The sequence below is a fragment of the Aulonocara sp. 'chitande type north' Nkhata Bay genome, linkage group LG16 (genome assembly GCF_057382095.1).
Source record: "Aulonocara sp. 'chitande type north' Nkhata Bay isolate Kocher_YH1m ecotype deep benthic linkage group LG16, A_spYH_male_GT1.1, whole genome shotgun sequence".
In the NCBI taxonomy this organism is placed as follows: domain Eukaryota; kingdom Metazoa; phylum Chordata; class Actinopteri; order Cichliformes; family Cichlidae; genus Aulonocara; species Aulonocara sp. 'chitande type north' Nkhata Bay.
In genome coordinates, this window is record NC_141359.1 from 29,252,398 (window position 1) to 29,324,486 (window position 72,089).

General features: G+C 39.0%; 3 protein-coding genes and 1 long non-coding RNA gene across 4 annotated transcripts; 1 reads left to right on the top strand and 3 right to left on the bottom strand.

Annotated features, from left to right (window-relative positions):
• Nucleotides 1-14,494: 14,494 nt before the first annotated feature.
• On the bottom strand, nt 14,495-17,576 carry vgll3 (vestigial-like family member 3). Its single transcript, XM_086266601.1, has 4 exons — nt 17,150-17,576; nt 15,919-16,270; nt 15,232-15,771; nt 14,495-15,109 (listed from the first exon to the last, which is right to left on the bottom strand). The coding sequence occupies exons 1-4, from the start codon at nt 17,252-17,254 to the stop codon at nt 15,069-15,071; spliced, it is 1,038 nt and encodes a 345-aa protein (XP_086122727.1). The 5' UTR covers nt 17,255-17,576; the 3' UTR covers nt 14,495-15,068.
• A 9,865-nt stretch (nt 17,577-27,441) lies between these two features.
• Nucleotides 27,442-32,039, bottom strand: LOC147311783 (uncharacterized). Its single transcript, XR_015125367.1, has 2 exons — nt 28,559-32,039; nt 27,442-28,450 (listed from the first exon to the last, which is right to left on the bottom strand). It is a non-coding gene; the product is annotated as an uncharacterized LOC147311783 (long non-coding RNA).
• Nucleotides 30,366-39,729, top strand: chmp2ba (charged multivesicular body protein 2Ba). Its single transcript, XM_086266613.1, has 6 exons — nt 30,366-30,588; nt 33,389-33,480; nt 35,449-35,643; nt 36,562-36,664; nt 36,923-37,029; nt 38,039-39,729. Exons 1-6 carry the CDS (start codon nt 30,555-30,557, stop codon nt 38,150-38,152), a joined length of 645 nt encoding a protein of 214 aa, XP_086122739.1. The 5' UTR covers nt 30,366-30,554; the 3' UTR covers nt 38,153-39,729.
• Nucleotides 39,730-41,832: 2,103 nt separating this feature from the next.
• On the bottom strand, nt 41,833-50,999 carry pou1f1 (POU class 1 homeobox 1). Its single transcript, XM_086266609.1, has 7 exons — nt 50,864-50,999; nt 48,934-49,095; nt 47,980-48,078; nt 43,233-43,493; nt 42,923-43,087; nt 42,292-42,352; nt 41,833-42,193 (listed from the first exon to the last, which is right to left on the bottom strand). Exons 1-7 carry the CDS (start codon nt 50,997-50,999, stop codon nt 41,953-41,955), a joined length of 1,125 nt encoding a protein of 374 aa, XP_086122735.1. The 3' UTR covers nt 41,833-41,952.
• Between the last annotated feature and the right edge of the window lie 21,090 nt (nt 51,000-72,089).

A 72,089-nucleotide genomic window follows, 5' to 3' on the forward strand; every position in this document is an offset into this window, starting at 1 on the left:
CTGAGATCGAGTGTGTGTGTGTGTCTATGTTGAAAGAAGGGAAAGAGGCCGACAGAACGGCTAATTCTTTTTTTTGTTAATATTATTCCCACAGCACTGCCTGATGAGCCTGATGGCTGCAATTGAACTGAGAGAAGCTCCTGGGAGACTGGTAGAGTTAATGGACCATATGTGTTCATATTATCGCGTGTGTGCGTGCGTGTATGTGTGTGTGTGTTTCTGGTTAAAAGGGAGGAGCAGTGGAGGAGTGTGATGAAATAAGCTACAACAACATAAAAGGAACGTAATTGTTCCCTGAAGGCACAGTGTTAGGAAAGTGACAAGAATAACTCAACCTCCCACATCTGAGAAAAGACACTGGCATCCAATAAGACTGAAGTTTTCTATTTTTACTTTTATTTTTTTTTAAAGGTTGAACAATGAAATGTAACTTAAAACAAAGAAAAATAAGGGACTGAGACTTGAGGAACAGGAAGCTTGTAAAAGAGCTATTTTGCTCTCTAAAATGGGATTTCAAATAGAACTATTTAAAACAGACATTTTTTGACCACAGTTGTTTTATCCTGCTCTTACTGACCTCAGTATGAGGCAAGAAGTGGAAAAATTCATTTATGGAGTAGATATGTGATTATGTTCTTATTATACATACATTACAGGTTTTTACAACTTCAGTCTTTCTATGGGGATCGTACTTTCACATTGTTTGACACTTAAAAAAAAAGATTTTAAATGATTTTATGTGTGCAGAGAGCTGAATATGGAGACCCTCTAACAATGAGAAATGTATCATCCACCTCTAATCTAGAAGCACATAATTTGAGTTAATAAGTGCTCCTGCTAACACCCCACCAAAAATCAGTGTCTTGTTTAAAAATAGCTTGACTTAAAGCTACAAATGTGAGGTCCTTTTTTATGCCACCTATATTTTACATATTAATTAAAGCTCAACTTCAATGGCACAGATTATAGAGGGCATTTCCTACCCTTCCAGGTGATCGCTCAAGATCTAGGCAAGGGCAAGTGTACTAGAGACAGACATTTAAGATGCAGTTCTTAGCCTAATGTAGCAGTTTAGCAAGTAGTAGTATTCATATAATTTATTTAAAAAAAAACTTGAAGTAAACAAACAAATGTGCATTTTCCATCTGGAAGTTCAAACTTCCTGAAATGAATAGGGATTATAACTCTAAAGGACAATATTGCGCAAACTGGTCTAATTCTACTCAAAACTGCTGATGCATTGCTGCTGCCAAGCCTCTGCTACGTCCATGAAACCTCATGTAAACACATAAAACACAACCCCTGGCATGGAAATGCAGATATACAGCTGTGTGCGTGTGTGAGTTTATGTGCATAAACTGGCCAACTTCTGCACATGTGGGCACCATACCAGTGTTAAGATGAGGATCAGGCATCTTGGCAGAAACTGCTATGTTTGTGTGAGAGCTGGAAGTAACTGCATGATTACTGACACCAGAAAGAAGAATGATGTTCTCAGCAACATACTATTTCACAGCCTGGCTATTAGATAAACAGAGTGATGAGAGAGAAGCATTAGATGGAAAATAAGGGAAGAAAGTCTGAAATTTGGAACAACCTGCCTGAATAGTTGAGTCTTCAGTACCGTTTCTCCAATCACTGCTCAAAAATGAAGTTTTATTGACTTGCTTTCATGTATTTTACTAGATTATTGGTTTGGCAAAAAGAGCAGAAGGCACAGCTGCCCACCAGCCCAAGAGGTCAGTCTGTCCTTGAAGTTAAGCAAGTCTGATAATGGAAAGCATGCAGAACCAAGGATTACCTGTGTAACCATGACTATATGAATAAAGAGATGACCTTTCAAGCTTAAGCCCACCAAATCATTTTTCAATCAGGGAAGTCTGCTCACATTGGGATACTTGGGTTTCGCAAAATTATTCAGTTTTAAATATTGTAATTCTGAGTATTGTTTACCTGGCAATAAAATTATTCTTTAAGAGAATCCATGCCAAGTGATCAATTCTTCCAGATTTAACCAAACAGATGCCTTGGTGTCACTGCATCGTGTCACGTTTTTCTGTGTTTTCTTCCTCAGCAGCTAAAAAAGAAGTTGTCCGAGAGAGAAGTGGGTCCCTCCATGTGGAATTTGCATGTTGTCTCTGAAACCTTTACGTATTCCCACAGTCCAAAGCCATGCTTGTTAGGATAACTGGTTATTTTAAATTGGCTGTAAATGTGAATGTGAATACCAATTGCTGTATGCTTCTATATAGTAGCCCTGCCATGGACTTGCAAACTGTCCAGGATCTGCACCACCCTTTGCTTCATGACAAATGGAATAGACCATAGCACCACTGCAATCCTGAACTGGACAAGAAGAAAACAATGGCTGTATATATTCATTTACCCAGCCTCCAAGCTCTGCAGATCCCTATCAGAACAAGCATCTTTGGGATTCACCACAACCACTTCAGCAAGGCCCTACCAAAAAACACAGGAACCAAAGTAAGGACACCTCTGACCTTAAGGGTTCAGAGGTGTTTTGGCTGCACGAGGTAGACCTACAGTTTTGGACACTCCACCTTGCCTGATAAGTCTTTATGTGACTGAATCATTTTCCTAAGTGTTGTATGTGCAAACTGCATCTTTTGTTATGAATTTAGCAAAAATGAATGGTGTTGTGTGCATTGACACGTGTACCATCAACACCACTTATTCAAGAAATCAGCCCCTACATCACCATTACTATAATCATTATTATCCTTCTTTGTTACCAGTAACCAGTTGTTTTTGAGTTCTTTTGTTTAAAAGCACAATACAAACCCATGTTAGCCATCTACTTAAGACTGCTGAAAACTCTAGCAGCCAAACTGATCCAGTTGTGTTGAGATATGTAATCTAACAGAAAGTCTGTTCTGTTCCATGGCTCATTAGCATTTTCCTTGTTGGTGTTAGCAACTCTGTGCCACAAACTCTTTCCCTCACTTGCACACATACTGGGGGTGTGCGTGGGCAGATCGAGAGCAGAGGAATCCCTGATAAGCCAGTGGTCTGGCGGACGACACAGAGAGAGGAATGGCAGCTATGTCGGGCATTCACAACACTCTGTGGTGTCACCAAACAAAGCCTTCCCTTCTCCCGCCTGTCAAAGACGCCATTGTGTCACGAGGAGAGAGCCTTTATATCACACACATTCCATGCATGCTGTCCCTCAACATGCATACACGTTCATACACACACATTCACACGTATAAAAGCCGACAGCTTTTACAGGATATAGGGAAAATACGGAAATACAAAAAATAACAGACACCTTGCATTTTTAATTATCATATTAAAAATATTAAGAACAAAACCCTAAACTATGAAGATAAAATAAAACAAATGGGCACAAACGTATATGCCAATAATATATATGCAGTGTTTTATAAACATACATACAGAAATGACCTCTCTTTCATTTTCATTCTCCTGCCTTTGCCTGTTTAGGTTGTCAGGTCCAATATTCCCAGCACAGAGTCTGGGCATTCCCAGCATGCAGCCCCTAGTGAAAGTCACCTGCGAGTGGGAGGGAACAAAGGGGAAGCTCCCCTGCACACTGGAAGTCTGGGAAGTTAATGACAGCTGACATACTCACAGGGGGGTTGACAGTGAGTGTGTCTGACGGTTGGTGCTGTAAGAGAGAGGGAATCTGTGTGCGTGTGAGAGTGCTAGCCTCTTCCTGTTGCTCTGACAAGCTCCTGACTGCTCCTGCCACCTGCACCTCAGCCACAAAGGACTCATGGGAAGGTGGACATGACAGGAGGGTGGGACTCCCATATGTCTCATGTCTGACTATCCAGTGTGGCTCTGCAAACACCTGTCAATCACTGTCAGGCTGGGGACTACAGTACAGCTGAAATCCACGTGTTTGTATGTTTAAGATTGTGAAGTAGAATGAGAACAGGCTTAACACGTTAAAAGACTTGGGATGTGTGGGGATTAACTTGGGATATGCGGCAGTGAGAGAGAAACCCTGTGTTTTCTTAACATCAGAATAGAAAACACAGTCATTGGTGTTTGCTGGCGCTCCTTCTAGCAAACCAAATGAAACCGAAAACACCTACAAAATCATTTAAACACATTAATATTTCTTGTTGTAAATACATTGACGTGATTTTTAATTGATGGTCTCTAACTGAGGGTAAGACATGACGAACACTCCTCAATAAAGACACATGTCAGCCATTAAATCTGTGTTATTGTTGTATTTACAATACTTCATGATTTTTGGAAGGAGTAGTTGGTGACAGGTTGAAAGTATTTGGGGCCGGCACTCCTGTCAGCCCTGTGGAGATCTTCCCAGCATGGGGGTTACCATGAAAGAGGAAGCTCCCAACTTCACTTCCCCAGTTTACAGTGACAGTGCACACTGGGTTTCTGGGCTTAGACAAGAGGTCCTGCTGAGTGACTCTTTGTCTACTGGGTGACTGGTAAGATTGGAGGATAAAGAGCCAGACAGTAGGGGTAGTAGTAGAGTACACGGACAATACAAAGTGACAGCAGCCGGCCAGTAGGGGAGAGGAGAATTACCTGCCAATTAGGCAAAGGTAATGTGGAGAATGATGAGTGTCAATCTGTCAGAACCCGGGGTGGTGAGGGATCAGCTGGATAAGCATCATGTTATCCCTCAGATTACACTGTCTACTGACATGCTCACACGCACACACATAAAAACACACAATCCCTCACACAGGCGCATACTGCAACACCATTTATGTACATTTGTGATTCCTACAAATTAAACGATACATGTATTGATGTAATCTAAAATATGGAGTGTGCTAAAAAAATGTGAAACTTAAGAGATTTCCAGAAAGGTGCTAACAGAATAAATAGTTTTATGTTTATTTTTCATACTGAATGTTTCTCGTTGGAGGTGTCACAGCAGATAGAAGATAACGATAATCATCCATAAGCAAAAGATATATATGTTCCAAAACATTGGATTAAATAAGGAGAGAACAAGACACAAAAAGAATGTCTTAGAGGTGCATTAACTGAATTCCAAGCTACATGGGACGTCAGGGATAAGCTCAAAAAGTTGGGCAAAATAACTTGTTAATATTGCACTCAGTGAGAACTTTAATAGCTACACCTTGCTAGTATTGAAGCCCTTTTGCCTTCAAAACTGCCTTAATTGATGGTTGTTAAGATTCAACAAGGTGCTGGAAACATTCTTCAGAGATGTCCATACTGGTCCATCCTGACATGGTAGATTTAGACAGATTTGTTGGCTCCACATCCATCCAGATGTGCTCTATTGGATCTAAAATGTAGTAACTCTGAAATGCATTTAAGTAGCTCTAAGCGTTTTTCATTACAGCATTTTCCTGTTGAAAGCAGCCACCAGAACATCAGTACTGTGGTCATAAAGGAATGAACATATTCAGCAAAAATACTCAGGTAGGCTGTGGCATTTAAACAATGCTCAGTTGGCACTAAGCAAGTCAAAGTGTGCCAAAAAATATCCCACACACTATTACACCATCAGCAGCAGCAGCCTGAATCTTTGATACGAGGCAGGATGGATTAATGCTTTCGTATTGTTTGCACAAAATTCAGATGGTAGGGTCAGAAACTCAGACAAGGCATTAGATCAGCCAAGTTTGGTTAGCCACGTGCTAATTGTAGCCTCAGGTTCCCCTTCTTAGCTGATAGCAGTGACACTTAGTGTGATCTTTTTCTGCTGTAGTCCATGTGTTGTGTGTTCAGAGATGTTCTTATGGATACCTTGCTTTAACAAGTAGTTATTTAATTTTACTGTTGCTTTCCTATCAGCTCAAAGCAGTCTGGACACTCCCATCTCAACAATTCAGTGAATCTCTGCTCACTGGATATTTTCTCTTTTTCTGATAATTGACTGGAAATTCAATTCTTGGTCACAAATTGTAAGAATATCTATTTAGTTCAGGCAAAATATAAAGTTTTCTTGATGAATAAATGATAAGTAGAATATATTGTATATATTTGTTATGTTTGTTTTTAGAGAGATTGTGGAAGGAAATGCTGGTGTCCTTATTCTCCCTAGCTAAATATATAAATGCAAAGTAAACTGGCTGGAAAGTTTTCACACAATATCATAAAATCTTAACAATACTCTAAATCCTAATTGGTGCCCCTGTTGTCATTATGCAGCTTGATGCAATTGAAATCCATCCATTCATCCATCCAGCCAGTTGTCCATCCATTTTCGATTTTCTTTAACCACTTATTCGTGGCCGCGGTGGGCTGGAGTCTGTCCCAGCTGACATTGGGTGAAAGGCAGGATAACCTGGCAGGCTGCCAGTCCATCACAGGGCAAACGTATCATCATAAGCAAAATCATTAATCATTCATTCATTGCTGTGTCTACTCCAAAGACATAATGCAGGGTAAAAAGCTAACTCTAGCCACCAATCATTTAAAAATGCTACCCTCATACTGGGGGTTTTCATTTAATGTTTGCTGTGTAGATGATCCCTTTCCAAAAGCTGAAACTCATGGAAAAAATGGATCACTGGAAACGTTTAAAATCATAACAAACCTTTAATAATTGCATATTTATCATCACATTCTTCCAGCCTTTGTTGTGACGCTACATCTCCTTTGGGAATCGATCCATTAGTTGCTTTTATCTTCAGTGGAAAGCTGCTTCCACTGACAGCTAGGAAGTAAGAAACAATCTGGGTCAATGGAGCAGGAATGCCCCTGTGTGGCTCTGGTATGTGTGGTATGGTCATTATGGAGAGCATGGGACAGTAGCAGCAGGTAGGGTCAAATAACAGAAGCCTGGATGATTGACAAGCAGGTGGGAAAGCAAAGGATTCCTCACTGCTGAGTAACTGTGTGTTTTCAGGCTCTTTTCAGATGACTTGGCACAAAAACAGAAGAATTTGTGTGGAATTGTTGTCATTTTATGCATTTAAGTTAAATGCTATTTATAGTCTGCTATTACTGAGGACTCTTTTCAGAACTGTATTTTTCTTTATTACATTTAAAAGGCTTTTTATTAATATAATGTAAATCAAAGGGTTGTGTCATTGCTCTTGATAAAATGCCTCAAGATATTTTTCTTTGAACGTTCTTTATAAAATATGATTAGCTTTTGACGTTTTATGTAGATGGTAGCAATTAGCAAACTGACAAGTCAGTGATAGATTGTAGCTGAAAGCTCAAAGCTGCGTTGACCTAAATACGTGTTTGACAAAACTAATGGGTACAGATTTTAGTAAAAAGTGTGGCATACAGACAGAGTGTAAGTTTAAGATTATAGTGAGACTCTAAAGACTGACCAGTAACCTAGCCACTGGATAAAAAACACTCCACTTGAATAATGCTTTACTTGAGCAATGCTCTTCAATAAGCATTTGCCCTGTTACCTTAAGAAATCCAAGTTTCCCAAGCTGACCTCTGATCTGCATTGTTCGAAAAGAAAGCTTCAATATCAGTGACGTCTGCAGTTATTTCTCTGCAGTACTAATCAGTGTACTGTGTTAATTTGGAAAGGATGGTGTGTAAAACCGGAAATATGGCTGATAAAATGCAAATGATGCAATTTTCCTTAATCTAATCCCTTAGATTAGTTTATATCTGAATGTATGCAGATTAATCAGGTTAAAAACTGTCTAACTCTTCATTTGGAAAACATTCCCCTTTCCTGTGAACTGTATTGACTGCTGCAACAACTCATTCAAAACATGAATTATTCCTGTATGGAACTGCTACTAATCCACACCCACACCTGTGTTTATTAACCTGAATGTGAATGAAATGAAAAGTAAATATGAGCTATTTTTACAGAGCAATCAATCCTCAGTATTTGCTTTTTATAGAATGTTATACAGGTTCCAGAGCAAAGTGTTGAACTGTTATTGAATGATTTGCTGCCAATGCTTGTCTAACTGTAAGCGATGGCAATAAAAATAGTATCATAGCTGCATTCCGCAAATAGCAGAATTGTTGAGTATGAGCTGAATCCTCACTCCTCTAGATGCAGGCGGGGCTGTATTGGAGCAGCTTACAGTGGAGACTAAGCAGGGGAAACAGGTGTTGGTTGCTAAATGTGCTTCCAGTGAACACAGGAATGACAGCTATGTACTGGCCTCTGTGGTTGCTGGCACATTATCCACGCTGGAGCTTATAGACACAGGCTATTGCTGCTCCTACTTTGGTCTTTATGAATGGAGTGCCTTTGCCTCTGATTATTATTGTATTTTATTTTTTATTTTTTCCTTTTGCAAACATTGTACCAACCTTTATTTGTTTTTTTAAAATATAGCAGTTAAAGTTATTATTTTACTAGTTTACTGCCACGTCAAGTGTCACTAATGGTAACAGTTGGTGTCAGAGCCCCTTGAAACTCTACTGGTAGCAAACTTAAATATATATTTATTTTTACTTTTACTTTATATGTCAATGTTTGTTTTTTTCATTCTACTTTTTTAATATTGAAAAGAAATTTGAGAGAACTATTATCAGATTTCCGAATATTGGCTTCCCTGTGTGTGGGCAAACACAGGAATGCTGCTGGCCAGTGTTACGGGTGGGCGTTCTTGTTGTACGCTATAAACAGCCACAAATGTTGATCTTGCCCTGTGATCTATTTATTGATTTTCATTTAGGATTTGAATCATGGTTAGGATAAAATACAGGACTTACCCAACTTTTCAAACTTTGACTTCCTGGTTGACATGGTAACACTTCCCGCTTTCTGTAAAAAACACCAGTGTTTGCAACATTATTTACATTTCATATGGAAATGCATTAATCATTAGGTATGTGTTCAAATGATGATCAATGTTATGAAACAGGTGAGTACTCATAGTGGCCAAATCCATTTTTTTTCAATCAGCAACTTCACCATTATCCTTCCCGCATGTGGACAAACAATTAATTAGTACAGTTTTAAAATGTTTTCTTTTTCAAAGACAGCCAATTAAACCAAAGTTTCTTGAGTAATAATGTGAAAACGCCTCATTGCAACCTTTTCTAAAAAAAGTGAGTAGAAAATGTTACATGTTTGGGCATTCGCCGCGCTGTTGTCCTTCAGCAGTTACATATTACCTTCTCTGTACTGCTGTGACTCTTCTCCATGGTATCATTAGAGTTTAATCGAATCTAAACAAAATTAAATTAAGCTGTAATGATCTAATCCAATCTAAATTTGATGAGAAAGCTTATAGAATTTTAATGTTAGTCGTGTTCGAACCTCCATTACGTGGCTTGTTCATTTGACCTGCTGCATTAAGGAAATAATTGGCAGTTAAGAAGGAAAGACTGCAAATATTTTACTGCAAATATTGATCTGAACCCAATGTTAATAAATATACTAAGGCTTGAGAAGCAGAACACGAGGTTCCCGGCTCCTTGGGTGTTCCTTGTCATTTGTTAAACAGGAATCAGGTATCACTTGAAACACAGAGGACTTGGTAAATCAAGTGTAATCAGCAGGACAAGTGTTCTGCGACAGTCCCAGCACGCTTCATTAGGCTGCCCTGTTGACACAAACAGAACGGTGAAAGCTGAGCCTTTCGCTAATACCCCTAACACCCGTAATACTTGTTCAAGGAGGGCAAATTAGCTCTAATTACCCCAGTGATTTGTAGACACTGAGCGGACTTGTGGAAGTGAGGAAAAAATGTTTGAATGGAAAAGGGAAGCAAAAAAACAGTGAGGAGGATGTGATGAGGGATTATGACTACCATATGCTTTACTTTCCATTTCTTTTTCTAGCTAGATCTTCTCTCTTCTCCTAACCATCCTCATCTCTGTATTTATATAGTTTTGTGTTCAGACAGCTGGTGTTGTGTTGCTGATTGTAAAACTAATCATCCGCTCAATTACTCTGGAATGTGTAGCTGGGCTGTGTTATGACCGATCAACTTTCCCTCTCCTACTCTTTTTTTCATCTCTTTTCTGTGGACTCTCTCCAGTCTGCTAATCTAAACATGTGTTTTCTATCTCCACTTTCTCTTCTTCACTTGGGCTGAATTAATTCAGTTCAGTCCAAATTCACTTTTACGACACAATATGAACAAAAAGCAAAGCAAATAAAGAAAATGCCAAATTAGACTATGTCCACAATCATCTATCTTTTAATGTTGTTAATATATCATGTGTGGCAATAAGGTTAATTAGCTTTTTTTTAAGAGGTTTCAAGCTTAAAGACAGATTATGGTTGAGACTTAGCTGTGTTTCAAAAGAAGACAACCTGCTAGAGATGGGAGCATTGATCCAAACATCAGTAGTATCAACACCAATGCTGGTATTAGTATTGGATCAATACTAGCATTTTGATAGCGTATTGATTACTTTCTTGGTAATGAAAAAAATAAACCTCAAAAATGCACTATGCAAAATTTTGGAACCTTTAGAGATATGAATATTAAAAAAATCCCCAAAATTGCTTTTCAAGCTTTGAAAAGCCGTGGAAAAGCTGAGAGGTGTGTTTTGCTGTGTTAAAAAATTATTGTGGAAAGTGATTTAGTGATCATTAAAATTTGTTAAGAATTTGTTTCGGTATTGGTGTCAGCATCGGCGCTGGCAAAATTTGCCCTGTATTTACTAGTTATACGACACTACTACAAAAGTTTGACTCAGTACCTTTTCAGTAACAAATAGTTACAGCTTGCAAAAGCTTTATTTTACCAGTAAAGACACTGGTTAACATGCTTATAACAGAGTACAACGGTTTTGCATTACCAGCGATAATAAAAGTGCACACAGTATGGGATGATGATATAGTGATGTCTGAGCAACATACAGCTTAACAAATTAAATGGATAACAAACAGGCTGAGGTTTAGAGGATAGCAATGATAGAATTATGAGTATGAGTTCATTATGAGTTGGAAGATCCAAAAGGTGCACCCCAGGTTGGAGGAAAATGTGAATGCTGAGAAAATAAAAGAGAAAATAGAACAATTTACTTTCTTTTCTTAAAATAAATGCATTTGTCTGCCACAGAAAGGATGAGGAGATTGGTCATGGAAGAGGCAATCATGGCAATGAGGAGATGAAGAGCTATAGCCCTAGATTGGCTCAGCACTTATCCTTTTCTCATTTGGTATCTTTTGTCCAGTGAAGCACAGTTCTGTGTGTGCATGCATATGTGTGTGTATTTGTGTGTGTGTGTGTGTGTGTGTGTGTGTGTAGTTGGGCTTGCAATAAGTTCTTCTGGTGAATGTAAGTGCAACTTTGAACTTGAGTGCAAATAAGATTCAAGGATAAAATTGATTCATTTTGGAAAGAAAAATTTAGAACAGGAAATCCACATGAAATAAAAATTGCTTTATTAACTTACATATTTAATCTAATCAGCTATGTTAAGCAGCAAAGAAAAAGTGGTAATGTAATCATTTACTGTTTGGGATATATTTATTGTAACATCAGCACAAAGCACAAGCTTTAAACTTTTAATAACAATCTAATGCTACATTTCCTGAAACTGTTTAACCCCATGGTAATTTTATAACAGACAAATTAATTCACTTTCATTTAACTTCCATTTCTGTGTATCTGTATTTTTTCTCCTTCCTGCAGTGGAAGTGCCTGCAGTGATTCTCCAAGGCTGCCAGCGGGATGCCTGTTTGCATGTAACTACACTACATGCTGATGTGGAGGCTGTATGCTAATGCAAATGAAGAGCTTACTTGCAAATTGTGGCCTTTCATTTTCCACCATATAATGAACCCAAACATCAATATCTTCAGCAAGCATGGGAGACACAACCAGAACTCCAGTCGATGAATGCTCCAAAGTGGTGCAGTGCTTGGTGACAAAGCTGTGTTGTGCAAAACAAAAGAAGAGCTAAAAACATAGATAAATGTGATCATGTTATTTAAGTAGCTAGCGTTAATTGCATGCATGTGTAATAAATGTAATTTCTTGCATAAAAAGTAATATATAATTACATTTCTTTTTACATTTTGCATCGTAAGAGATCTTTTGAAGTCATTTTCTTACAATTATTTGTTACTGCTAGGCTGGACAATTGCAATTCTTGATGATCAGGCTGTTCTGAAAGCTCCCTTAAGACTTGTCAGTTGAGCCACATTGGCGGCAATTGGCTTAACGTTGCTTAGACTGCAGGCTCTTTGTGGTTCCTAGAGTTTTTAAAAGTTGAATGGGAATAAGCTCAATAACCCTCTCTAGTTTTAAGATTAAGCCTAAATTGTTCTTTTTTTAAAATAATTTTTATAATTAGGATTGAGTCACGTGACCCTGAACCACTCTTTAATTACGCTACCATAGGATTAGGCAGCTAGAGAATTTTCCATGATGCTCTGAGTGTTTCTTCTCCACTCTTTTCACTCATCATCTGCTTTACCACTGCACACTATAAAATTTTGTCTTCTCTTTTTGATACATTGTGTTTTGTCTTCTTGGGCTTTCCTTTTTTTGTACTTCTCTTTCCCCTCATCCCCAAAACCATGGCGGATACCTGCTCCTCCCTTCTCTTTCATCTCTTCCTTAAAAAAAGGGGAGTTCTTGTTCCCTGCTCTTGCCAAGTGCTTGCTGTGATGGTTGGGATTTTCTCTCTAATGCTGCAAGATCTTTACCTACAGCGTAGTGCCTGGAGGCAACTATTGTTGAGAACTGGTGCTATATAAATAAAATATAAACTACTTAAAAATAAAGTATATAAAGTAAAAATGTTAGCTTTCTAAAGGCCTGTCTGTAAAAAACAAAAAGAAAAACAACTCAACACAAAACAAAGATAAAAATAATACAAAGTAACAATTTATTTCACCTCATTTACATTTTTTTCAGGTTGCAGGAACTCATGTGTTACGTCTTTCAATGAACCATAGACCAGCTAACGTAAACAGACAAGTGAATGAAATGATAGTGAAACAAACATTCAGTTCTGATTAAATAAGTGTTTCTCCGTTGGGCTTTTCTTTTCTATGCGTCATAATTTGTTGATAGTTTAGATGGAAACGCAGCTGCTGTGCTCCAGATTTAAAGTCCTGCTGTTTAGTCGAGATGGAGAGTGAGATACGTGGGAGCGGAGCAGGAATGTTAGTGGGCTGGTACTGCTGATCATACCACCTGGTCAGACCACTCACCACACACACACACACACACACACACACACACACACACACACACACACACACACACACACACACACACACGGACAAGTGTGTTTCTATTAGTTCAGAGGACATTACATTGACTTGCGATTATTTCCTATGAGCTCAACCTTTAAACCAAGCCTTTACTTTAAAAATGAAGCATATGCTTTAGGGGAATATAGGATATGACCCTACAATGTGACACATGTGTATATATTTGTTCTGTCACATCATGTGTAATACAAGTACACTCACACACATAAACATACACACACTATTTGTGTAATCAGTTCTTGATTGTAAAAATTAGATTTTAGTCATATTATAAACATGTCTGCATTTGGTCAGTCAGTTCATTCTACAAGCTGAAATCAACCAAGACTTCCATTCAAGTGATTGATGAATCTGATATAAACATATCAAACTTAACTGTGGTACGTAAGGTCAGAATTTCTGTGTGTGTGCCTGCCCCCGTCCGACAAACTTCCTGTCCAGACGGAAATGCATTCCTCGGTGTGTATTTGTCAGTCTGGCGGTGTCTGTTTTTAAATGTGCGTTTGTGTGGAAACAGACAACAGACATTTCATGGTATCAAACAATAACGGTCTGTGGAATGTAAACCACTTCCCTTGGTACTGCAGCACAGATCCTGTTGGCTGAATAACATAACATATATGCTCACAGCTGAAGCGCTCAAATTTTTTCCTTTCTTATGTGGTTGTGTTTGAATTTTATAGTATATATGTGCAGCTTCTACTCAAGTAAGTCTTATCTTTAAAGATTCTGATTCAGCATATTAACATGATAAACTTCTGTTTTATTAATTCAGTAGTTATTGAAGTCATTTCTCTTTTAAAATGTGTAGATTTCAGAAGTTATTCTACCTTTATGACATATGTGAAAGAAGGTCTTGTACATGAGATGTACTGTTAAAATACAAGGCTTCTGTGGCTCAGGTGGTAGAGTGGCTTGTCTATCAATTGGAAGGTTGGGGAATAGGCTAGGCTCCTCCAGTCTGCATACTGAAGTAGTGACCAAGGGTTGACCTCGATGCATCTATCTGTATGTGTTTGTAAATGTTAGAAAACGGTCAGACATCTGTAAAAGCTGCATGAATGTTTGTGTGATTGAGTGAATGAGACTTGTAGTGGACTATGCTTTGATTTGAAAGATGCTGTATATGTACCAGTCCTTTTAAAAATAGAGAAAATGCCAGCATCAAATCAACATGGATGCTTTTCTTTATTAAAGACATTTCCTACATTTGGAAACAACAAACTAACACATAATGGGAACAGCAACAGAGTGCCGCCTAAAATAAACTGATCCTTTTCTAAACTTTGCTTTGGATTAGTGCATCGTGGTCTTGATTTCTACATATCTGCAAGTTTCTGTCAGAGAAAACAAAGCACCTGCAAAGGTTTTGCTTTTCAGATGTTGAATTTATTCCTTAAACATACAGTATCAATATTTACACTACAAATTCCCCGAAAGGCAAAATTGAAAGGCAGCTTCCAAACAACAGTTTTAGCAGAGGTCATCCAGCAAATGACAATATAGCATGGCTTAAATGAACACAGACACATAAGCAATTTATAGTCATCATCAAACATTTTACTGTACAAAACAAAATGGGGGTCAAAATCAAGCTCTTGAAACAGAACCACTTAGTCACGCATCACATGGAAAGTAAATTGGTGTTTTGTGCTGACAGAAAAGAGACCTTCCATTCTTAAAGCTAGTAGTCTTTTTTTTTTATTGTTCTTCGAGGGCCTTGACGTGCAGCCAAAGCATACTGATCACTGTCATTTAAGTCCAATCCTGAGTTCATATCAGTAATTGTGTGGACAGTGCAGGACTCGTAGATTAAGCTACAGTTAGCATTCTATAGCTACATTTTGAATTACAGTGCTGGTGTTGCAGCCATACATTGATAAGCCACATAGTAAGTCCTTTTTGGCATAAGTTGAGCTTTTTGCCAGTCCATCAGTTAGAACCAAACTGATGTCTTTGCTTTGGTTTGATCAAGAGCTGCAAAGAGAAACAAACAGGGTTAAAATGTTATTGTGAGTTTAAGATTTAATGGCGCAGTAAAAAAAAAACATGTGAACTTTGACCAAGGCTTGTCAGAGTTACTGAGCCGTTATATCTACCTGTGTCATATGCCTCTAAAGATCCATGGAGACCAGAAGGAGTCCAAGTGGCAGAGGTAGCCGTGACATTGTTGTTGCTGCTGGGTTCGATCCCTGCCTTCACCCCCTTGCCGTGTGGGGAACCCCCTGTGTTGGTGGATGTCTGACTTTGGCTCCTAACACCAGGCAGCACGAGTGAATTGAATCTGGAATCCAATGCCGTGCTGTGAGCTGGGTATGTATGAAGCATGGGGTGATGGTGCCGAGTGTGGATGTGGGGGTGGGAATGGTAGACGTCATGAACATTTGGGTAACCGCTTGTGCTCTGGTGGTTCAGGCTGTAGGTCCAGCTATCAGGAAGGGTAGCTGCAGGTGAGAGGCTGGCCTGGGAAAGCATGTGGCCGGCCCACAGAGCTCCATCCTGTTGGTTGAATGAAACAGGGCTGGAGGAAAAGCCTGGGTGGACTGAAACAGAAACAGCGGGGATACAGGAGCTGCTCTGGGATGGATAAGTGTTGTTCCAAGCTGAGCTTCCCTGACCTTCAGTGAGAGAGCCACCATCTGAAACAATCACATCACAAAGACTTAAAAGACTGACACAAGCTATTTTTCACAATTTTTAGATTTAATTTTTAGGGGTTTTGTAACTATTTGGATAGTTAAACCAAGTCAGTGCATCAACTACATAGGCAAGTGTTGCCTACTCACCTTTCCATAGGCCAGCGGTGGTTGAAGCCAAAGGCTGAGTCACTCTAATGGGCTTGGTATCGCCACTGAAGGTGCTGGACTGACTGAGAGCACGAGAGAAGTGCTCATCTACCACATCACCAATGTTTCCTTGGAAGTAGGTAAACAATACACACCGGGAACTCAAGTACTCCGTCTCTGCTGGCTGAGTACCATCCTTTAACTCGGAATCAGATGAAGATCTGCTGCCTGATTCAGCACCTGCTGCTGTAGGACCCTGCTGTAGGACCTCTTCTCTGGGCAGTATCCCTCTTCCTCCTCCTTGGTGTTGGTCCATGCACTCCTGCATCTTACTGTAAACACTCAGCTTTCTCTGGAATGAGATACAAATAGAGATTAAATGAAAGTTTAAAAGAACAGTAGCTCAAGTTTATTAGAATTTAAATTTTAAAATAATGACCATCTTTGTGTTGGTTTTGAATAGATATAATACAGAAGACAATAATTTCTCACATGTTGGTGGTGCTAACAGTTACACAGAGTTCTAAATGTCATAAATAAATGACATGGAGTCACACTGTACCACTAATTATTTGATGTGGAAGCTGACTGGGAATCGTGTGAAACTAAGATTCTTTTCGCCTCCATTTTGCATTCAAACTATTTGTAAAGCTCAGTGTGCCTGATCCACATTCCTCAGTGACTGACTGACTGTCATTACATCACCGTTTGACCGCAGGATTAATAGTTCCGTGTCATTACGCCTGACCTGTGTTGAATACCAATCTCCAGACTGGAATTTAATCACACAAAAAGGAAATTTAAGGTAAAAGTTATTAAAGCAATTGAAGGATAAAGACTTTGGAACAGAAACAAATTGAAATCGATTGTTCACCAAGGACATTTTATAAATCATCTTAAAACTTTCCTCCGTTGATGATATTTAACAACTTTTTTCTGCTATAATATTTTAATTCCAAACTCAGTTTTAGTTATTTTTTTGTCTTCTGCCAGGTACTTAATTATTATACATTTAGTTTTATAAATCTTTTGCTTGTAGTATGCTTGTAAATTGAATACGAATTTCGATTATCTTGTGAAAATAGAAAAGTCACGCGTCCCCCTGTAGGGCACACGAGCCCTCAAATGGGAAAAAATAAGCTTATTTTCAAGCAAAAAGGAAAGCCTCGAGCTGAGATCTCGGTGTCTGCCCCTCTTAGTGCCTTCAAAAGTTTTGCGATGAATGTCTCACCTGTTGTTGTTGGTGATGGTGGTTATAGTAAGTTGCCTTGTACGCCGCTGCTGGGAGGTAGTGCGCTCCATAGCTTTGGTGGTACATCACATCCAGGCAACTCATCGCGACGGAGCGAAACGGATAAGGAGAAGAGGGAAGCCGAAGGAGAGAAACTGGCGAAACACAGCCGAGGGGTACTCTCCTTGAAACTTCAGACGGGCTGTGTCTTCTGAGCCATCAGTGTCTCCATATATGCCCAAACGCATACAATAGCCATGTCGCCCAGTTTGCATAGAAACAATGCGCCTCCCGTTGCGCGCTCCACCAGCACCACCCGGGGCCACAAAATAGTTCAAAACGGTATGAGACGCACACAATATCCGGAAAAAAAACCTATCCCCTGACAAGTTTTCAGATAGTTCTTGATTGGACAAGCATCATCTTCTCTTGTTTTTCCCCTCTTTCTGTTTTGGAGGGGAGTTATATATTTAGAGAGGGCTGGGGCCGTTACGCACGCCCACCGGGGAAGGGCCTCTATGGCGCAGAGTTTAGTAATGTAGTATTATTGCCGAAAGTCTGAGGGTTTGTCGAGGTTTCCCTACAGTAAAGTTTAACACTGAGCGCTTGTGTGGCATGCCACTATTAATATCTGAACAAAGATTAGATTAGAGAGAGACTACAAATCCTAAACTTAAATCACCATTATCGACAAAGAAGTTTAATTTATTACGTGTCATTTCTTATTTTCAGCCGTTTTCATTGGTCTGATTACAAATGTCTTTATTTTCTAAGTACGGGTCTATCAAAATATTCTCCACAGTGTCAAAGCTTGTTAACCATTAATAATTGTAGTAACTGAATCACAGTCAGATTAGTCTAAAAATACTGCAGCAGGCTCATTTAAAACTCCTAATATAAAATTAACACTGTCAGGTTAGTCATTATAGGAAAGGCTGCTTTGAAATTTGCCATGAGAGGAGGGACTTTAATTTAAAAAAACCCTTGACCCTTTTCTTGTGGTCAAACAGCCTCGTCTGTAGGTCGTCTGTGAGCAACAGGTGCCTCTCAACGGCTGGTGCGTTACAATGACTAAAAAAATGTGAAGGATAAGTAATGAACGGTTTTTTTTAGCATCGAGATGAAGACCTCAGAATCTCAAAACAGCAGCAAAATATCTTTTTAAAAATCGTGGCAACTAAAACTCAGTAGGGCCTCGCTCTTCATTACAAACAGTGCCTGCTAATCATCATTTCCCCCTCAGCGCTTTGATTGGGAGATCTGAGCTGTTTGCTGCCATCTATTGACAAGGATAATAACATCACATGGTTATCAGTTTGTCCCATAGTGAAGCAGCCAGCTAAAGACATTTTGCCATCATGGTTATGAAGCCAAACATGTGATTATATATTAATGTTATTGAGGCAAGAAAAAAAAAGCTCCAGAAATCCCATATATACATGACGAAACTTGCTTCAATAGTTGTTCAAAACATTAAAAAATAATAATAATAATTTTCATCACTTTTTTCCCCAGTGAACACGTGACTGCTCCTAACCCATCATTACATTGATTTTTATTTACAATGAGGCTGTGTCACTCTTGCATCTTTTCTTATGGTATCATAGTATTCCATATCTGTTTTGTCTGATTGACTCAGTCCAAAAGCAAACTTTGAAATTTGAAAATGTTTACATATATTTAATGCAGTTCATTAACAACAACAGGAAACACAAGAACGTGTAAGTACATTCATTGTGAACTGAAACAAAAAAGTGTGTTTTGTCCCAGTTCCAAATGAACACTTACATAAAATTGCTTCTGATCTCATTGAATGCATAGAATGCTAACCAGGTGGTAAGCCAGGTGTTGTGATTTTAAAGAAAGCAACTGCCCCACAGTCCACAGCAAAGGAGATGAGAAACAAAAAAAACAGACAGTCCCTCAAAATCTACTAGTTTCTATTAAAAAAAGATAGAAAATCAGTTATGCTGTGTCAAAAATAATGGTTATATGTAATTTTAAAAAGTAGAAAGGGTGGGAATGACACTAAAACAATTGGTCTAAAAACCCGAGAGCTTATATCTTATCACACTAATTAGCCTTTTCTAATTCCTGCTGAGTTAACACTATATTGTAACTAAAGCACTTCCTTATTCTGCAGTTTTTTTCTGCAAAAATGCTGCTGCTTAAAAAAACAGGCTGTATTTGGGCTAATGACACCTAGCTCCTCCTCTCCTTCAAGTATCTGGCTTATATGCAGCATGCCTGTTCTTCCCTGTGGTTCAGTAAATTTAAAATATGACGATGAGGTCTGAGAGCTTTGTTACTGCCAGCATATTTCTTTGCAGACATGTCTAATGAAAAAATATTTATAACATACATGAATCCAGTACTTCTGACCTGAATGCTGAAGAGCTTTGGAGCACTGTGGATGTTGTTTGAAAGCTTGGCACATGCATATATACACCCACAGTGTATGTATGCATGTATAGTATGGATTTACAGTAGGTGTCCTGTTCATTTTCCCAGTAAAACAAGCCAACAGGCACAACACCAGGGTATTGAAACCAGTGAATGTTATTCACAAAGAACTTTTCCTACTTCCCTTCTGCACGTGTCAAAATGTGAAAAGGGGTACTATCACATGCCATTTCATTAGGTACGCTTGCTCAAATGTAAAATTGCTTTCTGGTCTTATGAGTCTTGATTTTATTGCAGGTGGTAGGGCAAGAAATTGGTGCAAACAACATGAAAGTATGGTTCCATCCTCCTTTATATCAAAGGCTCAGGCTGATGGTGGTGTAATGGTTTGGGATATATTTTCTGGGCACACGTTGTGCCTTTTAATACCAACTGAACATCATTTAAATGCATTGCTGCTGACCATGTCCATCCCTTTATGCCAACAGTTTATGCATGTTCTTATGGCTGCTTCCAGCAGGATAACACATGATAACATCACGTCAGCTCAGATCATCTCAGACTGGTTTCTTGAACATAACAATGAGCTCACAGAACAGTCAGTTCTGAAGGTAAAAGGGGGGTTCCAGCTCAGTACTGACAAGGTGTAATTCATGAAGTGGCCAGTGAGTATATCACTTACAGTGCTTTGAAAAAGCATTCCCCCCCTTCTTGATTGTTTTTTATTTTTGCATATTTGTTGGACTTAAATGTTTCACATCATCAAATAAATTTCAGTGTTAGACCAAGACAACACAAGTAAATGTAAAATGCAGTTTTTAAATTATGATTTCGTTTATTTGGGGAAAAAAGCTGGACAACTCTACCTGGCCCTGTGTGAAAAAGCTGTTGTCCCTAAACCTAATAACTGGTTGTGCCACACTTGCCAGCAAGGACTGCAATGAAGCTTTTGCAATAACTGGCAATGTGTTTTTTTTTTATTTCACTGAGGAATTTTAGCCCACTCTTCTTTGCAGAATTATTTTAATTTACACACTTGAGGATTTTCAAGCATGAATGGAACTCAGATTTTCCGAAAGGTTCAACTATTGTCTCGTCAGTTTACAGAATATTTTCCCAAAAATCATCAAAATGTTGAGATGAGCCTTTGTGTTCCTTTTGGTCAGCAGGGATTTTTGTCTTGTAACTCTGTTATAGATGTAATTTAAGGCCAGTTTATTTCTTATTTTTGAATCTTGAACGCTGACCTTAACTGAGGCAAGTAGGGAATGACGTTCTTTAGATGTTATTCTGGGTTCTTTTGTGACCTTCTGGATGAACTGCTGATCCCCTCTTGTCGTAATTACTTCGGCCACTTCTGAGATAGTTCATTGCAATTTCAAGTTTTCTCCTTTCATGGAGAATGGCTCTTACTGTGGTTCAAAACCTTAGAAATGACTTTGCAACCCTTCCCAGACCGGCAAATGTCAATGATTTTGTTTTTCTCTTTTTCGTTCCTTCAAATTGTGGCATGATGTGTTGCTTCTCTCTTCTTGAGATCTTTTAGCCTACTTTGTCAGAAAGTTTTCATTTAAGTTACGTCTTGATTCATCAGGTCTGGTAGTCATCAAAGCTGGGTGTGGCTTGTCAAACTGATCTCAGCTTTGTTGTTTAATATTAAAAGTTTTTGATGATCTAAAACATGTAAGTCTGACAAATATGCAACAAACTAATAAATCAGGGAGGGTGCAAATACTGTTTCACAACATTATATAATCAATTGCCTGATCCATTTTGGCTAACTCAAGGATATCATAGGCTTCTTCATACTTAACCTTTTTACACAGAATATATATGTTTCATGTAAAGAAAGCACGTGTTTAGCCCAAATATCCCTTTGAAAGTGCATATAACAAATGCATGTACCATTCATCTTTCTCACTTTATGCACACCTTTAATCAGTGTGCAACTCTCCCACCCATAAACATGAGCGCATGAAAAACGAATGTCTGAGAAACACAACAGGAAGATTTATTATTAATTTTTCTCATCCTGCCTCACTGCATGTTGTTACCAGATATGATGGCACTTCGGGGACTGTGGCAAGAGAGTAAGTGTCATTATTTTCACTCATTTTTCATTCACTTTGATGTCACAATGAGAGTGTGACTTATTCCCTCATAAGCAGAAGGTGCTAAAGTGGGGCAGAGCTGGTGAGAAAAACAATACAATATACAGGAACATTTTCAGGATTTTATATTATTTCAGAACAACTCCACTTTTTATTAACATTGCCAAAGGGTAGTCAAAGGAGCTTGCAAAGGAAAGCGTCTGGACTTCTTTAAGTTGCTTGAAGACGTTTCACCTCTCATCCGAGAAGCTTCTTCAGTTCAAGGTCAAATGGCGGAGAGTCCCAGATTTAAACCCAGTGGGAGTATTCCCCCAAAGAGGGACAAAAGGACCCCCTGATGATCCTCTAATCACCTCAACCAAGGTGTGAAAATGGATGTGGGTCCCAATCAGCCAGGGTTTCGGGTGACCCACAGCTCCTTTGACTACGATGACCTGGATGACTGAGAACCTTCACAGACATTGGCAAAGGGTGGAAAGCCAAATTATCGTGGGGAGGATATTTTGAGCTTTTTTTTTAAATGAATATCTTAATTAAGTTCTAATAACTTAATTGCCAAATGTGTATATACTAATTTCCGTCCCCTGAATTAATAACATTTAATTAGAACCACCGAAACGACAATTATCTAATCAGTTATACAGTGGATAAAACAATATCGCTCAGTCTTATTCAATACAACAAAGATAGTGATCGGTAACTGGGACAGTTTGACACATTACTCAGTGTGACAACACTAGCAGCCAAAGACTGATTATACAATTGTGCAGAGATGGCAGAGTTTATCCATATCTCCAGCTAGTGTTGTATAGGAAAACTCACAGACTGGCTTTGGAAGTGGGGCAGTGGAACACGCGGATGCCGGGAGACAGTGCAAGTATTCAAACTTTATGATGGTATTCCATACACATTCATGCACACATGCTGCACAGTTCAGAGCATATTACAACAGACACATACACACAAGCTCTCTGACACAGGCAGTGAACCTCAGGGGCTTTCTGCCAAACATCTGGAGAAGCCCGTGCCTCCGCTGCTCTGCTCCTTAATGAGGCACAGAGATGATTATTAGTGGCTGTTTTAGAGGGGGAAATTGAGGGAGGAGAGGGGAAGGGATAGAAATTAAAGTGAAATTGGATAACTGTTTGCTTTTTACTCAAAAAAAAAGAAAAAAGAAAAAATGAGCGGAACCTCCAGTGCTTTAGATCTAAAGACATTCCACATCCCTATTAAAACTTCACCGTCAGAGAAACATGAACAGGGTTTGAGGGGGTACATCCCAAGAAACCAAAAGAAAAAAGAAGTCACAAGTGTAATGTCCTACATTAGAGTCTGACACATAATTATTAAGGCCCCCACAATATGAAAAGCATTTTTAGAAGTGATTTTAGAACAAGATTTTGCACCAGTCTACTTTTGCAGGATTTTACCAAATGGTTTGGCTTTTTTGTTAGCTTCACCCCGTGAGCCTTATGAAGCAGGTGTGACATAATGCTGAGTGCTGCTGATGATATGTCACATTAAGCAGACTGCAACATCATGAGTTTTGAAGTGAGGTTGCCATCCTTCTTTTCCCCCAGAGATTCTATGGAAACACACACCTGCCTAAGCTGGACATATAGATAGAGCGATGATGATGATGAAGCTGATGAGGTGATAACATTGACTGTAATAAATGCAAATAACCTGCAGGCTGCAAATAAATGCTGGTTCTTTAGAGTGTAAATTCTCTTTTAGAACAAATATCCTCAAGACGCACTTGACCTGAGGTTCATATTTTTTTACAGTGTAAAAGTTTTTTAATATTATACTTTAATTTTTTATTCTTAGTGGTAAACCTGTGTAAATATGACTAAATTAAATAGATCACATCACCATATAGCATCTCATTGTCATATATCTAATTTAATTACTAAAAGAACTACTTGTACAATTGCAAGCATTACCCGCTGACTATTATGATGGAGATGGATAAACTCCTGCTCCATCTCTAACTGGTGACCGGTTGAAGGTGTAACACGCCCGTCATTCAAATGGGCTGGCTCCATCCGAGTTGTGACCTTAGTTGGACAGGCAGTTAAAATAAATGAAAAAATAAAATAGAGCAGGCATGCCAACCACACAGTTCATATTCAGCCATGTGGTGTTATTATAATAGCTAATAACTGCTCACTTCACTTTAGATGAAGATGAGCAATAGGCTTTATTGCACCTCTCTTTCCTTTTCCACAAAAAACATCAAGAGAAGCTCAATTGTCCATCTAAGGCCAAGAAACCTAAATTGCATCTGTTAAATTTCTTCCATCACACACTTCTTCTTTTACACATTTGATGCGATTTTAACAGGATATTTAGTTTGGTGGTAGATGTTGGAATTCTTTAGTTAAAAACATGCTATATGGTATGTGTATGTGCCTGTATACTCAAGGTGGATATTGCACTCTATGTTGCTGTAGTAATGCTGTAAAATGCTGTAAACCACTCTTCATAGAGTGCGTGTAAGAGGTGGGGGAGGAGTGGAGACTAAGTCTAATTAAAGATCCATTAGTGCTTCTCCAAGCACATGTATATGAGTGGATTCCTGTTCATTATTAGCCATTTTCAGACTTAAAAAGTAACTACTTACTGTACTTGGACACATATTTTCCTCTCATTTAACGTGAGATTGTGAACATAGATGCATAATTCAGTTTAAGTGAGACACAAAGCAACACAGTGGAATCATTTGCACTGTAGCGCCCTGCTAATGAGGAGCAGCCATTCATTTGTGAGTTAATGGAAATGTAATTTACATGTTAATCCAAAGAAAAAGAAACTGTTAGAACTGTTTTTTCTTCTAAAAGCCCACACTTGTGCTTCTTCATTATCTATTTCCATTGTTCTTGCCATTTTTGCACATTTTTAAATGGAAATGAGACTTTTTAATTGCAAAGTCTAGACAAAGAAAAGCACTTCCTCCACTGTGCTTGCTAGAGTGAGAGTGTCCACAAATAGTTTGTCTGTTACAAAGTGACCAGTGGATTTTAGGTTCGCAGTAAGCATGCTGACCTTGCTTAAAAAGCAGATAATTGCCCAATCCTCAAGTTTTAGCTCATATTCTGCATGTATGAAGATAATGGGAACTGCCCAGGCATCCCTGCAGAAGTTAATGGGATGACAGAGACTCAAAAGCAGGGTCAGGTGGATGGAGGGCAATACACATGAGAGATGTGGCTCTCCTTTAGAGGATCACGCTGGGAAATATGTTCCTTTCAAGCTAAATGGACAAGGATTTCAAAGCTGAATGAGAGAATCCACACCAAATTGGAAAGCAGGGTAGTAATATAACATTGTTTATGTATAATATTTGGACTCTACAGTAGATATGTGTGAAATTAAGCACTTAAGGTTAAGAAATGTGTTTAAATAACACTATTTTTGCACTATTACCTTTCAAAGCTAAATTTTGTTTCCTAGTTTAACATATGGGGAATTACACAGAAGACATTCATATTATATTTGACAGTAACAAAATGCTCTCCATAAAAATAAAAAACACAAGGGAAGAGAAACCTCTTTTACTGTGCTGTCACCCTGAAAAAAACAGAAGAATATGCCCGGTTCGTTGCCTGTTTTGCGCATATCAGCTAAATAGGTCTCCTTTTTAATCTTTAATGAAACACACAAAAGGGTTGTAAGATACGGGGACAAAAATCAAACCCATCCCCAAGATGCAAATACATGTGAACTGCATCAATACATACAACACCTTTCTCAGCTATCTGTTCCATAAACTCTCTCATTTTGTCTGATACCTCCTTTGCTTAACTTTACAAATTTCCTCCCTCCTTTTGCAGAGCGAAGGACTTGTCCTCCATTGCCCTTCCAGCTGTAATGACTCTAATTCCCTCATGCTAATGGTGTGTCTGAGCCTGAGCTCCTGCTGGGACCACCAGCCCACTTCTTGTGGTCACAGCTTGGCCCTAAGGCAAGAAGGCCCGTGGACTGGCGAGACAGACGAGAAAGACAGAGAGAAAAAGAGAGGAAGGGCAAAAGATGGTTCTGGTTTGATGCATGTAGAGCATACCCTCAGACAGATTGGCATCCCCAGGCAAAAAGGACCTGTGGATAAAAGAGGGTTTGACCGAATTGTGTGTATGTGTGTGTCTCACTAAGTGTGACATCTAAAATTTGTGCCAGCAGCAGATTTAAACAATAACACCTCACTGTTTGACCTTACTCACAAAACCAGCAGCCTGTGAGATGTCTTCGTGTGTGTGTGTGTGTGTGTGTGTGTGTGTGTGTCTGTCTGTATATGCATGTATCCCTTTCATTGATTTTTATACATCATAAATCATGTACATCATGCAGCTCCACACCTGCATCTTAGTGTTGTTTCTTCCAGCTTGTATGCTGTGGTGTATGTGTGCGTATGTGTAGGCGTGCTTCCTGGGAGGCTCGGGAGGTCGGGGCAGGCAATGATGATGAGCACACACTACAGGGGAAAATAATCTCTCATTACCCAGAATTCCCTGATGCTACGATGCGCTGGTGAGCGCGACTAGATTTGTCCCACAGGCAAAAACGAGTGGAGTCACTCACTCGATTTATTAGACCATTCCAAACTCCCCTGCCCTCTGCCTCCCCTGCTGTTACCACCCTGTTCAACTCCTTCCTATCATCACTCCGTCTCGCACTCTCTCAGTCACCTGCTGTCTTCCATATGTTCTTAGTCCCTTGCCGGCTTCGCACTTTTTTTGGGAACTGGATGGAAATATCTTATTAAATACTTATCTTAAAAGTTTGTCTTTAAAGTGTGTCATCTGGAACGCTTACTTTGAAGAGTTTGACAGTTTTAACTTTAGCATTCATTTGTGTTCTTGCAGAGTTAGATAAGAAAATCAATGCCTCTCTTACATGTGCTCAACTCGAACCTGCAGTCTTGCTGAGTACAGCATAAAGACTGGAAACATGAAACTTCTAGACATCTAGTGTGGCTCTCACGGTGATGAAATAAGCCTATAGAAGCACCTTTAAACTTACTGTCTATAAATTTTCTTTTAATTTTAATGGGTAGAAAAACTACAGAAAATGAACAACACTTTATTTTATGAAGGGTTATGGAAGATCTTTTGTCTGCACACTCACATCCAAACTCAAACCCAAGAAAAGGTCTACACATTTATGATATCCTCCGTTCATTTGTTAACTCCCATCTTAAAACCCTCAATTTAGCATTAACGTTGGTACCTTTGTTTTTATTGAGCTAGAACTATAAAATTTCAATTAGAAAGTTATGAGGCAGTTTTAGTAACCGTGACTATCAGTGTGCATCCAGTGTTAGCATACAAATGCATACAGAAACTCACTCCCCACATCTGGGCAGCCTTCTGGTACAATTTACAAAGTAAGCCATATTTTTTTGTAAGATAATTGATAAAAATGCTTCACAAACAACCAACGCTAAAGACGCAATATCTAGTTCAGTGAATGAAATTAGCTTAGGGTATGTCATCAACTTGTGGCCTTGTCGATACACACATTACAGAAAGTTACCTTGCCCAATGCAACTTTAACCCTTATTATAACAGGGTGAGTTACTGAAAAATCTCTGCCTGTAAAGTTGTGAGAAAAAGACAGCCAAAACCATTTATGTATCACAGGATAAACATGTTTATTTATAAAGTCTGGTATTTTAAAATGGGACCATATAGCCTCAAGTGGACATTAGAGGAACAGTTTTCTTTTTTTTTTTTAAACCTCATTGTTATCTTCATTTTTCAAGTTGCTGATTGATAAACCAGTGGTGGTTCCACACTCTACTCAAGTGGCGATGCTAATCAGTGTTTCTATGACCAAAGGATACAGCTTCAATTGCATTCCTATTTCCCTAAGAAGGTTCTTTAAAAAATAAAATCCTCTGTGCATAGTGTATCTGAAGCTTGGGTTGCATGAATGATGTCGTTATTTATTTATTAGTTTTTTAGAGAGAAATTGTTCGTGTGCAGCTTAAAGACACATATTTATACATATATGTGTGTATTTGTTGTATGTATTGAGATTTGACCCAGATTTGTACACTTTTGTTTTAGGGGTTTAAGATAAAATGTTTCGGAATGGCAGTTCAAACGTCATCACTGATCACCTGCTGTGCTAATCCCTTGATTTTGCCACGCATTCTCCTCCTGTGTCTGTGCCCTTTTCTCTCTTTCTCTGTCGGTCGTTCTCTCCATCCATCTGGGTATCACTGATCCATCCAACAGAGTGAAGAAGAGCTGTGGAAATCCCACCTCACCCATCATAGCCCCTTGACTTTCTTTATTTGCATACAAACATATTTCAGCTTGTAGTTAGATGTCAGGGGTTTATAGAAGAATACAGAGTATAATCACGTCTTATATCCTACAGTGATTCAAGATTTATGCTTGGCAAATAGGAGAATGAGATGCATAGATTCTGGAGTCCTGTGGGAGATTTGGTGACAATCTATTGCAAATGATACAGCATTAAAAAAAATCATTGTTCTGCTGGTGTATTTGATAGATTATAGTGCTCTATTGTAAAAATGAGATATTCCTGAGCCAGAACTATCTGCCTTGTTGTGCAGGATATAAGGCTCATGACTATGATTACTAATAAGTCACTGTGTAATTTTTCTAAGCTAAAATAAAGTTGAAATTAATAACTGTTTAAAGATTTTGTAACGTGTGGCTAAATCACAGGCTGCAAGACTAAAAAGGTCGATTGAATCGCGGCAACATTTGGGGTTTGTTGAGGCACGCTTGGCTTCATGACTTCTTGGGTTTATCTGTGAAGAGAAGACATAAAAAAAACCCGACACACAGTTGTTACTAGACTGCAACAGCTTCACAATCACCCCATGAAGGGATTTGTGCAATTTTTTCCGTGTTGCTACCTTAAAGCTGTAAAGCTTGATGTGCTTTATGGCTGCGACTCCCACTGATTGTGCTGAGATCTCATTTCACACATGAACGTCTCTCTCTGCTGTGTGTGTGTCCATACACTCCGTAGTTAGTGCCTTAACATTACACTTCTGCTCGCCCTGGGCTACATCACACAGTGAAGGAAGGGAATGGGATAGACAGATAAATGAAAATGTAGGGGAGAAAGTGGTGCAGGAAACCACTGAAAATGAAAAAGAAGAGAGAGGCCTTTTTCCCCACACTTTTTTCATGCTTAATTCTATTTTAAATCATAATTAAATGCACTTCTGTATGTAGAATATGTTGCACAAGCATGAACTACTTGTGGACAGAAATCTTTAGACTTTTTTTTGTTAATTTAGTGTGATTTTAAATTATTAGTACTGAAAATCTTTGCTTTGCAGCTATATTAAGCCATATTTCTATGCAATCCAGTCTTATCACAATAAGCTTGATTTCACGTTTATTGTAACTAATTACAGTGATGGTAATTAGTTACAATTAACTTGAAATTAATTGCCAAAACAGCAACATCAGAAGTAGAAAAAAATTGCAAATTTGATCCCTAAATATTGAGTTATGGTGCATTCAACTCGTTTGTACCTACAAAGCTGGAGACAGTAAAAGTCGGCCCTCTGGGTGCTTGGAGCTAGATTTATCACCACTGGGGCCCTCTGATGATGAGGCCGTTTAGTGGGGTCCCTGTAGTCCTCTGCTGATTAGCGCCAAACATCTTCCCTAATAACCTAACAAGAACAACGCCTCAGGACCACATGCCGATGCACACAGGCAACTGTGCACATGCACAGATACACATCCACACCTCCGCTGAGATTAAAAAAAAAAAAGAGCTAAGGGTTACCCATCCTCCTCTTCTTTTCCTCAAAGTCACCGGTCTCTCCTCTGCTCCAGCCATCATTTGGCATCCCTTGCTATTTCTGGGATGAGACCCCCTCCCACCTTATGTCTTCTCCTCCACTCCGTATCGCTGCCCTCCTATGTACTGACACTATGAACAAAATTGAGTTGGTTATGGTTCAAGAGTCCCGCCACCCTACATAAAGTTGGTCTCAACATTAATATGATATAAGACAATATGAATATATGAATACAAACAGGAGAGTATGCGATACCAGTCTTCTGGGGATAAAGAGGAGAGGAATGAAATTGAGAACAGAATTTATGACGCAGTGTTTTAAGCAGTGGGGTTGATGTTATAGACAGAAATCAACTCTGAGGATTGTTTCCCTGTAGTAGTTTACACATTTGTATGTTTTGGTTTTTTGAGTAGTTTATATTTTGTTTATATGTATAACTGAAAAGCATGAAAGGAAGTGCAAAAAATAAAATCAGATAAAAAGTAAAACCCCTGCATTCGAGGATGCAGTCCCCTGATTTGCTAGCTTAGGCTTATCATTGCACAAAAATAAATGTCATTTTATTTAAACTTTACTCACCATTTTTTAGTTTTAATAGGACAGATTGAAGGCTAGGATAAAACACAGCATTCACTGTGTTTAAAATCCTACAACTAGAGACGTTTATGCAACAAAAACAGTGTGGAATTTTTTAAAGCTGACAGTGCAGAGGCAGTGAGAGTCCGACAGTAATGGACCTGCTGTGCACACCCGCGATACTATTCCTACTACACCGAAGCGCCCATATTTCTAATATTTGAGTTCCAGACTCAATTTTAATTTACTAGTTTTTATTCAAGTTTACGAAAGGCTATTTTACGGAGCACAAGTGAATGCAACGCGAGAGTCCCGCCGTGACGTCACGTGGAGCCTTTGAGTCATGTCAGCTGAGGGAGGAACTTCGACAACAGAAAATCAACCAGGAAACAGAGGCTGCCAAACATCCACCGTCTCGGTCTGACGGATAAACGGCGGCGTTAACAACAGGCATCACACAACACATTAGTACAGGATTTATATTTTGTAATTAGGTTTGATACACAGCAGCAACATGGCTTCCCTGTTCAAGAAGAAGACTGTCGACGGTAAGTTTGCTCAGGGTGAAAAGCTAGCTAACTTGTTTTTAGCCCGGTTGGTCGTACAGCTTGTTCTGTTGTTCCCGTGTTAGATGAGACGTCCCAATTTAACTTGTTTTACCTGTTCTGAGTCGAGCTGAGTCACACTGCTGCCCTCGACGCGCTGCTGAACTTAATGTATATATGTAGCTGTTTTACAATGTAACCTTTAAAGAAAAAAATGCGGTGTTAATTGTTACAAGTATCCTCTTGGTTTCTTTCCTTTGAACTTCACCTGTAATCGTTAGAGTTACAGGCTGTGTAAAGGTCTGTGTATAGACTCCGTTACACCATGGTTTCCAATGACTTAGAAACGGCAAACATAAGCCTTAGTTGTCATTAAGTGTACATGATATTTTTCCCTGTATGATTACTTTGCGTGTGTCGTAAATACGCCTATAAACTTTAATTTGGTTAACTTACTGTCAGTTTGTATCCTACACACAGACTGAAACTAATGCCTCATTGTGCTGTGACTAAAATGACGTCAGTTTTGTGACAAAGAGTGCAATAAAATTGTGCAATGGAAAGTGAAGCTGTTATCATATGAAGTTAAGTCATTTAAAGTGGGCTATATTCAGTTACAAAAAATGTCAAAATTCTGAATAGCCTTTCAGTCTAAAAAAGTGAGTATTTCCCCCCCAGGCTAGGTAACCACCTCAGAAGGTCAGAATGGAAAATCAGTCAAACTTACATCAAAATTAATGAATCAATTATTCACTCTCGGATACTAATTATATTAACTCCTAGGGCTGGATTTCAAGAGAAAAGGCGGACCGTGCCTCAGCTCTTTGGACCTGAAACTTATTCTTGTGGAGAATTACAAAGAAAAAATTATCAACTTTGTATTTTTGGGTTTAAAAATAGACTCTACTGGTTAAGGCAAATCTTTTCAGAGCACTCCCTGTTTACTCCTCCCATTGTTGTCATTCTAGTTTCACCCATACCGATCATCTGCATACTGTACTCACAGTGCTCTCCTGCCTCCACTCCATTTCAAGGCGCTGTCAGGTCTTCTCAGCCGTCCCCCATCCAGTACATTTCTTTCTTTTCTTTTTGTTTGACATCTTTTGCGCTCTGGACACAGGTTTCTCGTTGATGCCCTGGGTTTGGATGTGGGTCGTAGTTTCTGGTTATTTGGCAAATTTAGTAAAGGGGGGGTGGGTTGATCACCCATATTTGTAGGACGATATCCCTCCCTCTTTGAGACGTTGGCGGCACGTCACCTTATACGTATACAAGCATCGTTCTCTTAAGTGGTCCAGCATATTGACGTATCTCGATCAAGTTTGTGGGTGTTGAACTTTTCAGCAAGAATAAGGTTTTTGGGTTTTTTTGTTTTTTTTTCTGAAAGTGGTCAATGTTTTTTTTTTTCTTCCCAAAGTAGGACATTTCCTATTATATAGTAGCTCATGAATATAGACCGGAGTTAGCTATTTAGAAGTTTTCTTCTTTTTTGTTGTTGAGGTTTTTTTTTATAATTCTTTCATTCATTCATTTATTTAATGAATAAATGAATCCAGTGCACATCTGTCTTTCCTGGATGAGGGATCCACCCTTTTCTGTTTTTTTAGAGTTTTTTATTTTTTTGTTTTTCTTTTAGTTTTTCCTCATTGAAGCCTCATTGAGGCTTGAACTCTAAAAAATAGAAACCAGTTCAAAGCCCTTTGAGGCAAGTTTGTAATTTTGAGCTATATGAATAAGACTGAATGAGAATTCTTTGATTCATTTATTCATTACTCTATTTATTCTTGATTCTCACCTTTTCTGTTCTTAAGGATTTATTTAGTTTTAGAATTACTAAAAGCTTCCTGCGTTTTAATAACAGAAAAATGGAATGGATAAATCTCAAAACTATATTTAAGTCTTGAAGTAAGGTTATTGTTACACGGATTAACTGGGTCATCCCTCAGTCACACAGATTACTGCCTGACTTCATAGTCATAAATTATGTCACATGATGCCACTTTGTGTTTGTGTGGGTGGTATAGAGCTGACACTGTATTGGCATGAGCTGTCCAAGCATTTCCACAGTTGGCAGTGTCAGCATGCTCTCAGTGTGTTACTGCTCTGAGATATTTCACGTGCATCTGGGCGCAGGGTCAAACATGATTACTATTGAGGCAGTGGCTGGATGTTTGAGATTTCTTCCAATATTTGGCAGCTGCTCGCGAACCATCCTTTCTAATGTTCCAACAGCGTTGATGTTGAACAGAAAGACAAAAAAGATACCACACATGACACATACTGAGGGCATAGGTGAATATAAATAGATTTTCTTTTAGAAAGAAAATATGTTTGTCTTAAATTTTTTTTGTTGAACAAAGATCGTTGTAAAATCACACATATTGATAGTCAGTCAGAGAGGGTACGTTTACATTGGAAGTTCAGTGGTTTGAGCCACAGCTGCTCTAGTTTGCATATCTTGCATCCTTAGGGCAAGATACTAAACCCCGAATTGCTACGAGTGCATCAAAAGTGTGTAGGTTATGAGTAAAATGCACCTAATTGCATAGAAAAGGCATAAAATGAGTGCTTAATAAGAGTAGAAAAACACTATATGCTGTATATCGTTAGCTTCATAGCATAATTGCCTAAGTCATTTGACTAAGTCAATGACTTAGGCACTTATGCTATGAAGCTAACGATATGTTTCATCCAACTTATCAGACATTTTTTTTCTTTTCATTTTGTAAGTCAAAGGATTGTGGGGTGTTGTACCATCACCAAAATTCTCGCTCTCTTAAACCTTTCTAATTCTTTTCTGAAGATATAATCAAGGAGCAGAATAAGGAGCTGCGCGGCACACAGAGGCAGATCACCAGAGACAGAACAGCGCTGGAGAAACAAGAAAAACAACTGGTAGGAAGCATGCAGACAATTAAATATAAAAGCTATGAGGAACAAAACTATGTGCATTCATAGCATTTCTTTTTTTTTGTAGATTTCTACATATTGCATCAAAGCCCTTTTAGGACCCTCTGATTCCCCAACCGACACAATCCCAGCCCCAGATGCATATTAGATTGTCTTTCTACAATCTATGATTGTGCCTGATTGGCTAATGGGGTTAAATGAATAGACAAGCGATTTGGTGAGGTGGCTCTGCCTCAGGCAAGTGAGCCTATCTCTCATACACTCTCACAGAGTTAAACAATTAGGCTACATTCATCGTCGCACATAATCTAGAAGATGAAAGAAGCTGACTGTGTCCTCTCCTCAGTTGTGTTAAGTAAATATCATACAGGACATAATTACCTCCCTGGGGAACGAACATTCTTATTCTACATTAATGTCTTCCGTTAATTAGTCTCGTTTTAAAAGCTTTGTTGCAGATTCTGAATAAAAGATTAAGACAAAAAAATGGAAATGACCTATATCTGCATTTTTTAGCACGATAGAATCTTTTTTTATTTTTAAAATATTTGTGCTGCACAGCATTTGGCCGCCTGAAATGTTACTAACAGCTGGATTGAGGCTCCTTTAGCAGCACACTGTGCATCTGTTGTTCAGAAAAATCTTCAGCACTGGGCCTTGTTAATGCATTAAGGTTCCCATTTGCTAGCATGCAAAGCCCAACAGCCTCACAGTTGTTCCTGCACTATCTATCCATCACAGCCCCACCTCCTCCACCCTACCCTGACAGGCCAGTAAATAAGACATTATAAGCTTCCCGTCAGCATCAGTTCGTCGTACTCGTCTCTCTTTCCCCCGTTAATGCATTCTTAGTCTTTCTTTTTTCTTTCAGATAACACTGCAGCTGACAATATTATTGCCTTTTTTTTTGAACTAGGTCTGCTCTTTTCCCCCATGGCATTATTTGAATTGTTTACAAGCAGGGAGATACAGGTTGAACTCAAATGACCTGCTGAAGGTGTGTCTGCATTAGAGAAAGGCACAGATGCATACAGCTGAGCGAGGAAAGCCTTTAGCTTTATCAAACATTAATAATTGATTGTAATTTCCTGAAGAGAATGCTTTCAGCACATGTACGATAACTAAAAGACATATTGGCTGGCTCATCGTAACCTGGAGCTTCTCCGTTGTCTCTCGGGAATCGTGCCCACACACAGGATCCCTGTGGGGCTCGGAGTATTTTTGGCTGTGTACTGAAGCTAAAAGTGTATATGAGTAACAACTGATCTGGATGATTGTGTTTACAAATTTGTGTTTACAAACACAATGGTTTCTCTGGGACTCGGTGGATGTATTTGTTTTATGCATAAATATATATTTTTAATATGAAGAGTATCCCTAAAGTCCAATAAAATGTTTTATTTAGTGTATTATCAATGTGTTCTATATTAAAAATAAAAGCTTCTGAGAGAAATTGCAGGTGCCTAAAAGCTCCGTCTTCCCCGTATTTTCATTTTCCTGAACCTCGGGCTGGCTGTGGTGTTGAAGGTGTCGGGAAATCAGTGGCATTAATTGACATTTCTCAAAACAAAGTAGTTTCCTGGCTTCAGCTAATCTGCAGCATGTTGTTTTAGAAAGGCCATCCCTGAACACTCAATTTTACTCAATTTATATGGGCAAACACAAGCACATCAGCTCTAAATATAATGCTTATTTACAATATTAGGCAGATAACCAGGAGACAATGGTGCATTTCAGCAGCCTCAATCAATTAGTTCCAGATGTGGACAGTATATCTTAATGAGAATTTTTGATTCCCTGTTTTCTGCCAGTTCTTAGAATTTTCTTTTATGTTATGTCTATACTCACGCTTGGTAAATTTGCACATTGACCATGCATACACACACTCATAATGCCAAAAAAAAAAAAAGACAGAGGTGAGGAGTCATATCATATTCTTCTTTCCTTCTCCAGGAAGCAGAGATCAAGAAAATGGCAAAGAGCGGTAACAGGGAGGCTTGTAAGATTCTCGCCAAGCAATTAGTTCAGCTGAGGAAGCAGAAGACCCGGACGTACGCTGTCAGCTCCAAGGTCACCTCCATGTCTACGCAGACAAAGCTCATGAACTCCCAAATGAAGATGGCCGGTGCCATGTCTACCTCAGCCAAGGTAAAATGCTAAACCCTGTCAATCAGTACAGCTCATTTTGAATTAGAAATATGGATACAGTGCAGCATATACAAAGTGAACAAGTCCCTACTTCAACATACTTTGTGCCATTGCCGTTAGACAGTCTGTATGAACAAGGTGTTGCTATCTAATGGAAAAGTTAAATTTGTTTTCCACACAAGCTAAGTTCAGTGTGTACACACATTAATATTCTAGTGTGGCAATTAAAGTATTAATGTGGGATCTGTTCATGTTTAAAACCCGAGCCTTGTAGCACTGTTGTTAATGAAGTATGAGAGGTACTAATTGGCCAGGAGCGATGTACTGTACAGAGTCACACTGAGCAAACATAGACAGGTCAAATATAATTAGGCTTTAAATTAATGGCGTGTGTTCAAGTTTACGCGAGGCTGTGGCTATGTCACAAAGAATGTGTTAATTATATTCTGTCAGATACACATTTTGTTTAGACACAGACGCACACAGGAAAGTTGCAGCTTTGATGTGTCTTCAGTAGAAAGTGATGCATTCTCCATCACCTTTCTCCTGAGCTTTAGATTTGCATGATTTTGAGAAGCTTGTCAGTTGAGACGTTGATGTATCAGGTATTGTGTCAGACTCAGGTCTGAAAGTAGGCCATGTTTGTGCTGATCTTTCACAGGAAGTTGGTCTGTCTTTAGGACTCGCATAATTCTGTGATGATAAATGATATCAAAGCAAATTTACTTGAGGTTGAGGATCGAATATTTTGTGAAATGTCTAAAGTTTAAAAGGTAAATTACCTCGAATAGTTTGTGCAACTAAAGTTCATGCTATCATGTTGAGCATAATTAGAGGTTTCTACATCGTGAAGAGTGTTATTTCTTGGCAGTAGCACCTAAAAAGATAGATTCTCATACGTTCCTTAAATGTTTGCAGACAATGCAAGCAGTGAATAAAAAGATGGATCCACAGAAGACACTGAAAACCATGCAGGACTTCCAGAAGGAGAACATGAAGATGGGCATGACAGAGGATATGAGTAAGAACACAATGCACTTGGCAAAACAAGTTTGGGAAGATATATGGGAATAGTGTGAGAAGTGATGTGTGCTGCAAAATATGCAGCAAAGGCAAAATATGTTTGTGGGATGTTTTTCAGAAGAAACACTGACGCTTGTTTTTGTTTTTTTTGTATGCAGCAGCCGTCTTGCTCTAAAGTCCAAACTTGTGACTGGAAATCAATTTGACTGACTTTTCTGTCCTTATCTTCTTCCTTCCTGTCTCACTATCTGTTCAGTCAATGACACTTTGGATGAGATCTTTGAAGAATCTGGAGATGAAGAGGAATCTCAGGACATTGTCAACCAGGTTCTGGATGAGATTGGCATTGAGATCTCAGGGAAGGTAAGAAATTCAAAAACCACATCTCTCCTACATCCATCAACTTTATAGACATCACAATAGCGCATAATGCCCAAGTAGAAAAACAATCTTAACATTTTACCATTTAGTCTCAGATTTAACTGCACATTTTCAGATGTAGATGCACTTAATGGAGCACACAGCCCCTAGCAAGATGAACAATAAATGGTCCACATGGCTTTTACTCTGCTTTTAAAATGTATTCCAGCTGCCACATGGTGGGGCTAGCCCTCAGCTCTTCTAGCTCTGTTCCTTGTTTTTTTCCCTCTTTGTAACTGCCAGGCTGTCCGTCTGCCGTGTGTCTGGCTCCCCCTGGGGTGCTGCATGAGTTATTACCTCACACAAAACAATGCACAAACCGACAAATCTCCCAAAAAAGCCCCCAGCAGGAGTGGCAGTTTTTTAAAAAAAAAGCTCATCAGACTGTCTCAGGGTTTTTTGGGTGGGGTTTTTGTTTTGTTTTTGTGGGTTTTTTTGGGAGGGATAGAGACACACAGGATGCTCTTTAAAAAGTAAAAGTAATCCAACGGCTTCATAAAATAACAAGATTCACAAACTACGGTAGTTTGGAAAATCTACCATAATAAAATAATCATCCATATGTTACTTCTATTGTTACTGGGATAATTATGTGTCTACTGATAGTAAGTAGTCAGCTGGGAAGCTAACAAAGGCTGTGAATAGTTTCAGTTTTTTTCTGCAAATAAAAAGTAACCGGCATAAAATTAATCATGCCTTTTGGTGTCGAGTACCAGATTGTTTCAGCATCTTTTATAGGATGCAGTAATTGATCTTTAACAAACCCAAACAACTGCACTTTTTATGTAAAGTAAACTTTACAGTTAATTGACAAAATTGTGACTCAGTTTGAACAGCAAGCAGCTGTACATCGTAGACGGTCTCGAAACAAGTAGCAGCTCTGCGATTGAACGTGTGTATTTTGAAGTTGATGTGGCTGCTAATGGGGTTTTCTACCCATGTGTGATTCCAGATGGTGAAAGCTCCAGCTGCAGGAAAAAGTGTCCCCGGTGCTGCTGCCTCCTCCAAAGCCACCATCTCTGACGACGAGATTGAAAGACAGCTCCGAGCTCTGGGAGTCGACTAGGTTTCGTCTTCGTATTAATGTTCAAATTGTTAGAAACACTGGTTTTGTCATGGTTCGAGCGTACACACTCACACACTTACACACACGCACACACATACACATACGTTTATTAACACATACATATTGTCACATTCGCCTTAGAGATCATTATGGCAGAACATGTGATCTATTTATGTGAAAATAATATTTATTACAACATCGAAGAGGCCACATCTCAAAGGTGGACCAGCAGTTGATGTTTCACCTGAAAAACTGATTACGCTGTTGTTTACCACCCATCTGTCTTTATAAGGGCTACAAGTGTATGAGATCTTGGAATTGGCTTTTCCCTTCTGGTGTTTTGGTCAATCTTGAATTAGTCCTATAATCTCGGTCTGCTTTTATACGATTGAAGAAGGATGGTCTTTCTTCAGGAAGTTTTAATGAATAAAACATGGTAATTAAAAAGCAGCTTTGGGGATGTCAATAAGCAGATGGAACTTGTATTTTTTTCCAACTCAGACTATTTATGTGCTATCTTTGTTGCCATTGGTAAAATTAAAACCAATTGAATCCACTTTCTCTGAGGCAAACTTTCCATTTTAAGGCATTCTTTTGTCAAATTTGCAATGTTTTATGGATAAAATGCCTCTGTTTGATTTCTTTCTCATCCTGAGATATTCGAGATAAGACAGACACTTAATCATGCTAACTAGCTAAATCATTACCAAGATTTTTTAGGTTTGCCACCATAGGTACTGCAGACAGACATATGCATGTGAAACATGTAACTAATATCTTCGGGCTGGGGTCAGGCTTTCAATTTACGTGCATGAAATGAAAAGACAAATTGATCCGAGAGCAAACTGGCTAGCATTTTTGTGATATTGTACAGATTATAAAATTAAATAAAGTTGAGATTAAAAACACAATTTAGGGCTAATGAAAGACTGGCATGTCAAAGAGATTTCAATCCATAATTAAAGCCAGAGGCTTCTGGGTTGACGTTTGATTTACACAGAGATCGTAAGGTGGTACTGATCCTGCAGTCCCTCTACTCTTTCAGCTGCTGTGCAGTTGCTGTCATTTGTTTTTTTTGTTTTTAAGCTGCCTCACTCACAGAAACACAGACACTAAAGGAACGAAATGATGGAAACGTTTGCTAATATAACACTGTGATTGAGGAGATTTCTTCTCTTCTCCAGCTGAAGCAGGTTTTTCCTTTACAGTAATTTGTCAGCGTCAGCCGTTCCAGGCTTCGTGACAGTGACAGCCATATCTGCTCAACGTTTTATCTGTTTGTGCCCCCTCGTTTAGACTCCCTTTGCCAAAATAAACCGAATAAGATTCATTCTTGCGTATGTCTGAAATCTACAAGTCATAATTCTTTGAATTTTTGTCAAAAAAATTTGTTCCTTAACCTTACACCAATCTGTTGTGATTGAGAACAGAATCAGTTAACAGACATTTTTTGAGTGCAGTTCTACAATAGGATATTACCATGCATTTTGTGTATGTATACTCATTTTGTTTCCTTCTTATTGTAAAGTGTAAAGGGTGTATGGCTTTTATAAGGAATAAAGTTTCCTCAGGTATGATCGGATCTTTTTTCATTTTCAGTCTCCACTTTATCTCCCCCCCCCCCTTCTTTTTCATTAAAGTTGTATTCAAGGTTTTTTAAGGCTTCGCTTCAAACCGAGCAACACAAAGAGGTATATATCTTTTTTGCTGTCTTTAAAGACAGACATCAGTTTCCATTCATTTCCATATAAATGACAGACTCAGACAATAGTTTGCTGAAATTCTTTTTTTTTTTTTTTAAACCCCCCCCCAACTGCAGAACAGTTTAAAAAAAAAAAAGTGCATGGTAATGCAATATAAGTGCATTATCAGGCAATGAAAAGTAACTTATTATTTTGGAGCCAAATAAATTTTGACTGTTAAATGATGCATGATGATCCATCTGATGAAGAGTTGAATAGAGTATCAAACAGAAGCGCAAACACACCGACACATAACACATGCATATATTTTAGCCACGTTTATGGATTTACTTATATAAAAATTACATGGTACCCATTCAGCTCTCTGAATACATGAACTGTGGGGGGGAAAAGGAGTAGATATGAGAAAAACTTTAAGGCTAAATGCATCTGGACGACTGCCTTCAGAAGCTTCTTAGTAGTTTTATAGTAAGCATGCTGTGCCTGTAACTTTGCTGTGTAGACACTCAGAGGAGTGACAGCAGTCGGTGTGACCCTGCAGCATTTATTTCCCCTGGCAGCGCTCCCGTTATACAGCCTTACATTAGTCACAGTGAAAACCACTCATTTCTGAATTTAAGTGTCTTGTATGTTTATTTATGAATCTCCAGTGAGACATTCACAACATATTATGTAGTACTACAGTAAAAATGAGAGACGGCACTCGTACTGTAGTTATGAATTGTGGGTTACTGCTTGCTACATATGCAGTGAATTGACTGAGCTTTGAGTGCCTGGGAACTGAAAGGAGCAATTTGATAAAGAAAAGGGCAGATATTTGCCATATTTTTATATTTTCAGTATAATAAACACCCTTTAAATCAGTCTGTTGCCAGTCCTATATCACATTTTCTAGTTTTTTTTTTACAATAATTATTGGCTTCTGATGCAAATTTAAAAGAATAAAAACATCCTTATACTTTTAGGTGCTTTCTTCTTCTTACGAAAGGCGTGGCGTTTCCGTTTCTTTCCCATCAGTCACCTCAACCAGGTCAGAGTTGTGACTGGCTGGTGTTCTTCTTTGTATGACACTTTATCAAGGCAGCAACGACAAAAGCAAAAACATCAACATCTATCTTACATCAGGGAAACAGAAGACTGCATATCCATTTGCTGTCAAAAAGTTTCCTATGTCCCTGGCTTCATCCCATAAATCACAGAGCTTGTGCACAGTAAAGTAGCCTGACATAATAAATTAGCTCTCAAATAAATAGGTTGTTGTAAAGTTTTTAAATATATTACTGTTTTGACTGCAACTACATTCATTTGGCTAAAGCATTTTTCTTAAGACTGACAGCTAATAAAAAAAAAGGGACATAAAGGCACCAAAAAATACACAAACACAACTACAACAGGGAGTTCTGTGGTTAAATATAGATGTAAATGTAGAACACTTCATTTCATCAACAATAAAACTTCTTTTTGTAGGAAAAAAAGGACAAAATCAATAATGGTATTGCTTTCTTTCAGAAAGGTACAGAGCTGATCTTTATGAGCACTTGTCTGTACTCTGATGCTGATGTATTAAATGAGATTTGGTTTGTGTGGTTAATATACTTTCAGCAGTTGTATAGCAAACAAGGCACAGCCAATATTCAGTACATTTAAATGTCAAGACTGGCAGGTGCAGCATCAAGACAGCAGTTCATATGCAGTTATTGAAAACCTTTTATCTTCACAGTTTCAACTTCAAACAACAAGGAAATAATGGCCGGGCTGCTCTTTGACATTTATGTCTCCTGTTTAAAATTGCAATTTTAAATAAAAACAGACATTTATATATTACATTCAGAAAATCTAACAGAGAGACATATCTGTGCAAAGACAACAGACAAAGATAAACTTTTTATGGCAAACTTGGTCTTATATAAATTCTCTTGTCAGTATTAAGTCAGTGAAGCAGCCGCTTAACGCTGGGCAAAAGAAGCTTTATCTGTTTTCAGCAGGGTAAAATTCTCCTGTGGCATTTGGAATAATTGCTATTGGACATGTCAGATTTGAAAAGAGCACATTTTTAACCACGGTCACAAACGAGCCTCTCTCACATCGAACCTCGAATTATGTCATTGCTCTTTGCGTTTTACTCATCTGTGCTATGCAGTTCGGACTGATTTTGGTCAAACACGAGCTGAGGTTAAGGCTGGTTTTAACACGTTTTTCCCTTTGGCGTCGGTTGCAGAACCAAACTCTGACCACTTCCTTCTCCAGATGGAGGCTTTTGGCTATCCGGGCTATTTCCTGAGAGGATGGCTTACTTTTCTCCACAAAGCTGTGCTCAAGGGCCTCCTTAGCTCCAAGGCTACAGAGTGAAACAAGGGAGAGGGGGAATAAAAAAAAAGATTATGAGTTCACTTGGTAAATGGCATATTTTGTACGTTTGATCTTTACAGTACACACCTGATAGTTGTTCTCCTTTTTCTCTTCCGTTCATTCATTCCTATTTTGTCATTGTACAAAGCTGCAAGAAACAACAGTAGGTTCTGTAAGGACATAAGGATACATCTTTCTGGCTGATTGCTAGTGTAACCCATAACTTCCCCTAGACTGATTTAGCGTGTCACCACATCAAATATCATTATATGACCTTGGTCATAAAATAAATCTGGTGTTGAGGAGGCCACTAATATGACAGAAAAACACTTCTTTGACACACACGGTGCATCTGTTTATTTGAAATTCTTTTTCTTTGTTGTAATCTGGAAAGTTGTAGCTCTTTACACCTAAGTAATCAGATAAAATGTGAGACTAAAAAATCAATCTGATGTATGCATCATGTGATGAGCATTACAAGCGATTCGTTTGAAAAGGATGTAAGACTAAAAGTGTTGGCAAACACTGTCCAAGATGAGGCATAACTAATTAGATCTTAGTAATCACCCAAGAAAGCATTACTTTAAAATATTTTTTTTAAGAGACATTAAAAGAGACTGAATCCGAAGGATACATTTTACCTTGCTGAATAGATAAACGCTACCCTCAAATAAATACTCTCAAAGGGTTGTGAGTTGAGTGGATACGTGTGACTCACCACCCGCCAGCTCAGCTTCATCAAGCCATTTAGCCAGAATGGCCTTGAGTTTGCAGGCGTTCTTAAAGCTCAGCTGCAAATTTTCAAAACGGCAGATCGTGGTCTGGCTGAACTCTGAACCATGCACGGCAGCGAGCGCCTCCCCTACATTAGTCTGAGTGTACCCTGCGGGTCAAAATGAAACAGAAATACTTTATAAAATACACGCAGCACAGAGGAGTAGAGGAGTGGGAAAAAAAGATAAAACCATCTGTAGTGAAGCGTCTCATTGCTGCAGCTGAACAGTGAGATAAATTTGTATTAATCATACCGAGTTTGATCCTCCGTATTTTGAAGTCATTTGCAAACATCTCCAACTCTCGTATCTGCGGTGAATCCATGGCAGGCGCGTCCTCTGGGTCCCGCATACTCTTCCTTTGGCCGTCACTTTTTATCTCTCCGCTTGGGCCCCCTGGGGCCTCATCAGTTGAAAGAAGGGCCGAGGGCAGTGAAGAGAAACCGTGGCTTAATGCACAAGAGCCGCTGCTTAGGCCATGATCCGGAAACTTGTACAAGCAAGAAGTAAGAGATCCTAGCAAAACAGAGAGTGACAGAGAGCAGAAAGAGAGGGGAAATTTGTTGGTAGGGAACAACGGAACAGCTGGGATGTGGAAATTAATATTTTAATGTGAGTTTTTTTCAATCTTTTTGCTACGATAGACAATATTGGATAACAGTAACTCTTTGAAAAAATGAAGGTTTAAATGTAATCAGAACATTTTCCTTCTATAAATAAAAAGTCTTCATAGTGTGAAGCACCGTGTAGATCATGTATAACTTTACCTCTCCAGTGAAACATCATTGAAGTTGCCCTTATTAGTACATCTGCAGACTGGCAGGCGCAAACAGTTTTATGTCAGTGCATATTTGTGGTGTATGGAATAAAAGTAAAGGTTTCTTTTTGAAGTCCCACACTTGGTTGGTATGATGACACCTGAGCCAGTTCCATTTACTGATAAAAGCTGTAAGATTTAAAAAAAAGAAGGAAAAAAACCCTCCTATGTGACATGAGTGCTTAAATAAGCGAATGTGTTTTCAGGGGCTTGGTGAATAGATATTCTTTTAACTGTCACTTAAAACAATAAATTGCAGTGTAGCCATAATTTAATGAACTCGTCTTTCCGCAGTCCCCTCGTCCTTGGCTTTGGTGTTGCGGCACGAAGCCGGCTTTCCTTCATATACCTTTTTTAAAGGCTCGCTGCTCAGCTGTGAGCAAACATCTCACAACCATCTGACAAGAGGTTTGTATTTACTTGTGTTACAATTTTCAAGATGATTCATTATTGCTACAGGTGGCTGTTAGTGTTAAGTGGTAAGCTGGAGTGGAGCTCTTGCTGCTAATCACTAATGACAGATTAATGACAGATGACTGCCACGGTACCTCATGGGTGGATGACTAATTGTAATTTCTAATGTGATTCTGTCCTTTGCGTCACAAATCTGCACAGCTGCAGAGAAAAGAAAACAACCACTAATTAACAGCACTAAAAATATGTCAGTCTGCGTGTCGCATTTAGCATACAAGAGGAGACGTTAAGCGAGTTAGGCATGTGCAAAACAGGACTGTCTTCGCTCATGAGGGACACCGTTTTCCTTAACTGCTATCCATATTGCTGGTAATGTAAGTGAGTAATGCAACACTCCCCTCTTGTGTTACTGCAGTTGTAGTGCAAACTATATATAACTATTTTTAGACAATAATAGGATCTAATATAATAAAGGTCAGTTGGTAAGTCTCAGTTAGTTAGTTTATAATATCTGTACCCTTAGTATCCTTTTTCTTTTCACATAACTAAATGGTAAAATATTTCTTGACAGTGAACATTCACTCGGCTGACGATTTATTGGGTACACTTAAGTGTCTAATACATCCTTGCAACAAACCCTCGGCTTTGTGAAGAGTACCGTTTCGCTTTGGTTTAAACTGTTTCAGAGGTGCTGATTTAAATTTTTGGTCTTTTTGGTGTTATTGCATGCCAAATATGTTTTGTTGCGGAAGCTAGGTAAGCATGGTATTTTCAGTATTTTTACCTACTCCATTAATATTACCCAAGGTAGGCTAAAATGATTTATTAATGTGAAATTTAATCTCAGTCAATAAACATATTTGTGATCCTTTGGCTAAACTTTTCGTCAACTTTGAGCAACACTTCTTCTCTTTTTCTGCTCATCCAGTAAGGATGAGCTGCCGCTACTTTCCAAAGCAGCACATAGCAACATCTTTTCTTTTTAAACCTGACGTGACACACTGAAACAAAAGCTTCTACAGAAACTCGGATTTTAGCTCAGCTAAAATGTTGCCTGACAACAGCAGTGGTTGAGCCATTTTGGACTAGATAGAATTCACTAACCGAAATACTGACAACAGTTACAGCTGTCACGAGCCCTGTGCATGAAGTGGTGGCGAAAATAACAGCACCATCGACCCATTGCATTGTTCAGCTGGATCTATAAATCAGCTGGAGAGCAGTATGGCAGATTCTTCTCCAAAACTGTATGCATCAGTGATCTTCTCTTGTACCGAAGGTGTCAGGCAGAGGTTGGAGTTCCTCTCTCTGTTGAAATTGCTTCTTTAGGCTGCATGTACAGTATGTGTCTGCATTTGTAGCTGTAGCCTTTAGATTTCAGAGCTTTTTCCACCTAACTGCAGACGCCTCTTAAAATCAACATCCCAAAAGTGAGTGCTCCGTGTGCAGTATGCACCTTGCAGTTGTTTAGCATAGGTAAGAGGGCGTTTGGGGCTAATACTATATCCCTGAGAACAACAACAGTTTTTGGATTATTCAGCTGGAGGCATCCTGTTTTTCCCACTGAGCTGGCAAAAGGGAGAGGAATCTTCGTTGTCTCGCCCTGATGTATGCACTGATGTTCTCTGGGGAGCTTACATGCAGCTATGCTGCAGTGAACACAGCCGTTGTTTGTGTGGCAGGGAGGCAGACTGGGCAGCAAGCCCTGGTCCTTGCACATGTGGGCTTACTGACTTTGTGAAAGCACCTCACAAGCCTTTGTGTACATGGCCTTGGACCTCCCAGCAGCTATACATGTGCGCCATCCAAAAAGCTTCAACAGATTTAAGCTAAATGTGGACAGAAAGCAAACAAACACTGATTTGATGCTGTATTAAAAGCTGCTTCAACAATGTTTTGTAGTCTGAACAAGCTGGAATCCCAGAGTTGCCTTTTAGTCAAACGCAATATAATAAAGTTATGTCTTGGAGAAAACAGTTAACCGTTTACACATCTAGCGTATAGTGACCAACCTTACCTTCTGAAGCTCTATTTTAGTGCTCTATTCGCTTTAATTTCATGTCTCTTTTGATTTAAAACCAGCCGCAGTGAGGGAATTCTGGGACTTTAGTTTTTAAATGTGCTATTTGCTGCTGGGCAGGGGGTGTACTGTGGGTGTACCAGAGTGCTGTTGCTGAAAAATGTCACCATTTGCAGCTGAACACGAGGTTGATGAGACGAAAGAGACCAACTGAGGGGAACTGCAGAGTTGATAAATCACCGTGGGTTTGTAGGGCAGCACCTTTCACATCACACTTATTTGATCCACTGTTAATATAAAAATGGATTAATGCAGCTTTAAAAAATGAAAGAGGCTTTTTTCCTTTCCTCTGACCTCAGCTATCATAATTCAGGACCCCGTTTAATGACATTAACTTTTATCTCTCTCTTCTTAACTTAAACGTGTCCTTCTGCTGTCGAATGCTTTCAGCTAGTCTCATTTTATGATTCAGACGGATTTTTTACCATCAGTTTCACCGCACACATGAGATTTTTTTTTTCCTGTCTCTGCCTGGCATTGCATTGCTCTTTTCAAGCGATACAGCCTCCCTTTTTTATCATCCCACATAATTTATGTCACCTCATGTCAGTCTTGTCAAACATTGCTGTCAGAAGCTTGACACCAGTCTCAGGCAAGCTTACAGCTGTACTTTTTAAGCTGTCAGTCAGACATTTGATCATTCAGCAGTTGAGGAACAGACATCATTAAGGTGACAAATTACCTCCTGGTGGTAATAAGTGTGGGCACTTGCTGTTTAATTAATCCTAATGTACATCAGTGCAGTCTTTGACACCATAGTTCATATAATTTTTGTCAGGCCGTTTGCAGAAGTGGGCCGATGTCACCGGGTCTCTGCCCAGGTGATTAAAATCCAAACAGAGAAGTCTGTAAAAAGAAACTTCTTTATTTCTTCAGCAAAACTCTTGGGTTCATTTAGGGTCGAGTTCTTTTTTTTGTACTCTCACATGGTTATATGATATAGAATAATTCAGTTATACTTTGTCTAACTAAAAAAAATGGATCAAATCTGATATGCTTCTCTCTTTTTATCGGCTTAAGACTTTGAAGGGTTGTTTATGTTCTTTTTGTTTCTGTGTCCTTTTTCATTATTTCATATTATTCAAAAGAATCAGCATGCAGGACCTAAAGTCTGAAAGAGTGAAACTTTGATAAGGTGTCATGTTTCTTGAGGTCTGTGCTCATGTCTGGAATACAGAAACGGCAGAACTCTTTAAAATCTGGTTGGTTTACAATATCAGTTTGGCATGTTTTATATGATAAAATGATACAAACTAATAAAGGCTATAAGAACAGTATGCATTAAGGGAAATAGTGTTTTTTTTTGTTAAAGATAACTGCTATTAACTACAGTTATTAATTACATTCATGAAAAATGGCAGTTTTTCTGAAGTTTAATCACGACTAATTCGATTCCCATCCACCACAATTGTAGCAACAATCGTGACAGTGTGCAACTCCCACTCCTGACAGCAGGACAGGGAATTGGGGAGTAATCTTTGACAGTTACACTTAACAAGTGCTCTAAAAAGCTCAAGTAAGTGCGCTAAAGAGTCCACGCGAGATAATCAAGGTTGAAATTGATTTTAACTGGCAGCAGATTTAAAATTAAATGGAACATAAACACATTTTCTGCTCAATTTACTGTGTTTAACTACAGGCAAGTAGAGGGAAGGAGCAAGCGAGCGTGTGTGTGTGTGTCTGATCTTTACCTTGCAATGCATTTGCACCGCTCACCATGTTAGGGTGAGGGACACCACAGGTCTGCAAGATACGAGTCTGAGAAATACTGGCAGAGAGCATCTCCTGTGCTGCAGAGAGAGAGAGAGAGACAGAGGCCTTTATTATCGACACCACCATCGCAATTACTGTATAGTGTAATTGTCACTGCCTGCACTATACTCATCATCATCTAAACCTCTATGATAGCCATCGCTGTTAGTGTGACATTGTAATTTCAGCCTTGCTATAATCAGCATGAGTCCTGCTTTTCAGTGTCACCCTTCAATACGACAGCTGACTTTTTCCTTCAGAAACTTGCCTAAAAGTCTCGACTCTGCCGATTTATCCGCACCTGACACTTTGTGAACTTGTCTTCAGTTAGCCACACCTGTCGTTTCTAAATGCATGGCAGCACTTTCAGTTTGCAGATCGTGACTACATAATGCCCACACATGACTGAAACAGAATAATTTTGCAAATTTGAGGCTCGATTTCAGTGCTTCCAAAACCTGGCATAGTTAGAATCGATTGTCCTTGTCCTCATCATCATAACCAACAGCACAGATCAATACTGCTCCCTCCCCCATGAGTCTTCATCAGCTTCAGTTTTTTTGTTTTTAATGTTGGCTTTGGAAATGCTGCAAAATAACATTTCCACCAGAAACAAATGTGAATCTAGTGCTGTAAAAATGATGAGATATCATTAAAGAGAATGCTACAATTTATCTTCAACCCCAAACCCACACAGTATAAAACGGAGAGATGAAGAGTAAAAGTCAAGGTTATATTAAATATCATATATTAAACACAGGCCATCCACTATTTGATAAAGCTGGTGCTTAAGACATACAAAACACACTGATAGATTTTATTGACCAACTCAACTCGTGGTTTGCCTTTTTAGTTTTCACAAATTTTTCTTCCCTAGCATCATCTCTGCTTACCTGCCATCATGCCATAGGTGGCCTGCTGGTTTGTGTAGTGACAGGGGGTGACTGGATAATGTAAGCTTGCGGGGGTGTTGCTGAGAGCATTGCCCAGGGAGGAAGTCGGGAGGTGCATGTGGGAACGCTTGGAGGGCTGACCCAGGGACAGCCCAGATGACACTGACAGAGACAAACAAAGACATTTTTTAAGTCAGGATCTGATCCGTGTGCAGTTCAATTTTAAAGCATTCCCAGACAAGTAAAGCATCTTTCTTTAACATCTTTAAGTTTGATTTCATATCAAGTGGAAGCATTTTAATGACTTGCCTACTGCAGGATGTGCACTGACTAGATGTGCACTGACAACCCTCATCACATCACATATGGAGTCAGTAGCTTTGGTTAGTTTTCAGTGAGTTCTTTTCTTTCCTTTCTTTCCTTTAATTAGACACTAAAAGGAAATCACTTACTATTAGATGCTGATAAAATAACCTTGCATAACTTTCTAAAGCACAAACTTAAATGAGTCTGTTAGGAAGAGTGGCAGAACAAAGAACACACATCAGTGCTAACTTTTCTTTAAAACTACTGCTTTACGTGCTGCTGTGATTCTAAGTGTGAGGGGGCTTGTTGTTTGTCTTCTCTAGCTGCTTTTCTTGTCTGTCCTTGCCACTTGTTGTAGCAGATGGCTCCCCTCCTCGAGTCTGGTGCTGCCCGGGGGTTCTTGTTGTTCCTGTTGGGGACTTTTTCCTTTTCTTTTTCCTTCCCACTGTAGCCAAGTACTCACTCAAAGGGATTTGTTGGGTTTCTCTTTGTATTGTTGTGAAGTGATTATTTTACAATACGGAGCACCCTGAAATGACTTTTATTGTGAACCTGCACTCCATAAATAAAACCGAATTAAATGAAGTGTATTTAAAAAAATCAAAAATAGTATTGCCTTCTAATTAAATAATTATTCATGTGTTCTGCTTCTTATGCAGTTTGGAGTTCACTCCAAGCTTTAATGAATGCTTAGTGGTATTATTAGGATGCGCTCTTGAAGTCGGTCTCGCACATAAACAATAACACTGTACAACTGAGAAGAATCAAAGCCTTGTTTATGAGTTTTCCTCCTCCTGTTATGACTGGGTTTTATTAGCATTCTGTGACCATATTTCAAGTCATTCATAGACACACTAGAAGACAAGGCAGGTCAATGTGTTTTGGAGCAACGGCCTCAAAATCTCACAAGTACTTGGCAGAAAAATAAATAAATATTTTTTCAAAATATGTTTACTCTGCTGTTATCTAAATGGTTGAATCGTGTCTTGCATGATCTAATCTTGTCTATTCTTAGCTATAACCGTCAGGAGGTTTTAAGACCCCTGGAAGTTTTCTCCACAACACTTCATCGTGGAAAAAAAAAGAATACCTTGGGGAGTTTATCATACTGATAACATATCCTCAAAGCAATTATCCACTGAGTAGAGACAGCTGGGCCAAACTATGTAGCTGATTAGATACATTTACATAATTTGGATTAGATTTGAATAAATGTATTTTTTAATTCAATCCGTTTTGCCTGTCGCCTAGACGCAGCCTTATCGGGGCACAGTTGTGTTCTGCGCCTTGATAAGGGTGATCTATGCTACGACTGCACACAGTTAGGTCATCGCTACATTTCTATGCATACATAATCTGTCACAAATGAACCCTTCCGGGATTTGTTCATGTACAGTTTCATCGCAGTGGAGAATGCCACAATACTGAATCTTCCCTTAAAAGACTCTAACAGGCCTCTCTGGTGGCCCATCTTCCTAAAGCACAGATTAAGTTTTATGACATGATGATGATAGTTTAAATCAATGAGACACACACACAAAAAAAACAATTTTCCACTTTGCAAAACAAACAACGAAAACAATTATAACAAGTTTTACAAGATAACTGAATACGTTTGCTTTACCTGCAGCGACCATGCTTTGAGCATGGGACGTGGTTGGCAGGCAGTCGGTGGTAGAGCCATGGTGCATAATGATAGGCAGGGGTGAATCTCCCGTCAGTGAGGCGAAGGAGTCACTACCAAATGCCTGACAGGCCATTTTCAACACAGCTCATCGATTGGTTTCTTGTCTTCGCTTCTCTGTCTCTTGCCTATTTTGCCCTATTTCCCATGTTGCTTTGCTTGCCCTTTGCCTTCTCTATTTGTTTCCTTACCTTCCTCTCGTGTGACTTGTTATGGATACCTTGTCTTGCCTTCTGCCTTTCGTCTTGTCTTCTTTGGCCTTCTGTAGTTCTGCTTTGTCTTTTTCTAGCTGCGTTCTAGTCTTCTTTCACTTCATGTATCGCCTCCTTGTTTTTTCCTCTTTCACTCGGGCTCATTCAAGCATACTTCTTCCCTGAGTCCCTTGGGAATATTCAGGTAGAAAACTGTGATAGGTTTCCTTTTTTTTCTTAGAGAAGTGGATGTCAGCACTTCATCCAGAACACTTCACAGTTTTAGTCACAACTCTACCCTCAGCCAAGACTCTTGAAGATGAATATTCAGGAGCTTCAAGCTCAAGATAAATTACTGGTACATTTTCTGAAATGTGTTTCTCAGCTACACAGATTTCCCTCATTAAGGCTTCTTGTCTTTTCTCGCTGTTATAGTTGCAGGTAAGCCGGCGTCTGTCATACCCTCGGCATTTTTCTGTCCTTGTCTACTGCAGGTATTTATATCCAACCTACAACTAACCGCCCACTCTCAACCTATGAGATTCCCTATTTCCCATCGAGCTCCTCACCCCCACCTTCCAATTCCATGTCAGTGCTGTAATTGCTTGTGTTTGTACTTACCTGTGTTCTTCTCATCCTGTTTTCAAATCCAGGATTAGGGTACAGAGCGGCTGAGAAACCTGATCCTCTCCTCTCCTCTTCCTCGCTTGCTCTCTCCCTGTGTCTCTTCCTGATTACGGGATTGTGAGGAAGCAATGAGAAAATAAAGTGAAAACATAAAATGCTCATTAAAATAAAAAAGAGAAAAAAATAATAGATACAAAAGATTCACATGGAGCACCAAGAAATACAGCCTAGAACGTTGAACTGTGCTGCAGCATCTTTCAGCTGTAAATTGATTTGTTTTTTTTAAGGTTCAACCAGGTTATCACGGAGGTCAGCAATGCTGCTTCCACCCTATTTACTGCTGATCTCTCAGAAACAAAAACTCTCATGTACCATCATCTCAGCATTAGTGAAAGAAAGGGCTGCTGTTGTGTCAGGATGGTGTCTATATTGTGTTGGATGCAGAGTGCTCCAGGTAAAGACAATAGGACTCAACGGGATGGACAGAAGTTAATCTGAAGAGTGTGGCCACCATGTGCACTTTGTTGTGTCTGTACTTGTGTTTATCCTCAGCTCTGCTTCACTATTGTTGATATAGGTGGGCAGCAGGTGGAAAATAGCTTGTGGGTGGCAGGCAGGATTCAGCTTGCCTAAGCACAGTGTAAATTTGGACTGGATGCACTGAGCACATCGGACAATGTCTTAGCTTGACGTGGATTTTAAACCTAAGTTTGTGAGCTTGTTTATTCACAGTGTCATTACAATAGAGAAAAATGGAATGAAAATTGTTTCTGCCTTCTGATGGTTTGGTGACTTCGCTTTGCTCCATTTTCTTGTAAGAGTACTAAATAGGCCTTAAAAGTAATTATCTCAAAGGCAATATAATCATAGTCTAAGCCCAAACTCTGATAGCATGAAGTTACTTTAGCCATCCTCCCTTCAATATGCAATCTTTCAAAGACTGATTAAGCAAAACGCAACAAGACTGACCACTGGAAAAATGAAAGTCTTGGTGACAAATAGCTATGCAAATGAAAATGGACTTTGACAAATCTCATTCTAGAAGTTTCAGATTTGAAACAGAAAACAAGTCTACAAAATTACTAAGACAACTGAATGTAATGGTGTGTGACAACAGAAAAAAAAGTCTCACCAGCAACAATATTATTCTCAAAATACTTTTCATAGTCTTTCATTCCTGCCAACAACTCCCACTCAGGCAGAAGACCATCTTCCCAGCTGGTGAAAGCAGGACTATTTTCACACAGAGAGACTCAACCACCTCTGTTTTAAAGCAATCTCTGTGTTAGTGTGAAAAACAAGTCTCCAACAATTCAGACCGCCCTGATAAAAATCAGTCCAATAAGTCTTAGTAACTGCTAAATAGTAAATAATGCTCAATAATAATGAATGGAAATGTAGAAATAGAAGTTATTTTATGTTTGACTTGTGAGCTGTGCCTAACCTGCTCAGCATCTGTGTGGGTAGATGGTAAATGCAGTCATACAATCATAAGATGAGACAGTGAAGGTTTATATGTTTAAAATAATACCTTTGATTTCTAGATTTAAGTTATTGATCAGACATGGTGTAGGCAAGGTGTTTGCCTTTGATATGCATATGGTACATTGTGACTGTAAATGGCAATTGACATTTGATAAGCACGTGAAAGAACGCATTGTTGAAAATTACAAATATACCCCAACTCTTGGCATATTGGAAATATCGTAAATGCCATAATTGAATGGATTTGCATGTTTTAAAATAAAGGTAAATGCCAGCTTCAAAGGGCTTTGATCAAACCTGGGCAGTCTGAATGTGGTTTTAGACAAATACAAAAAAAATCAAAGGATGAGGGAGCGAAAAAAGGAAAGCTTTCCCACACATACACACACCCACAGACACGCAAGCACACATACATATGCACATAAAGAACCTAAACTTAATTAGTGAAAAGACCCTGAGTCAAATGGGTACTCTTAAAGCACCTGTTCAAGATCCCCCTCCTCGTCCCCCTTCATGCACACACACACACACACACACACACACACACACACACACACACACACACACACACACACCACAAAAATTTTATTTTAAATGTTCACAGGCAGACTATCACCCTAACCGCTTAACAGATGACAAAAAATGTAAGCAATAACACGTTTAAATACAATTAATCTTCCACCACACACATGAAAACACACACAGACATGCACACATACACACAGACACACACACACACACACAGCAAAGATCACTGATCCACCCGTGGATGCAGTGGGAACAGTGCAAGGTGACACATTCTCACAGGTATCACATCCATATACACGCCGTGTACCAGGTGTGTTCGCCAGTGTCTGTGTGCACGGGAACAACAGAGCGTGCAAATGAGCTGGCACATTTCGGGTGGTTTATTCTGATGTGTAATAAACTTGCCTTTGTGCGTGTGCGGATGTGCATGTGCAAGCTTCGGCAAAATGACACGACCCTTCTCACCACATAAACAAAGTACAGCATTGCATTTTGTATAAAACTTAATTGCATGCTCATTAGCAGCTTTTTGTGTTTGAGTCTGTGCATCTCCGTGTAGTAAATTACACTGAATAATGTTAGCAAGACATGAGAATAATATGCTACGAGGCAAGTACTCGTGGTGACCACAAATACATCATGTGCAGAAGAATAGAAAATGAAGCACAGTACATACAGTACTAACTATTTATAATGTCCTTCCTCTGAAAAGTGAACACAGAGGACATTGCTGAGAAAGTCACTCAGCAACACTAATATAAAAAAATACATTTGGTTTTCAAATGTATAATATTTTAATTCTCCATTTTCTTCCACTTCCACTTTCTTTCCTTCCCTCAACCCCAACTGTGGTGGATGGCTGCCCCTCCTTCAGCCTGATTCTGTTGGAGGTTTTTTCCTGCTAACAGGGAGTTTTTCCTTCCCACTGTCACCAAGTGCTTGCTCAAAGAGGGTCGTTTGATTGTTTGAACCTAATCAGGTCAGGGCCCAGGGGCGTAATTTCCAGGGGGGGTTATGACCCCCCCCCCCCCCCCCCCCCTCAATAATCAGACCCAACCAATGTAAGCCCCCCAATATAATTATGAATTATCTTGCATAAATAGGCTGTTCATTTTCTTTACTCGTTTCAGGTATTACCAGCAAAATAGTTGCATGTTTAATTATCTGGAAATTTACCCAGATTTATTTATTTATTTAGACAGAGATCTTGACTCCCCCAATGTTCAGCACAACGTTACGCCCCAACTGGGACAGGTTGCCAGCGTTTCTCGTCAACACAGAAAGACATTCACTGTGGCTAATTTAGAATTGCCACTTAACCTAACATCCATGTCTCTGGACTATGGAAATAACCTATGGAACCCTTCTTGGTGTAAGGTGACAATTCTAACCACATTATCATTGTAACACCCCCATTTCAATAATCTCAAAATGTAATTAACTGCAATTTAACAATTCAATTATTCATTTTTAATTATTACTGCAATTCTGTGCTATGGTCTAACTTTCTAAGGTTTATAGTTCACAAAAAATGTGACGGTTGAGTGTCGGTGCATACATTTTTTTTAAATAATACATTCTGAACTTTGCACACCGACCCTGCCCCTCATTGTTCAAACAATCATCAGCACCAGTGTTCTCATTTTCCAGAACCACATAAATATTAAACTGCATTTTGTCAGAACATGCCCATCGTTCTCCAGTCAACCATGAGAGAGATGAGGAGGGTGAGGTGAGGAGCTTGGATAGAAAAAAACAACAACTTTCTTCTTGTTTTTTAATTTCTGTATTCATTAATTATGCAGGGATGAACACTGAGTGAGGTTTGTCGGTTGCTTGAATACATCATGGCGGAGGTCAGGTCCGCTGATGAATATCAAGCAAACCTTATGCACCACTCCGACCACCATCTGCCCAGAGCTGGGCCTGACTCACAAACCGCTGCACAAACACCGGTCAAACGCATTCAGGAAGGCTAATTTCATCAACATATTCAAAAAACCCTCTATTCAAACAGCAAAGGTTAACTGTGTATTTGAGGAAACTAGAGCGGGTCCTGAATCTGCTCTCCTAGTCTCTCCCAGATTACTATCTCTCTTCATTAAGTAAATGTCAGCTTCAAAAATGTGCTAGTTCAACGACAGTACTCCCAACTTCTTTTTACAGCTCTCTGCTTTAGTAAAAAAAAAGGATCACTTCACTGTGGTTTCTCTCATCATCTTCAGACTGTTTTTCTCTGCATGTGTCTGATTTTGTTTCCTATTTAAAACCAGGTGGATGAATACAAAGTGAAATGACAGCTCTGTTAAAAAGAAAATTGAGTAGAGCAGAGGACGTTTTTAAAGCCTTCTGCAAATGAGTTTATTTGTTAATGCAATCCAGGAAGAAGTATGAAGAGCTTTCAGCCGTACCGCATCCTCATTAACCTAAACTTTAGCCTGATTAAAATAAGCAAAATGGCAAGCATTTTAAATTGGCAGTTAACCCTTAAGTCACATTAAGTTCTTCAAGTCTTATCTCCTCAGTAAATGAAAGGCTCCATATGCTGTAACAGAATTAATCAGAAGTTTAAAAATTGTCCTTGAAAACAGCACCATACGAGTGCTTACTGGCATTTGGTAACAATAATGCTCTGCAAAGACTCGGTAGGCACTGCAATACTGTAAAGAAAGAAGCAAGATTATGGCACAAACCTCCTGTGAAACTCCAGCTGTCCACATCCCTTGAACCCAAAAGCCACATTTCAGCTGCTGAGCCTCTGCTGTGAGCACACACTGTCCCTGTATTCCTTCTGAAAAATACACAAACATTATTGGACTTGCTAAATATATTTATTGCACAGCATGCTGAATGTTTAAAGAGACTTTTATTTTACAATCCATATACAATTGTGGCACCGGACGAGTTTCGCCCTCAGTCTTTACATAGTAAACACGACTAACAGTGCTGCTGCTGCTGCACACTGCTCTTTGTGGCTCTGTTCTTGTCATTCTTCTCCTCTGCTCTTTGCAGTGCTCACAGTTTGAAGGACAAATCAACTGAATGCCGCAGAGGGATAAGTAAAACTAACAGAGAGATAACTCTGTTGAAAACCACAGACAGGAATAAAGAAGAGCGAACAGAAGCAGAGTTTGACAGAGCAGATTGTAGAATAATAATAAAACTGACAGCTGTATGTGGGGTTGACACTGCTTTACATTCAAGAAATATGTGAAAGTAACACTCATCTAGTGGTGAGGCGTCATTTTAATGCCTATGAAATCTGTTGTATCAGGCTGCAGTGTGCTCGCCTTGTTTTACAGCGTGAAAAATAAAAACTGTCTCATCACATAAAGGTCAACATTTGCCTTTATGTGCTCTGCATCAGCAGTACTTTAAAACTTAGCCTGTCTCTGATGCCTCGTGTTATCTTGTCTTGAGGCCGTGATCTAAAAACCTTCTTATAGATCTGTAGTAAATGGGAGCATTAAGAGGGGAACAAAAGAGGAAGAAGGAAAAATAACATAAGGAGATGTGCAGTACCTGAGGCGTACGTGTACACTTGCTTGCAGCGCAATCAGCCTTATTCAAGCCAAGGCTCTGCACGTGGAAGGAAAAATGAGAAAAAGAAACAAACTAGAAATTTCTTTTTACACAGGATGGATAGGCAGTAGCTAGGCAACAGGCACCGAGGCAGGGCAGTTTACTCTTCTGCCCCGTAAGTCTACAGGCTTTATGAGTTTCCATTTATTTCTTCATTTGCTGAAAAAGGCTGTGCCCCATAGATGTCCACAAATGAAAGCTGCTAGGGAGAGAAACCCATTTTTTCTGCATGTCATGCTCAGTTACTGTTATTAGTAAACCTATGAGGTGGAATAAATGTCTCCACTGCCATAAGTTGTACCACTTTGACACTAATTTCTATAGATTGACAAACTGAGAGGATAACTTCAATACGACGATCTATGGACTCTAAGGGTTGCCACATCTGCTGTACTGTTACCTGTCTGTCTTCTTAATGTATGGATCACTGCTTGTAGGCCAAATTAAATCTTGCAGACATTGAAGTTTATTTGACTTTATGTATATCTTTTTTTAGACATATTATCTACTTAAACCTAAGGTCTACTTACAACCCATCAGATGAAGCATCTGCAGCAAGACTTAAAATTGCATATCACCGTCTGCTTCCTTGTGATTTTGCTTTACCTGACCACCAGGAGGCCACAACAAGCACAGGGGCAATCACAACACTGAGAGAGATGCTCTGACCCCACCCCACATGCAGGTCTAGCCCCAGAGTCCTTTACACCATGTTCTGTTCAATATGTTCACAGCCCCAGCTGCAAATTTAGCAGAGACACTCTTCCCCTCTTGAGTGCAGCCTCATTTGCATTACACAGATAAATTAAAGCTGGTGTTGGGGGGGAAATCGTTACATGGGATCAAGGCATTCATTGTTGCCAGGCTGAAGCTGAATTCATTTCAGCTGATGACAGGCTCCTGACAGTCTGGCAGATAAGCTGGTTAGCGTCATATTGGGTTATTTATTTATGTGGATTCACTCAGGCTTGTAACTTACCTGGCAGCTGTTCACATGCAATAAAAGACAATGCAATAGGTACAGGTAGGAGCATTAAAGTTAAGCATAAAACAAGGCTTAACAGTTTCCCAGCCATGCCTATCCATCCCTGTTAGACTCCCACAACACAGTCTGACAAAGCTGTAAGAGCTGATTACCTGTCTTACCTGCTGTCATTCTGCTGAGCTACAAAGAAACAAGTGCATGTGTGGAAAAAACAGTTCAGCAGTGCTAAAAGTGCTACCCTGCATTTTCAGCACCTTTAAAAAAACAACCCCCCCCCCCTCCAACATCTCAATTATTATGAGCTGTTTGAACATTTTTGGCTTTGGAGTGAATAGACCGCAGGCAGAAAATGGGAAGGCTCCTTTTCTTTATACACCAGCTGAGCCGTCAACTTATTTTCTAACTTTTTTTGAAAACTAACCACTAAATTATCCCACTACAAACTTTGTATTAATGGAAAACTATTAATGCACTTATAAAAAGTGCTTCAAAATAAATGTACCACAAGCAATTTGTGAGGGAAGGCAATGGGAAAAAGCAGATCATGGCGACTGCATGTCAAATGCTAACCATAATAATTTCATAAAAGAGTATTGGTTACTGTGTCCATAGTGTAAATTAGCATGGGCGTGTCCTCTAGTGGGATATGCTAGAAAAGACTGTGTCAGTACTTTAGATTGAGATTAGATAGATTGTTAATGAAGCTGTACCTTTACACATGCTAAGAAGAAGTACAGCTTGTAGGTAAAAAGTATTTTGAACCATATTTTGTGGTAATAATACAAATGTTTTTAAGTTGCATTTTATGAGTATTTCACTGGTGATTAGGTGGGTGTTATTTTTGTCCCAGTGACTGCTAAAAGGAAAGCTATGGCTCTCTCCTTATGCTTTTAAATAGGCAGATGCATTTATTTGCACGTATATTTCTCCCCCAGTGACTGGATCTGCATATTTGATTTGGCACAGATTTTTACACATTTGTCTTGGGATCAACACTGAGAGTACACTAGCTTGTGACACCTGATGCTGGATTTGTGTCTCCCTCTGGAATTTAACAAGAGTCCTTATTCATTAGGATAGGGACTCCTTAAATAAGTACCCAGAGGCATTACCAAGATGGTAATAAACCCGATTCTTTGATCCCCGTGATAGCACAGAGAAACCCCGACTCAGGAGTGGTCAAAACATTTATAAATCTTTATTCAATCATCTTCCTACCAAGTGGGGATGATTTTAGTACATCAAGGGGAGCTGGCATTTTGAACCTAATTCTTTTCCAGTTTATTTATAAATTAAATGATATTATTAAGGTCTCTAAAACACCTTAATAATGTCTAGGCCCTTACAGAAACCTTTTTAATCTTTTTAAATCCCTTCAGATTCTCCAATTCAGAAGTTAATCCTCACTAAGCAGAACAACCCAAGAAAATTTGTTAAAACCTGAAAAGCTGACCTTTCTAAAAATAAAGTATTTTTTTTCTTTTAACTGACAGCATCAATAAAAGAACCAGCAGAGGATTTAAGGGAAACCAACATTAATTAAGCCAGTGGGCCTATAGGCCATTTATGCTCCTGGCTGTCTTTGATGGTGCCAAGGGAGCAGATCAAATACGAAAGGACGACACTGACAAGCACTGGGTCTGTCACTGGTACGCTGATAAGCACCAGACAAGACAGAGTAGTAGGACATTTCTGGGTTTGCTATCCAGGCCTGCTCTTGCCTGTAGTGACAAAGGGAACAGGAATGAATAACAAAGTATTATGCTTTGTTTGTACTCTCACCACAATTCAAAGAGCTGATATGATTAAAGCAGCACAACAAGTAAATTGAAAGGTGTGATAATTGTGCCCATGACAACACAAATATCTGTAGATAAATGGGCAGCATAGTAAAAAAAGACTATGCTCTTTCTCATCCCCCCCCCCCTCTCTTTCTGTATTGTAAAGACCAGATCTCAGCAGCGCAGATCAAACGGTCGTAGTGATGAAAAGAGCAGGTCTCTGAGGGCTGACACGGAGAGGAAAGGACGAGCCACCAAGATCAGAGAGAAGGAACAAATAAAGGCTAATTTGCGCTGATGATCTAGACCGTACCTAAAAAGCTTCAAAGAGTGGCAACGTGAACTCGAGATCATTGGTCAGATTGTGTGATTGTACACAGATAATCGGGGTGCACCACAGAAGGGCCTGGACAATAAACTGCATCTTTGCCTTTGAAGATATTTTCATATTAGTCACAGACTTACATATTCCAGTTCAGTTACTTTTCATTGCTGCTGTCAGCTTGAAGGCCGCCTCTGCAAAACTGTGTTTCAAAGTAACTGATTTGAATGGCTGGAATGCACTAAAGCTGTTGACTGCAAAGTGTTGGATAACCCGAGAACTTTAGAATACGACTGCAATGTTACTGCACAGGCACTGATAGATTTGGTCAAGCATCATGTGCTTGGAAGAATATTTCCAGACGTCCAGTATTTGGTTGTGATTTGTGAAGAAGACAGACAGAGAATCACTCTGAGCTCTTGCATCAGTGTGAGTTCAGAGAATGAATGCAGCACAGACTACACCCATCTGCTGTAGTATGTTTTAACCAGCATGTGAAAGAAATATATAAAATGATGAATTTAGAACCTACTAACTGCTTTTTTTTCTTTTTGTCACAGCAGCTAACAGCAAACACGGCTCCTCCTACGCACATTTGTGCACTGCATACCAGTAAATACAGAATTGTTCAGGATTTTTTTCTTTTTCTTTGTTTTTGCAGGCACAAAAGAAATATGGAAATAATTTGCATATTTATTTTCAAACAAATCCCATTGTATTTTCCAGTTGTGATATTTTACAAACATAAGAAGTTTTTTGGTTGTTTTCACAGTTGAATTGCTTTGTACTGACGGCGAAAGGGGCAGTTTGTTTATTGTTTTAAAAAAAACGTTTTCAATGAAGTTGTTTTCACAAGAATGTTAGTGATGGTTTTGTCTTTTTTCGTTAATACAAAATAGGAAATAAATGCAGCAATTTATTGAAACATTTACAAACATACATGGAACAGTATATAAAGAAGAAAGAGGGTTGTACAATTCCAATGAGCTTGAAAGTCAATTGTTAGTAAGGCCAACACAACCTGAACTCTCTAGGGGAAGCTTTCTTCTTTCAGTAGTCTTCAGGAATAGTTCTCCAGGCTTCCTGGAAGAATTTCAAAGCTCTTCTTTGGATGTTGGCTGCCTTTCATTGCTTTCTCTTTCGAGATGATCCCACCTTGCTTCAATAATAATGCTTTATAACGTGGTCCAGGCTGTGGAGTGGCCAATCCATGATTGATACTGTTCTATTGTGTGTTTTTCTATTCAGGTATGCGTTCACTGTATTGACAGTGTGTCTAGGATCACTGTCATGCTGAAAAATGAAGCCTGTCAGACACATTCCAGATGGTACTGCATTGTAGATTTTCTACATTCATACTTCCGTCAGTTTTGACAAGATCTCCACACCACTGGTTGGAATGCAGCCCAAAACCATGACAGAGCCGTCACCGTGTTTTGCAGACGGTTTCAAACACTCACTGTAGTACCTTTCTCCTGATATTTCTGTACATGTCGGTGTTGATCTGAACCATAAATTTTACATTTGTATTTATCACTCCATGAGACCTGTGGCCAATGATTTTCAGTCCATTTTTTATGTAATTTGGCATACCTCTTGCTCTTCTCCCTGTTTCCCTTCCACTGAGACCATTTCTGATGCTTAAATTGATCGACTGTGGGGGGAGATGCATCTTTCAGGTCCTGTTTCTGAGATATGTTAGGTTTTTGGTTAATGGCTCTTGGGAAACTTCTTACAGTGCAAAAATAATATTTTAAGCTTTTAACCTGTGTTATCTTTGGCCTTTTTTTTCATTGATTCAGCTAAATCAACTGGAACGAATTATGTGTTTCTGTGACAAGGCTGCTAGCATTAAAGTCCTTAAAAAGTACAATTTATGTTCTTGGTAAAGAAAAAGTAGCCAAAGAAAAACTAAAAAAAAAATCATCCAAAGCCTGAAGAACTATTTCTCAAGATCACTTAAAAAATATAATAACTTTCTTGGAGACAAAATATAAATACATGAGATGAGGCTAAATATTTTTTTGCACAGGACTATATAAAAACATTTTTTTATATAAAATAAACATTATTTATTTTATTCTTCTTTATGTTATTATTTATTCTAAATATACTATTAATTAAATGCAGTTTGACTATGTTAAATGCTTGTTTTGCAGTTGTTTGCTCTTTGGAGGCTGGAAGTGGAAATCCATTTTCGAATACATAGCAGCATTTTTTTTAAGTTGATATTATGCCACTATTATGAATACAGTTATGTTCTGATCTGCAATAAGTGCTCAAATGTGAGATGTTAGAAAACTGAAACCACCGATTTAGAGGTCGTGATCATGTTTAAAAGAAACCAATGAGAAAATGTGTGTAGGAGGAGAGAAGCAAGCAGTGCCACGTGCCATGGTCACACTCTCAACACTCATTCATCTAGACCCCTTCTTTAAAAGGTTTTCCAGTGAAAGGTCAGTAGTCAGGGAAACATAACCATAAGCTGTTTTAAGCCTTTGAGCAATAACACTTTTATAGATTTTCTGGTCAGGGCAATCTTTAGCTTTGTTTATGAATAGCAGTCACCTGCACTGTGTGTGAAACACTGCGTGGTATTCGTGGCTAAACCATGTTTAAAATGTGAGTTTGACCAGTTGCTATGGGGTTGCAGCTGCTGTTGTGCTATCACCTCTGTGCACGCGCCCATGAAGTTTCATAACATCTCCTGATTTACAAATGAAATAATTTAAGAGGGTGAAATACGACTTGCTGGCCTTGAGAAATAAGGAAGCAACCAAAACCACAGATTCGATGGACTATGCTGGCGTCACCATGGCAACAGCAGATAGCGCAGTAGCAGAACGCTTGTCAATCAAACCATCTCATGAAGAAAGAGCTTATCGATCTAGGAGAAAGCTGTAAGAGTGTGTATGATAAAAATTGCAAAAAGGGACAAGATGAATGAGAAACATGGTTAGGACCTTACTATCAGTTCACAGTGCTTTTAATGCTCCCACACCTTTGACCAAGGCCTGTTGAATATTGAAGCAATGGGCTTAGGAAGTGTGTCATGTTACAGTGCAGTCAAGACCTGACCCAGGACTGCAAAGATCAGTGTGTGGTGTGAGCTGCACTCTGCTGGCGTGGGGACAGAGAACAGTCTAGCATAATACAGCAGGTCCTCTGGAAACAAGAACTGTAAGCAACAGGCAATTTTTAAAAACAAACAAACAAACATAATAAAACATTTGTTTTCAAAGTAGATTAATATTGCTTCTTAGTATTTGGATGGGTTACGAGTTAATATTCCACAGATAACCCATTTTTTAGCTATCTATTGATGTAATCAATAAGTAGGTAAATTGTATTAAACTATTCCATCAAAGAGCTGGAAAACATTGTGGGAAATAAATTAAATAAATAGATGGAATTGTTGACATTGCAAAATGTTGCCAATAGTAATTCTTCTCTTTAAGAAATGCAGAAATCCTAATGGTCCTGGTAGCTTGATAAGACTGCCGACTGAATTACTGTTTCACTTTACATATGCAGAAGTCATATTTTCTTGTTTTTTCATGTGAGAATGTAAGTTACTGCATATCGGCTAAATCCGCCCCAAAATGGGAACCACTAATCCACTATTTGAGCCATTTTTGTGGGAAATTTCAACATTTTTCTTTTTTTCCAGAGAACAAAAGTAAAATGGCCTGCATTTGTATAGCGCTTTTCTAGTCCCTAAGGACCCCAAAGCGCTTCACACTACATTCAGTCATTCACCCATTCACACACACATTCACACACTGGCGATGGCAAGCTACGTTGTAGCTACAGCTGCCCTGGGGCGCACTGACAGAGGCGAGTTCTGTTAGTTCTGCCACTTCACAGTAAAGGCTTAAAAATGGCTGTGTGTTGGTCCCACACAGAGACTGCCACACCTATGCAGACTCACATGTACATGTAGCCATTTACTGTCACCAGGGGGCAGTGTCACAAGCAACCAGCTAGTGCTCTAATTAATTACAAAGAGCTGAAGTGAAATCTAATGTTAAACCAGTTAAAGCTGTGCACTGCGGCCACACTGTCTGTACTTTTTGTGCACTTTTTTTGCTCTTTGATGGTTTTTTTTAAATGTTTTTTCGTCAACAGTTTTCAACCAGCCAGCATTAGACAGTTCACAGTTCAGTTGGTCTTTTAAAGGACTGTGTGCGAGCCCATCTGTGTAGGTTGCATGCCCATAATCCTTTGAGCTGCGTAGGCAAATACCTGAGCAAACAGACACAAATGTGGTACCATAAATCCCTCATAAGAAGGTTTCAGGTCAAATCTGCCTTTGAGTGTTGACCTCTCTCTTTGTTGTTTGCATACTTTATGTGGCTGGCTGGCTTTTCTAGAGTGCCTTTGCCTTAGTGGTTGTAGTGATAATTTGAGGTCCTAAATTGAGTGTAGGTGTGATTATGGATGTAAATGGTTGTGTATCTCTCTCTGTTAACCCTGTAATTGACTCTTGCATGGCTTATCCTTCTCCTCATCCAATGTCAGCTATGAGTTGCCTCCATTCCATTGAGAATCTGGTTTGATAAGAGATCAAGATGATATATGGATGGGTGGATGTCATGATAAAAATGATCAAAAAGCTCTGAAAACAACTGGCCTGATTTAAATGTTGACCGTCTCTTTGGTCCCTGGACTGTGTTCAGAATGGCTGCTGCGTTTAGATCTCAGTGAAAGTCCTCTTATGTCAGTTGTGCTTTAGCAATATCTCTTCCAGCTATCAATCTCTCAGCAGCAATCGCTCTACTTTTCTTTAACTTTCAGGAAGTGGATGAAATTGCAGGGAGACATATTTTGTGAATGAAGAAGTAAGGGAATACTGTTTGTCTGGCCACAAACCTCCTGCATTCTCAATGCTCTCTGAGCTGGCGCGCGCCACAGTTCTGATTGTATCCTTTCAATGTTCTCCCTCAGACACCCCACAATGTTACAGCAGAGCTCCACGTTGACAGTCTCACCCTGGGGGACCATTTCACAGCACAGAACCCCATCCGCTTCCTTCAGGCTTGCAAAATATGGGCTTTTCCACTGGAAACTGCTGAGAACTGTTCAGTTGTAGCCAGAAATGCAGCTCTCATCAATGATCCTCCACATGCAACTTTGCTCTCTTAGCAAGCTGCATCTTTGTGGTGAAAGAGCCTACAAGTTGTCAAAATAGGGCTGTCCAATCTATAAATGTAATTTTGATTGTTTTCCACTCACGAACATAATTTTTACATGTTAGAAAAAATATTAAAAGATTAAAAAAAACCAGTTTTGTGTAAAAGTATCTGTATCTGCTTCTACTGAGTACTTAAATTATATGGGTGATTCAGCTCAGGAAGATAATGGAATAAATTAGAAGAGAATCTTTGAGGAAAAAGAACAGAGAGGGAGTAAGATCACCAAACATCTAAGGAAGTGCAACAAGGAAAACAATTTGCATTAAAATAAAACTCTTAAGAGAAAACCAAGAAAGGCCCTGCAGTTTTGTTCTCTCTGCATTTGATCAATAGAATCACATATCCTGATGATATTCTTGCAACTACAAGTTTTTGTTAAATCGTTTCCATTACGAACCTGCGCCTGTGTTTAAACACCATATATTGTGTATAATTTCAAAATCTTCGCATTTTTCTTGCAACAGTTTTCACACCCGCAGTTCTTCTGAGATCGGTGTCAGCAGAATTAGAATTGCCCGCTAACAAAAGAATGGTCTTGCTGTAATTTGCATAAAATGATTTTGCATCCTAAGCATATAAACACGTTGAGCGCAAGTCAAAGAAAATGTCTCTTTGATTAGCCTGTCCATTCATGTGAAGTGACACGGGTCCCTGTCGAGGCATCATTGTTTCTCGCAAATCTGCAGCTATGACAACGAAGGAAATTGTTAGAGCACTTGATTTACAAAATGAGAATAGTTAAGTGCACAGGAGACTTTGAAGTGTAAAAGAGGACTGTGAGAGGAATAGGAGAGGAGCGGAAGACATATTTTGAAGTTGGAAGGAAAATTGGAAATGTAACGCCGAGAGGAAGTGAGCCAGAAAACAAATCTAGGAGCAGATAATGAGAACAATGCACTGATGAAAGTGGAAGAAGAAATGTCACAGGAAGACTGCAACTGATGTTGATATATTTTGGATGAAAGAAAAAGGAACTTTCTTATACTTCAGAATATTTTAGTGGCAGGAAAAAGAACTGTAATGAAGCACCCAGTGAAACACAGAATGACAAATAAAAGAACTCTGGAGTTTTTATCCAGTCGCCCCTTTCGTTCCCATACACTGCTTCATCTACAGACAGACTGTCACTGGATTTCAGGACATCCTCAAAGTATTCCTTTTGGTGTACAACTTTTTTTCTGCATTTGAGGTCAGCAAGTCTCTTATTTTCCTCAATGTATAGAGTCTGGGCAGAACGAAGTTTCCCTCGATCATTTGACAGCATTCAAGAATCTTTTCAAGGCCACCTGCTTCAGAGGCTCAATGTTTTTTGTGCGCGCGTGTGTGCTTCAGCAACTGCCTAAGTCCCACTTCACTTGGTTCATCATTATTTGTCAGCTGCCTGTCAGAGACCCACAATCTAACAAGCCTGAGAGAACTCTGAATGTCTGGTGACTGCGACTAATGCGACTAAGCAGTTGCCACTGCAGTTGCAGCCTAATGGAGGTGGTGAACATGGCACATTCAGACTCAGTGCAGACCAAACAGCTGTATTTAATAAATCTGGATTGTTCCCTCTCCATGTTTACAATAATATAACTTAATTGTGTTTCTGTGCCAGCTGCAAAGCTTCCCTTTCATTCAGCTGCATTTCTATCTTTCACGGTAATATGCAATTATAAAAAAGGCATTTTCCCCCTAAATAATCTCTCTCTCTCTCCTTCTCTGTGTTTCTCTCTCTAAGCTGCTGTACATCGGAGAGTTTCTCTATTACAAGTCAAGGTCAAATAGACCGAAATGTCTGGCAATTAATGTTTTTATAGCATGCATTTACTTTCTTTTACTTACACAATCGATAACAGATATTTTTCCCACAGAGTGAGCAGAACAAATGTTTGCATTCGCAGTGTAATCAGTTAAAAAGCACCAAAAGATAAAAATGCTTCACACAGTGTAAACATCATGATTGGAACAGACCTGAACTGATCGATACTAAAACCTTTTATAAACCAATCGGAAGGAAAATATAGCAATGTAAAGTATTTAACAAGATTACTTTCTGCCTGTGTCCTTCCAGCAAATGGCCTGCATCATTACATGAACATATAAGCATGTATGCTTCTAATTATTCTATACGTGGCAACTTCCAAGCTGAACTGTTCTTTTGTGACGATTGTATTTTTAATAAAAACTGGAAGAAACTAGAGAAAGAAAATAACAGCAAACACTGTGTTGAACAGATGATAGACATCCCTCGTCAGAGAGCTGATCAAAAATGCACCAAAGAGATAGCTTCTGACAAAGATGAATGCACAACATTTTCATCAATATTTTGCATGTCACACCCTCTAAGTGCCTCGGTGCATATAAATTCGGGCCTTGTTAAATCAATTCCTATATAAACAATTCCCCCAAGATATTTAATTGTAATGAATCCATTTGCAAATAAATAAAGAAATAAAGGAAATGCCTGCATATTACCATAGCTGTAGACATATGATGTTATCCCCTTAATGCTAATTGTAATTTGGTTTCTAGACACGCTATTGCCAAAAGTATTTGCTCGTCTGTCTTCAAACCCATATTTTATTTTTAATTAACCTTTATTTATACAGCCAGTCCCATTGAGACTCAATGTCTCATTTACAACTTTTTGAACTTTTGAACATTTAAACTTGAGTGACATCCCATTCTTAATCCACAGGGTTTGATATGGGGGAAGGCCTTCCACACAGTTTAGGAGTGTGCTCATGGGAATTTTTGATCATTCTTCCAAAAGCACATTTCTGAGATAAGACTGATCTTGGGCAAGAAAGCCTGGCTTGCAGTCTTCACACTAATTCATCCCGAAGGTGTTTTATCAGGTTGACATTAGGACTCTGTGCAGGCCAGTCTAGTGCTTCTACCCCAAATTTACTCATCCTTGTCACTATGGACCTTGCTTTGGGAACTGATGTGCCCTGGAAGGGGCCATCATCAAAGTGTTCCACAAAAATGGGAGCCAATCACTTCCATTTTGTTATAATCCCAATAACTGTGAAATAATGCCTTTGTTAGCATCCCAGAAAAGGTAGAGGAGTTGGCTGAGAAGAGGGAGGTCTGGGCTCCTCTGCTTAGGCTGCTGCCCCCGTGAAAGAATCGATGGATGGACTGATGGATATTTAGCGGAGAGGACATTTCACAGCTGGAGTTGTTGCACAGGTACCGCGCTGGAATTCACAGAGCTCCTGAGAACAACACATTCTTTCGCGAATGTTTGAAGCAGTCTTCATGCCTAGGGTGCTTGATTATATACACCTGTAGCCATGGAAGTAATTGGAACACCTGAATGCAGTGATTTGGAGTGGACTGAATACTTCTGGTAATATAGTGGTGGTGTGGTGAATGTAAGTCTAATTTTCACCTTATTATCAGTGTCCTTGGTCTCCACCAGCTGCTCCCAAGTTTCTTGTACCAAGTCTGTATGATGCCCAGTTGCTGGCATGTAAGGATAGAGGCGGTAATTGTCAAGGTGATCTGTAGTCAGAGAGTATGCTTGACCCAGGAGACACCATCAACTAAACCAAAAGAGAATCCTAGTAAAACTAAATGTTTCTGGATTGGAAGCATACATGTGTGAAAGGACAACTTGCATTCATGTTGAGGTAATGGGAATCATTTAATGTATTACCTGTAACTTTAATATACTTACTGAAATATTGTAATGCATGGTACTGTAGGTAACATGCTGGAAGTAGCTTTGTAAAACAAACAGAAAAAAACACACAAAAAAAAGCCATTATAACTGCCTCAAGAAAGTAAATTTAACAGCTCGAAGAAAACATTTAAATAAAGCAAAGCTTGAGAATCATCAAGTACTTTAGGACTCACACCACAGCAGCCTCTGCAGTAATGTGCATGACAACTGTTATATTTCCTGGGGTGTTCCTGGTACAATGGTGAAAAAGAAGTAAAAAGGACGCATGGGGGTGGACTGACAGGGATTGAGATGAATCAACACTTTCCTTTATCTGGTGGTGGAGCAAAATGCCTTCAGTTAAAAACAGAAATATACTGAAAGATGTTCTTCTTTCCTTTTCCTGTGGCAATACCAAACACTCCTCCCTGAGAATTTCTTACGCATTATTTCATCCGGCTTGATTTCATACCTTGCGCTTTGTGAACAGACTCAGACCGATGCACAATGCATTTCCTTTGTCCTTTTCTGTTCAAATTTCCAGAGTTCTCACTGGGTTTGTGGGACTTGAGAGGAAATCACAAACTGATGAATCCATTTAACTGATAAACTGATCTTGTTTATTTTGTTGAAACAAGTTATTTCCCCCTGTTTAACTGACACCACTGGCAGATAAACATTTACTTCAAATAGTTCACTGTTAAGAAATAGGGTGCTTACACATTAAATATATGCTGGCCATAGCTGGTACCTGCTAAAGATTATTATGCTGATGTCAGACTTTAGCAGTAAGCTCAAAGAAACCCTTGTCTACAGCCTAATAGTGACATTAAAACAAACTCTCAGACAGAAAATGATCTGAAAAAGAGATAACATTCAGCCAGTGGTAGTTCTCTGAGTGAAAATGCTGTGTTGATGATTGTTGACTACTTTTAGCCAATAGGAATGCAACAGTTATTCAAATAACCCCTTATTACAGCCAAGGTGTGCAGAAGAACATATCTGAATGCACAACACATCAAACACTGAAGCAGATGTGCTATAGCAACAGAAGAGCATACTTAGGGCCAATTACTGGTTCTTGATAATTTACCCACAAGTATTTATAAAGTTTGTTCCTCTTTTCCTGTGCTTTTTAGCTTGAAGTCTTCTTCTTTAACACTGTTGTCACATCAGACAACTGTCAATTTGAAAAAAGCAGTGAAATAGCAGCAGGAGTTTCCGTTTATATCTTTAATTCAAACAAAATTAGAAAGTTTTGCTCATTTGTGCTACTAGTGGTCAAAAAAACTCAGCAGGGAACTTTTAATTCCACAAATTAGGTAATTGGGATGAAACTGAAAAAAAGAAAGAAGCAAAGTCTCTTTTCCTGGTTGTTCAACCTCCTGCAAGTGGCACACACAGAAAATGATCACAGTCAGTGTTAGAAATAAAGTCAATTGGGGCTGAGCTCCAACAGTGCAGGTACACTGTGAGGCAAATCGCCTCCATTCCCAGCTCAGCTGGATGATGCACAGTCACTCACACATGCACAAACACACAGTTACTGTGGTGTTTGCTGCTTTGTCAGAAAACACAATGTGAAAATGAGCATGGGAACGCTCCAGTACGTCTATACTCTCCTCCACCATGACTGACAAATTTCAAATGCAGCTCCTTGTGGGATCGTTTCGTGCAACCGTTTCTCATTATTTCACATGACTGAAAGCTTCCACCATCAGCATGAATCTGTCTATGTAAGAAAGGCAATATATCTCAATCACACAGGGGTAACAAAGCACATACTCTGCCCCACAGAGTTCAATCTAATATGTCTCAACTTTATTTTAACTTGGAAAAAAACCTAATCTTTTCAAACTACGTGACAGCATCTCAGACATAAGCTTAATCTTCTTGTTGTAACACTAACAATATTTCTTTTTAATACTTGCTTTATGAACCTTTTAAAAAGACCCCTTTAATGTGACAGTGAGGGCTTTCGTTTTTTTTAGAAAATGAACATCACACACACACTTTTAAAGCTAATTACATAACCATCTGCCTGGTGACTGTCCTATTGTGGTGCCTTATTTAACCAGTGTTAGAGCAAGGGGTTTTTTTGGTCCACCTAAACAGAAACCTCCCACAACAGCTATGGGAAAAAAAATGAATCATGTTTTTAAAATGATTACCTGCTTTTGCCGTATCAAGTTAATGTTGCTAATAAAGTGTGATTAGTGATTTAAGTCGGATAATGTCTGATATTTTGTTCCTATTGGGGTTGTATTGTAAATATTATACAGCCAATTTTTCACTTGAGTTAAATATTATTTATATATAAAATGCAATAACTGGCATCTGGTCTGTCTTTAACACATACTCTTATACATATGGACCATCAAATGTATTTATTGCATTGGGATTTGTGTTTGTCATATGCGATGCATATATTTATATATTCTTACTCAGAGTCAGGGCCCACATGGTATCTGTTCTATCACAGACATTTAATATAGAACTGATTTATGTTTATTATAAAATGAATAAATCAGATGAAATGTATCCATGCAATCTGCTCTTGATCTATTTTGGTCATACTTTTAGTTCACATGACAGCTTGGAAACTCTCATTGCTGGGGCAAAGAGAATTTGGGGAACACAAAATAGGTCATGAGCCTGGAAAGGTTGGGAAACTACCCAAGTATTAAAATAGAGTCTTCACTCATCTACTGGGAGACTCTGTTTATTTGACACTTTCACAGAGTCTGCAACAGATGGCAGGTGGTAACTTGAGTTGTGAAAAGCACAGTTGTGTATACACAGTAAATAGGATAAC

What these genes read in the sequence shown, in the direction of transcription:
- vgll3 (XM_086266601.1), bottom strand. Translation starts at nt 17,254, where the DNA reads ATGAGTTGCCTGGATGTGATGTACCACCAAAGCTATGGAGCGCACTAC. An exon ending in ACCATCACCAACAACAACAG is followed by an intron (nt 16,271 to 17,149) that starts GTGAGACATTCA and finishes ATCTCATTCCAG; the next exon opens with AGAAAGCTGAGTGTTTACAG. An exon ending in TTTAGAGGCATATGACACAG is followed by an intron (nt 15,110 to 15,231) that starts GTAGATATAACG and finishes TTCTCTTTGCAG; the next exon opens with CTCTTGATCAAACCAAAGCA.
- chmp2ba (XM_086266613.1), top strand. Translation starts at nt 30,555, where the DNA reads ATGGCTTCCCTGTTCAAGAAGAAGACTGTCGACG. An exon ending in CAAGAAGAAGACTGTCGACG is followed by an intron (nt 30,589 to 33,388) that starts GTAAGTTTGCTC and finishes TCTTTTCTGAAG; the next exon opens with ATATAATCAAGGAGCAGAAT. An exon ending in AGAAACAAGAAAAACAACTG is followed by an intron (nt 33,481 to 35,448) that starts GTAGGAAGCATG and finishes TTCCTTCTCCAG; the next exon opens with GAAGCAGAGATCAAGAAAAT.
- pou1f1 (XM_086266609.1), bottom strand. Translation starts at nt 50,999, where the DNA reads ATGGCCTGTCAGGCATTTGGTAGTGACTCCTTCGCCTCACTGACGGGA. An exon ending in AATACGGAGGATCAAACTCG is followed by an intron (nt 43,088 to 43,232) that starts GTATGATTAATA and finishes TTTGACCCGCAG; the next exon opens with GGTACACTCAGACTAATGTA. An exon ending in TGAAGCTGAGCTGGCGGGTG is followed by an intron (nt 42,353 to 42,922) that starts GTGAGTCACACG and finishes TGTTTCTTGCAG; the next exon opens with CTTTGTACAATGACAAAATA.